This window comes from Coregonus clupeaformis, unplaced genomic scaffold, assembly GCF_020615455.1.
Source record: "Coregonus clupeaformis isolate EN_2021a unplaced genomic scaffold, ASM2061545v1 scaf0200, whole genome shotgun sequence".
Lineage (NCBI taxonomy): Eukaryota > Metazoa > Chordata > Actinopteri > Salmoniformes > Salmonidae > Coregonus > Coregonus clupeaformis.
In genome coordinates, this window is record NW_025533655.1 from 500,886 (window position 1) to 565,483 (window position 64,598).

Genomic DNA, 64,598 nt, shown 5'->3' on the forward strand with positions numbered 1-64,598 from the left:
GGTCAGGGTAGTAGACGGTAGGTCAGGGGAGATCAGGGTAGTAGACGGTAGGTCAGGGGAGATCAGGGTAGTAGACGGTAGGTCAGGGGAGATCAGGGTAGTAGACGGTAGCTCAGGGGAGATCAGGGTAGTAGACGGTAGGTCAGGGTAGTAGACGGTAGGTCAGGGGAGATCAGGGTAGTAGACGGTAGGGTCAGGGAGATCAGGGTAGTAGACGGTAGGTCAGGGGAGATCAGGGTAGTAGACGGTAGGTCAGGGGAGGTCAGGGTAGTAGACGGTAGGTCAGGGGAGGTCAGGGTAGTAGACGGTAGGTCAGGGGAGATCAGGGTAGTAGACGGTAGCTCAGGGGAGATCAGGGTAGTAGACGGTAGGTCAGGGTAGTAGACGGTAGGTCAGGGGAGATCAGGGTAGTAGACGGTAGGTCAGGGGAGATCAGGGTAGTAGACGGTAGCTCAGGGGAGATCAGGGTAGTAGACGGTAGGTCAGGGAGATCAGGGTAGTAGACGGTAGGTCAGGGGAGGTCAGGGTAGTAGACGGTAGGTCAGGGGAGATCAGGGTAGTAGACGGTAGGTCAGGGGAGATCAGGGTAGTAGACGGTAGGTCAGGGGAGATCAGGGTAGTAGACGGTAGGTCAGGGAAGTAAACGGTAGGTCAGGGAAGTAGACGGTAGCTCAGGGGAGGTCAAGACTGTAACAGTTCCACCCTCCCTGGAATCAGTGGAATGTCACATGAACTCTGTCCTCAAGGATTGACAGCCACACATATGGTGTCTGGAACCTAACTGAATGGGACATTCTCAGGACCAATCCCTGCTAGTGACAGATTCACATATACCCCCTAAAAAGCCAGTGAGCTCTCAGCTTGTTGAAGGGTGGTGAGACCTTCCAGCAGTTTTATGGTGAATGGCAAATGGTAATCTGGACTCAGGACTGAGTTTGGAAACCCCTGCAGTAACATACAGCAGTAGAGTTGCCCGGAGAGCAGGGTCATATTAGTGCACACCACACAGACAACGGAAAACGAGAACAAGGTCAAGTAGTCCCTGGCTGTTTGTCTGTTTTCCTCCGTTTGGTGCTTAGGCAATACGACTATGAGCCCGCAGCCTAGACCCTTCTCTCTCTCTCTTTCTCTCTCTCTCTAACCTAGCCCCCTCTCTCTCTCTAACCTAGCCCCCTCTCTCTCTCTTTCTCTCTCTCTCTAACCTAGCCCCCTCTCTCTCTCTCTAACCTAGCCCCCTCTCTCTCTCTTTCTCTCTCTCTCTAACCTAGCCCCCTCTCTCTCTTTCTCTCTCTCTCTAACCTAGCCCCCTCTCTCTCTCTTTCTCTCTCCCTAGCACCCTCTCTCTCTCCCTAGCCCCCTCTCGCTCTAACCTAGCCCCCCTTTCTCTCTAACCTAGCCCCCTCTCTCTCTTTCTCTTTCTCTCTCTCCTAGCCCCCTTTCTCTCTCTCCTAGCCCCCTTTCTCTCTCTCCTAGCCCCCTCTCTCTCTAACCTAGCCCCCTTTCTCTCTAACCTAGCCCCCTCTCTCTCTCTCTCTCTCTCTCTCTCTAGCCCCCTCTCTCTCCCTAGCCCCCTTTCTCTCTAACCTAGCCCCTCTCTCTAACCTAGCCCCTTTCTCTCTCCTAGCCCCTTCTCTCTCTCCCCCTAGCCCCCTCTCTCTCTCCCCTAGCCCCCTCTCTCTCTCCTAGTCCCCTCTCTCTCCTAGCCCCCTCTCTCTCCCCTAGCCCCCCTCTCTCCCCTAGCCCCCTCTCTCTCTTTAACCTATCCCCCCTCTCTCTCCCCCTAGCCCCCTTTCTCTCTCCCTAGCCCCCTTTCTCTCTCCCCTAGCCCCTTCTCTCTCTCCCTAGCCCATTCCCTCTCTCCCTAGCCCCCTTTCTCTCTCCCTAGCCCCCTCTCTCTAACCCTAGCCCCCCTCTCTCTCCCCCTAGCCCCCTCTCTCTCTCCTAGTCCCCTCTCTCTCCTAGCCCCCTCTCTCTCCCCTAGCCACCCCCTCTCTCCCCTAGCCCCCTCTCTCTCTTTAACCTATCCCCCTCTCTCTCCCCCTAGCCCCCTTTCTCTCTCCCTAGCCCCTTTCTCTCTCCCCTAGCCCCTTCTCTCTCTCCCTAGCCCATTCCCTCTCTCCCCTAGCCCCCTTTCTCTCTCCCTAGCCCCCTCTCTCTAACCTAGCCCCTTCTCTCTCTAACCTAGCCCCCCTCTCTCTCTAACTTAGCCCCTTCTCTCTCTCTAACCTAGCCTCTCTCTCTCTAACCTAGCCCCTCTCTCTCTCTAACCTAGCCCCCTCTCTCTCTAACCTAGCCCCTTCTCTCTCTCTAACCTAGCCCCTCTCTCTCTCTAACCTAGCCCCTCTCTCTCTCTAACCTAGCCCCTTTCTCTCTCCCCTAGCCCACCTTTCTCTCTCCCATAGCCCCCTTTCTCTCTCCTAGCTCCCCCTCTCTCCTAGCCCCCTCTTTCTAACCTAGCCCCCTTTCTCTCTAACCTAGCCCCCCCTCTCTAACCTAGCCCCTTCTCTCTCTAACCTAGCCCTTCTCTCTCTAACCTAGCCCCCTCTCTCTCTAACCTAGCCCCCTCTATCTCTCTAACCTAGCCCCCTCTCTCTCTAACCTAGCCCCTCTCTCTCTCTAACCTAGCCCCCTCTCTCTCTAACCTAGCCCCCTCTCTCTCTTAACCTAGCCCCTTCTCTCTCTCCCTAGCCCCCCTCTCTCTCTAACCTAGCCCCTTCTCTCTCTCCCCTAGCCCCCTCTCTCTCTCCCCTAGCCCCCTCTCTCTCTAACCTAGCCCCTTCTCTCTGTAACCTAGCCCCTCTCTCTCTCTCTAACCTAGCCCCTTCTCTCTCTAACCTAGCCCCTTCTCTCTCTAACCTAGCCCCCTCTCTCTCTCTCTAACCTAGCCCCTTCTCTCTCTAACCTAGCCCCCTCTCTCTCTAACCTAGCCCCCTCTCTCTCTAACCTAGCCCCTTCTCTCTCTAACCTAGCCCCTTCTCTCTCTAACCTAGCCCCCTCTCTCTAACCTAGCCCCTTCTCTCTCTAACCTAGCCCCTTCTCTCTCTAACCTAGCCCCCTCTCTCTAACCCTAGCCCCCTCTCTCTCTAACCTAGCCCCTTCTCTCTCTAACCTAGCCCCTTCTCTCTCTAACCTAGCCCCTTCTCTCTCTAACCTAGCCCCTTCTCTCTCTCCCTAGTCCCCTTCTCTCTCTCCCTAGTCCCCTTCTCTCTCTCCCTTAGCCCCCTCTCAATTCAATTTCAATTTCAATTCAATTTAAGGGCTTTATTGGCATGGGAAACGTGTGTTAACATTGCCAAAGCAAGTGAAGTAGATAGTAAACAAAAGTGAAATAAACAATAAATATTAACAGTAAACATTACACTCAGAAGTTTCAAAAGAATAAAGACATTTCAAATGTCATATTATGTATATATACAGTGTTGTAACAATGTGCAAATAGTTAAAGTACAAATGGGAAAATAAATAAACATAAATATGGGTTGTATTTACAATGGTGTTTGTTCTTCACTGGTTGCCCTTTTCTTGTGGCAACAGGTCACAAATCTTGCAGCTGTGATGGCACACTGTGGTTTTTCACCCAGTAGATAAGGGAGTTTATCAAAATTGGGTTTGTTTTCGAATTCTTTGTGGATCGCTGTAATCTGAGGGAAATATGTGTCTCTAATATTAGAATAAGGCTGTAACGTAACAAAGTGGGAAAAGTGAAGGGGTCTGAATACTTTCCCAATGCACTGTATGTACAGTTTTTCAACTGATTGTTGATGAGACCCCAGTTGTAACTAGGTTAACCTACCACACCTGTAACTAGGTTAACCTACCACACCTGTAACTAGGTTAACCCACCACACCTGTAACTAGGTTAACCCACCACACCTGTAACTAGGTTAACCCACCACACCTGTAACTAGGTTAACCCACCACACCTGTAACTAGGTTAACCCACCACACCTGTAACTAGGTTAACCCACCACACCTGTAACTAGGTTAACCCACCACACCTGTAACTAGGTTAACCCACCACACCTGTAACTAGGTTAAACCACCACACCTGTAACTAGGTTAACCCACCACACCTGTAACTAGGTTAAACCACCACACCTGTAACTAGGTTAAACCACCACACCTGTAACTAGGTTAACCCACCACACCTGTAACTAGGTTAACCCACCACACCTGTAACTAGGTTAAACCACCACACCTGTAACTAGGTTAACCCACCACACCTGTAACTAGGTTAACCCACCACACCTGTAACTAGGTTAACCCACCACACCTGTAACTAGGTTAACCCACCACACCTGTAACTAGGTTAACCCACCACACCTGTAACTAGGTTAACCCACCACACCTGTAACTAGGTTAACCCACCACACCTGTAACTAGGTTAACCCACCACACCTGTAACTAGGTTAACCCACCACACATGTAACTAGGTTAACCCACCACACCTGTAACTAGGTTAACCCACCACACCTGTAACTAACTAGCCTTGCTCCACACTTGGCCAGTGAGTAGAGGAGCTGGGAGGGACTGATCAATGTCATCCCTAGACCACATCAGTCAGCCAGCCTACGGTTATCCTGCCAGGCCATCCCTAGACCACATCAGTCAGCCAGCCTACGGTTATCCTGCCAGGCCATCCCTAGACCACATCAGTCAGCCAGCCTACGGTTATCCTGCCAGGCCATCCCTAGACCACATCAGTCAGCCAGCCTACGGTTATCCTGCCAGGCCATCCCTAGACCACATCAGTCAGCCAGCCTACGGTTATCCTGCCAGGCCATCCCTAGACCACATCAGTCAGCCAGCCTACGGTTATCCTGCCAGGCCATCCCTAGACCACATCAGTCAGCCAGCCTACGGTTATCCTGCCAGGCCATCCCTAGACCACATCAGTCAGCCAGCCTACGGTTATCCTGCCAGGCCATCCCTAGACCACATCAGTCAGCCAGCCTACGGTTATCCTGCCAGGCCATCCCTAGACCACATCAGTCAGCCAGCCTACGGTTATCCTGCCAGGCCATCCCTAGACCACATCAGTCAGCCAGCCTACGGTTATCCTGCCAGGCCATCCCTAGACCACATCAGTCAGCCAGCCTACGGTTATCCTGCCAGGCCATCCCTAGACCACATCAGTCAGCCAGCCTACGGTTATCCTGCCAGGCCATCCCTAGACCACATCAGTCAGCCAGCCTACGGTTATCCTGCCTGTCCTGTCTGTTCCCACTTCCCACTAAAGCCCTAATGCCCTGGCTGTAGGTGGTGGGTTCTCTCTCCACCCTACATACCAACCTGGCTGTAGGTGGTGGGTTCTCTCTCCACCCTACATACCAACCTGGCTGTAGGTGGTGGGTTCTCTCTCCACCCTACATACCAACCTGGCTGTAGGTGGTGGGTTCTCTCTCCACCCTACATACCAACCTGGCTGTAGGTGGTGGGTTCTCTCTCCACCCTACATACCAACCTGGCTGTAGGTGGTGGGTTCTCTCTCCACCCTACATACCAACCTGGCTGTAGGTGGTGGGTTCTCTCTCCACCCTACATACCAACCTGGCTGTAGGTGGTGGGTTCTCTCTCCACCCTACATACCAACCTGGCTGTAGGTGGTGGGTTCTCTCTCCACCCTACATACCAACCTGGCTGTAGGTGGTGGGTTCTCTCTCCACCCTACATACCAACCTGGCTATAGGTGGTGGGTTCTCTCTCCACCCTACATACCAACCTGGCTGTAGGTGGTGGGTTCTCTCTCCACCCTACATACCAACCTGGCTGTAGGTGGTGGGTTCTCTCTCCACCCTACATACCAACCTGGCTGTAGGTGGTGGGTTCTCTCTCCACCCTACATACCAACCTGGCTGTAGGTGGTGGGTTCTCTCTCCACCCTACATACCAACCTGGCTGTAGGTGGTGGGTTCTCTCTCACCCTACATACCAACCTGGCTGTAGGTGGTGGGTTCTCTCTCCACCCTACATACCAACCTGGCTGTAGGTGGTGGGTTCTCTCTCCACCCTACATACCAACCTGGCTGTAGGTGGTGGGTTCTCTCTCCACCCTACATACCAACCTGGCTGTAGGTGGTGGGTTCTCTCTCCACCCTACATACCAACCTGGCTGTAGGTGGTGGGTTCTCTCTCCACCCTACATACCAACCTGGCTGTAGGTGGTGGGTTCTCTCTCCACCCTACATACCAACCTGGCTGTAGGTGGTGGGTTCTCTCTCCACCCTACATACCAACCTGGCTGTAGGTGGTGGGTTCTCTCTCCACCCTACATACCAACCTGGCTGTAGGTGGTGGGTTCTCTCTCCACCCTACATACCAACCTGGCTGTAGGTGGTGGGTTCTCTCTCCACCCTACATACCAACCTGGCTGTAGGTGGTGGGTTCTCTCTCCACCCTACATACCAACCTGGCTGTAGGTGGTGGGTTCTCTCTCCACCCTACATACCAACCTGGCTGTAGGTGGTGGGTTCTCTCTCCACCCTACATACCAACCTGGCTGTAGGTGGTGGGTTCTCTATCCACCTGTCTGTCGGTCTAGTTAAAGCCCGCTGGGGTCGCTCTAAATTTAGACCCACAGACAGAGTAGTACCACTGACTGCTCCGTCTTTCTGTTCTGTCTGTTAACTGAGCAAAGGTGCTCTCTTACCTCAGCCAGAGATGAGGCAACCCTCCCTGTTGTCTCTGAGGGTCAGTCAGGGGAATATTTAACCAGTGTAAACAGGTTGGGGAAATGGCGTTCTAAAGGTCCAGTAATCCACTGTTTGGTTTTTCTGTTTTGAATGTTAGCCAGTCAGTGGGCCGCTGTCAACAAATGCACATCCAAATCAGAACTACATTTTCTCTCTGTCAGGACTCCAGGACTCCAGTCCCTCCCCTCATTCTTTCACAGTGAAGGCTCTTTGGACTTCTCAAGTGTTTCTCGAGCTCTATGGAGAGAAATCAAGAGCTCTTATAGAGATTTTAAGAGCTCTATGGAGAGAACTTAAGAGCTCTTATAGAGATTTTAAGAGCTCTATGGAGAGAACTTAAGAGCTCTTATAGAGATTTTAAGAGCTCTATGGAGAGAACTTAAGAGCTCTTATAGAGATTTTAAGGGTCTGAGAGTCCCTGTAGATCAGTCAGGGAATTTGAGATCACATGATGGGAGTGGAGGTCAGGGAAGTAGACGGTAGGTTAGGGGAGGTCAGGGAAGTAGACGGTAGGTCAGGGAAGTAGACGGTAGGTCAGGGAAGTAGACGGTAGGTCAGGGAAGTAGACGGTAGGTCAGGGGAGGTCAGGGAAGTAGACGGTAGGTCAGGGAAGTAGACGGTAGGTCAGGGAAGTAGACGGTAGGTCAGGGAAGTAGACGGTAGGTCAGGGGAGGTCAGGGAAGTAGACGGTAGGTCAGGGAAGTAGACGGTAGGTCAGGGAAGTAGACGGTAGGTCAGGGAAGTAGACGGTAGGTCAGGGAAGTAGACGGTAGGTCAGGGAAGTAGACGGTAGGTCAGGGTAGTAGATGGTAGGTCAGGGGAGATCAGGGTAGTAGACGGTAGCTCAGGGAAGTAGACGGTAGGTCAGGGGAGGTCAGGGAAGTAGACGGTAGCTCAGGGAAGTAAACGGTAGGTCAGGGTAGTAGACGGTAGGTCAGGGGAGATCAGGGTAGTAGATGGTAGGTCAGGGGAGGTCAGGGAAGTAGACGGTAGCTCAGGGAAGTAAACGGTAGGTCAGGGGAGGTCAGGGTAGTAGACGGTAGGTCAGGGGAGATCAGGGTAGTAGACGGTAGGTCAGGGGAGATCAGGGTAGTAGACGGTAGCTCAGGGGAAGATCAGGGTAGTAGATGGTAGGTCAGGGGAGGTCAGGGTAGTAGACGGTAGGTCAGGGAGGTCAGGGTAGTAGACGGTAGCTCAGTCAGGGAAGTAGACGGTAGGTCGGAGTCAGGGTAGTAGACGGTAGGTCAGGGGAGATCAGGGAAGTAGATGGTAGGTCAGGGAGGTCAGGGAAGTAGACGGTAGCTCGGGGAGTAAACGGTGGAGGTCAGGGTAGTAGACGGTAGGTCAGGGGAGATCAGGGTAGTAGACGGTAGGTCAGGGGAGGTCAGGGTAGTAGACGGTAGGTCTGGGGAGTAAAGGTAGTCAGACGGGAGGTCAGGGTAGTAGACGGTAGGTCAGGGGAGGTCAGGGTAGTAGACGGTGGTCAGGGAGATCAGGGTAGTAGACGGTAGGTCAGGGGAGGTCAGGGTAGTAGACGGTAGGTCAGGGGAGATCAGGGTAGTGAGACGGTAGCTCAGGGAGATCAGGGTAGTAGACGGTAGCTCAGGGGAGATCAGGGTAGTAGACGGTGGGTCAGGGTAGTAGACGGTAGGTCAGGGAGATCAGGGTAGTAGACGGTAGGTCAGGGGAGGTCAGGGTAGTAGACGGTAGGTCAGGGAGATCAGGGTAGTAGACGGTAGGTCAGGGAGATCAGGGTAGTAGACGGTAGCTCAGGGGAGATCAGGGTAGTAGACGGTAGCTCAGGGGAGATCAGGGTAGTAGACGGTAGGTCAGGGGAGGTCAGGGTAGTAGACGGTAGGTCAGGGGAGATCAGGGTAGTAGACGGTAGCTCAGGGGAGATCAGGGTAGGACGGTCAGGGTAGGGTGGACGGTAGGTCAGGGAGATCAGGGTAGTAGACGGTAGCTCGGGGAGATCAGGGTAGTAGACGGTAGGTCAGGGTAGTAGACGGTAGGTCAGGGAGATCAGGGTAGTAGACGGTAGGTCAGGGGAGATCAGGGTAGTAGACGGTAGCTCAGGGAGATCAGGGTAGTAGACGGTAGCTCAGGGGAGATCAGGGTAGTAGACGGTAGGTCAGGGGAGGTCAGGGTAGTAGACGGTAGGTCAGGGAGATCAGGGTAGTAGACGGTAGGTCAGGGGAGATCAGGGTAGTAGACGGTAGGTCAGGGGAGGTCAGGGTAGTAGACGGTAGGTCAGGGGAGATCAGGGTAGTAGACGGTAGGTCAGGGGAGATCAGGGTAGTAGACGGTAGCTCAGGGGAGATCAGGGTAGTAGACGGTAGCTCAGGGGAGATCAGGGTAGTAGACGGTAGCTCAGGGGAGATCAGGGTAGTAGACGGTAGGTCAGGGGAGATCAGGGTAGTAGACGGTAGGTCAGGGGAGATCAGGGTAGTAGACGGTAGGTCAGGGGAGGTCAGGGTAGTAGACGGTAGGTCAGGGGAGATCAGGGTAGTAGACGGTAGGTCAGGGGAGATCAGGGTAGTAGACGGTAGCTCAGGGGAGATCAGGGTAGTAGACGGTAGGTCAGGGTAGTAAACGGTAGGTCAGGGGGAGATCAGGGTAGTAGACGGTAGGTCAGGGGGAGGTCAGGGTAGTAGACGGTAGGTCAGGGGAGATCAGGGTAGTAGACGGTAGGTCAGGGGAGGTCAGGGTAGTAGACGGTAGGTCAGGGGAGATCAGGGTAGTAGACGGTAGCTCAGGGGAGATCAGGGTAGTAGACGGTAGGTCGGTCAGGGTAGTAGACGGTAGGTCAGGGGAGATCAGGGTAGTAGACGGTAGCTCAGGGGAGATCAGGGTAGTAGACGGTAGGTCAGGAAGGTAGGGTAGTAGACGGTAGGGTCAGGGGAGATCAGGGTAGTAGACGGTAGGTCAGGGGAGGTCAGGGTAGTAGACGGTAGGTCAGGGGGAGATCAGGGTAGTAGACGGTAGGTCAGGGGAGATCAGGGTAGTAGACGGTAGGTCAGGGGAGATCAGGGTAGTAGACGGTAGCTCAGGGGAGATCAGGGTAGTAGACGGTAGGTCAGGGTAGTAGACGGTAGGTCAGGGGAGATCAGGGTAGTAGACGGTAGGTCAGGGTAGTAGACGGTAGGTCAGGGGAGATCAGGGTAGTAGACGGTAGGTCAGGGGAGGTCAGGGTAGTAGACGGTAGGTCAGGGGAGATCAGGGTAGTAGACGGTAGGTCAGGGGAGATCAGGGTAGTAGACGGTAGGTCAGGGGAGATCAGGGTAGTAGACGGTAGGTCAGGGGAGATCAGGGTAGTAGACGGTAGGTCAGGGAAGTAAACGGTAGGTCAGGGAAGTAGACGGTAGCTCAGGGGAGGTCAAGACTGTAACAGTTCCACCCTCCCTGGAATCAGTGGAATGTCACATGAACTCTGTCCTCAGGATTGACAGCCACACATATGGTGTCTGGAACCTAACTGAATGGGACATTCTCAGGACCAATCCCTGCTAGTGACAGATTCACATATACCCCCTAAAAAGCCAGTGAGCTCTCAGCTTGTTGAAGGTTGGTGAGACCTTCCAGCAGTTTTATGGTGAATGGCAAATGGTAATCTGGACTCAGGACTGAGTTTGGAAACCCCTGCAGTAACATACAGCAGTAGAGTTGCCCGGAGAGCAGGGTCATATTAGTGCACACCACACAGACAACGGAAAACGAGAACAAGGTCAAGTAGTCCCTGGCTGTTTGTCTGTTTTCCTCCGTTTGGTGCTTAGGCAATACGACTATGAGCCCGCAGCCTAGACCCTTCTCTCTCTCTCTTTCTCTCTCTCTCTAACCTAGCCCCCTCTCTCTCTCTAACCTAGCCCCCTCTCTCTCTCTTTCTCTCTCTCTCTAACCTAGCCCCCCTCTCTCTCTCTAACCTAGCCCCCCTCTCTCTCTCTTTCTCTCTCTCTCTAACCTAGCCCCCTCTCTCTCTTTCTCTCTCTCTCTAACCTAGCCCCCTCTCTCTCTCTTTCTCTCTCCCTAGCCCCCTCTCTCTCTAACCTAGCCCCCTTTCTCTCTAACCTAGCCCCCTCTCTCTCTTTCTCTTTCTCTCTCTCCTAGCCCCCTTTCTCTCTCTCCTAGCCCCCTTTCTCTCTCTCCTAGCCCCCTCTCTCTCTAACCTAGCCCCCTTTCTCTCTAACCTAGCCCCCCTCTCTCTCTCTCTCTCTCTCTCTCCCTAGCCCCCTCTCTCTCCCTAGCCCCCTTTCTCTCTAACCTAGCCCCTCTCTCTAACCTAGCCCCTTTCTCTCTCCTAGCCCCCTCTCTCTCTCCCCTAGCCCCCTCTCTCTCTCCCCTAGCCCCCTCTCTCTCTCCTAGTCCCCTCTCTCTCCTAGCCCCTCTCTCTCCCCCTAGCCCCCCCTCTCTCCCCTAGCCCCCTCTCTCTCTTTAACCTATCCCCCTCTCTCTCCCCCCTAGCCCCCTTTCTCTCTCCCTAGCCCCCTTTCTCTCTCCCCTAGCCCCTTCTCTCTCTCCCTAGCCCATTCCCTCTCTCCCTAGCCCCCTTTCTCTCTCCCTAGCCCCCCCTCTCTCTAACCTAGCCCCCTCTCTCTCTCCCTAGCCCCCTCTCTCTCTCCTAGTCCCCTCTCTCTCCTAGCCCCCTCTCTCTCTCCCCTAGCCACCCCCTCTCTCCCCTAGCCCCCTCTCTCTCTTTAACCTATCCCCTCTCTCTCCCCCTAGCCCCCTTTCTCTCTCCCTAGCCCCTTTCTCTCTCCCCTAGCCCCTTCTCTCTCTCCCTAGCCCATTCCCTCTCTCCCTAGCCCCCTTTCTCTCTCCCTAGCCCCCCTCTCTCTAACCTAGCCCCTTCTCTCTCTAACCTAGCCCCCTCTCTCTCTAACTTAGCCCCCTTCTCTCTCTCTAACCTAGCCCCTCTCTCTCTCTAACCTAGCCCTCTCTCTCTCTCTAACCCTAGCCCCCTCTCTCTCTAACCTAGCCCCTTCTCTCTCTCTAACCTAGCCCTCTCTCTCTCTAACCTAGCCCCTCTCTCTCTCTAACCTAGCCCCTTTCTCTCTCCCCTAGCCCCCTTTCTCTCTCCCATAGCCCCCTTTCTCTCTCCTAGCTCCCCCTCTCTCCTAGCCCCTCTTTCTAACCTAGCCCCCTTTCTCTCTAACCTAGCCCCCCCTCTCTAACCTAGCCCCTTCTCTCTCTAACCTAGCCCTTCTCTCTCTAACCTAGCCCCCTCTCTCTCTAACCTAGCCCCCTCTATCTCTCTAACCTAGCCCCCTCTCTCTCTAACCTAGCCCCTCTCTCTCTCTAACCTAGCCCCCTCTCTCTCTAACCTAGCCCCCTCTCTCTCTAACCTAGCCCCTTCTCTCTCTCCCCTAGCCCCCTCTCTCTCTAACCTAGCCCCTTCTCTCTCTCCCCTAGCCCCCTCTCTCTCTCCCCTAGCCCCCTCTCTCTCTAACCTAGCCCCTTCTCTCTGTAACCTAGCCCCTCTCTCTCTCTCTAACCTAGCCCCTTCTCTCTCTAACCTATCCCCTTCTCTCTCTAACCTAGCCCCCTCTCTCTCTCTCTAACCTAGCCCCTTCTCTCTCTAACCTAGCCCCCTCTCTCTCTAACCTAGCCCCCTCTCTCTCTAACCTAGCCCCTTCTCTCTCTAACCTAGCCCCTTCTCTCTCTAACCCTAGCCCCCTCTCTCTAACCTAGCCCCTTCTCTCTCTAACCTAGCCCCTTCTCTCTCTAACCTAGCCCCCTCTCTCTAACCTAGCCCCCTCTCTCTCTAACCTAGCCCCTTCTCTCTCTAACCTAGCCCCTTCTCTCTCTAACCTAGCCCCTTCTCTCTCTAACCTAGCCCCTTCTCTCTCTCCCTAGTCCCCTTCTCTCTCTCCCTAGTCCCCTTCTCTCTCTCCCTTAGCCCCCTCTCAATTCAATTTCAATTTCAATTCAATTTAAGGGCTTTATTGGCATGGGAAACGTGTGTTAACATTGCCAAAGCAAGTGAAGTAGATAGTAAACAAAAGTGAAATAAACAATAAATATTAACAGTAAACATTACACTCAGAAGTTTCAAAAGAATAAAGACATTTCAAATGTCATATTATGTATATATACAGTGTTGTAACAATGTGCAAATAGTTAAAGTACAAATGGGAAAATAAATAAACATAAATATGGGTTGTATTTACAATGGTGTTTGTTCTTCACTGGTTGCCCTTTTCTTGTGGCAACAGGTCACAAATCTTGCAGCTGTGATGGCACACTGTGGTTTTTCACCCAGTAGATAAGGGAGTTTATCAAAATTGGGTTTGTTTTCGAATTCTTTGTGGATCGCTGTAATCTGAGGGAAATATGTGTCTCTAATATGGTCATACATTTGGCAGGAGGTTAGGAAGTGCAGCTCAGTTTCCACCTCATTTTGTGGGCAGTGTGCACATAGCCTGTCTTCTCTTGAGAGCCAGGTCTGCCTACGGCGGCCTTTCTCAATAGCAAGGCTATGCTCACTGAGTCTGTACATAGTCAAAGCTTTCCTTAAGTTTGGGTCAGTCACAGTGGTCAAGTATTCTGCCACTGTGTACTCTCTGTTTAGGGCCAAATAGCATTCTAGTTTGCTCTGTTTATTTGTTTGTTCTTTCCAATGTGTGAAGTAATTCTCTTTTTGTTTTCTCATGATTTGGTTGGGTCTAATTGTGTTGTTGTTGTCCTGGGGCTGTGTGGGGTCTGTTTGTGTTTGTGAACAGAGCCCCAGGACAAGCTTACTTAGGGGACTCTTCTCCAAGTTCATCTCTCTGTAGGTGATGGCTTTGTTATGGAAGGTTTGGGAATCGCTTCCTTTTAAGTGGTTATAGAATTTAATGGCTCTTTTCTGGATTTTGATAATTAGCGGGTATTGGCCTAATTCTGCTCTGCATGCATTATTTGGTGTTTTACGTTGTACACGGAGGATGTTTTTGCAGAATTCTGCATGCAGAGTCTCAATTTGGTGTTTGTCCCATTTTGTGAATTCTTGGTTGGTGAGCGGATCCCAGACCTCAGAACCATAAAGGGCAATGGGTTCTATAACTGATTCAAGTATTTTTAGCCAGATCCTAATTGGTATGTCAAATTTTATGTTCCTTTTGATGGCATAGAAGGCCCTTCTTGCCTTGTCTCTCAGATCGTTCACAGCTTTGTGGAAGTTACCTGTGGCGCTGATGTTTAGGCCGAGGTACAGTGGGGAAAAAAAGTATTTAGTCAGCCACCAATTGTGCAAGTTCTCCCACTTAAAAAGATGAGAGAGGCCTGTAATTTTCATCATAGGTACACGTCAACTATGGCAGACAAATTGAGAAAAAAAAATCCAGAAAATCACATTGTAGGATTTTTAATAAATTTATTTGCAAATTATGGTGGAAAATAAGTATTTGGTCACCTAGAAACAAGCAAGATTTCTGGCTCTCACAGACCTGTAACTTCTTCTTTAAGAGGCTCCTCTGTCCTCCACTCGTTACCTGTATTAATGGCACCTGTTTGAACTTGTTATCAGTATAAAAGACACCTGTCCACAACCTCAAACAGTCACACTCCAAACTCCACTATGGCCAAGACCAAAGAGCTGTCAAAGGACACCAGAAACAAAATTGTAGACCTGCACCAGGCTGGGAAGACTGAATCTGCAATAGGTAAGCAGCTTGGTTTGAAGAAATCAACTGTGGGAGCAATTATTAGGAAATGGAATACATACAAGACCACTGATAATCTCCCTCGATCTGGGGCTCCACGCAAGATCTCACCCCGTAGGGTCAAAATGATCACAAGAACGGTGAGCAAAAATCCCAGAACCACACGGGGGGACCTAGTGAATGACCTGCAGAGAGCTGGGACCAAAGTAACAAAGCCTACCATCAGTAACACACTACGCCGCCAAGTAGTGTCCCCCTACTTAAGCCAGTACATGTCCAGGCCCGTCTGAAGTTTGCTAGAGTGCATTTGGATGATCCAGAAGAGGATTGGGAGAATGTCATATGGTCAGATGAAACCAAACTAGAACTTTTTGGTAAAAACTCAACTCGTCGTGTTTGGAGGACAAAGAATGCTGAGTTGCATCCAAAGAACACCATACCTACTGTGAAGCATGGGGGTGGAAACATCATGCTTTGGGGCTGTTTTTCTGCAAAGGGACCAGGACGACTGATCCGTGTAAAGGAAAGAATGAATGGGGCCATGTATCGTGAGATTTTGAGTGAAAACCTCCTTCCATCAGCAAGGGCATTGAAGATGAAACGTGGCTGGGTCTTTCAGCATGATAATGATCCCAAACACACCGCCCGGGCAACGAAGGAGTGGCTTCGTAAGAAGCATTTCAAGGTCCTGGAGTGGCCTAGCCAGTCTCCAGATCTCAACCCCATAGAAAATCTTTGGAGGGAGTTGAAAGTCTGTGTTGCCCAGCTACAGCCCCAAAACATCACTGCTCTAGAGGAGATCTGCATGGAGGAATGGGCCAAAATACCAGCAACAGTGTGTGAAAACCTTGTGAAGACTTACAGAAAACGTTTGACCTGTGTAATTGCCAACAAAGGGTATATAACAAAGTATTGAGAAACTTTTGTTATTGACCAAATACTTATTTTCCACCATCACTTGCAAATACATTCATAAAAAGTCCTAAAATGTGATTTTCTGGATTTTTTTTCCTCATTTTGTCTGTCATAGTTGACGTGTACCTATGATGAAAATTACAGGCCTCTCTCATCTTTTTAAGTGGGAGAACATGCACAATTGGTGGCTGACTAAATACTTTTTTTCCCCACTGTATGTATAGATTTTTGTGTGCTCTAGGGCAACGGTGTCTAGATGAAATTTGTATTTGTGGTCCTGGCAACTGGACCTTTTTTGGAACACCATTATTTTTGTCTTACTGAGATTTACTGTCAGGGCCCAGGTCTGACAGAATCTGTGCAGAAGATCTAGGTGCTGCTGTAGGTCCTCCTTGGTTGGTGACAGAAGCACCAGATCATCAGCAAACAGAAGACATTTGACTTCAGATTCTAGTAGGGTGAGGCCGGGTGCTGCAGACTGTTCTTGTGCCCTCACCAATTCATTGATATATATGTTGAAGAGGGTGGGGCTTAAACTGCATCCCTGTCTCACCCCACGGCCCTGTGGAAAGAAATGTGTGTGTTTTTTGCCAATTTTAACCGCACACTTGTTGTTTGTGTACATGGATTTTATAATGTCGTATGTTTTTCCCCCAACCCCACTTTCCATCAATTTGTATAGCAGACCCTCATGCCAAATTGAGTCAAAGCTTTTTGAAATCAACAAAGCATGAGAAGACTTTGCCTTTGTTTTGGTTTGTTTGTTTGTCAATTAGGGTGTGCAGGGTGAATACGTGGTCTGTCGTACGGTAATTTGGTAAAGCCAATTTGACATTTGCTCAGTACATTGTTTTCACTGAGGAAATGAACTAGTCTGCTGTTAATGATAATGCAGAGGATTTTCCCAAGGTTGCTGTTGACGCATATCCCACGGTAGTTATTGGGGTCAAATTTGTCTCCACTTTTGTGGATTGGGGTGATCAGTCCTTGGTTCCAGATATTGGGGAAGATGCCAGAGCTAAGGATGATGTTAAAGAGTTTAAGTATAGCTAATTGAAATTTGTGGTCTGTATATTTTATCATTTCATTGAGGATACCATCAACACCACAGGACTTTTTTGGGTTGGAGGGTTTGTATTTTGTCCTGTAGTTCATTCAATGTAATTGGAGAATCCAGTGGGTTCTGGTAGTCTTTAATAGTTGATTCTAAGATTTGCATTTGATCATGTATATTTTTTTGCTGTTTGTTCTCTGTTATAGGGCCAAAAAGGTTGGAGAAGTGGTTTACCCATACATCTCCGTTTTGGATAGATAGCTCTTCGTGTTGTTGTTTGTTTAGTGTTTTCCAATTTTCCCAGAAGTGGTTAGAGTCTATGGATTCTTCAATTACATTGAGCTGATTTCTGACATGCTGTTCCTTCTTTTTCCGTAGTGTATTTCTGTATTGTTTTAGTGATTCACCATAGTGAAGGAGTAGGCTCAGGTTTTCTGGGTCTCTATGTTTTTGGTTGGATAGGTTTCTCAATTTCTTTCTTAGGTTTTTGCATTCTTCATCAAACCATTTATCACTGTTATTACTTTTCTTTGGTTTTCTGTTAGAGATTTTTAGATTTGATAGGGAAGCTGAGAGGTCAAATATACTGTTTAGGTTTTCTACTGCCAAGTTTACACCTTCACTATTACAGTGGAACGTTTTGTCCAGGAAGTTGTCTAGAATGGATTGAATTTGTTGTTTCCTAATTGTTTTTTGGTAGGTTTCAACACTACTTTCCTTCCATCTATAGCATTTCTTAATATTATTCAGTTCCTTTGGCTTTGATGCCTCATGATTGAGTATTGCTCTGTTCAAGTAGACTGTGATTTTGCTGTGATCTGATAGGGGTGTCAGTGGGCTGACTGTGAACGCTCTGAGAGACTCTGGGTTGAGGTCAGTGATAAAGTAGTCTACAGTACTACTGCCAAGAGATGAGCTATAGGTGTACCTACCATAGGAGTCCCCTCGAAGCCTACCATTGACTATGTACATACCCAGTGTGCGACAGAGCTGCAGGAGTCGTGACCCGTTTTTGTTGGTTATGTTGTCGTAGTTGTGCCTAGGGGGCATATGGGGGGAGGGAATGCTGTCACCTCCAGGTAGGTGTTTGTCCCCCTGTGTGCTGAGGGTGTCAGGTTCTTGTCCAGTTCTGGCATTTAGGTCGCCACAGACTAGTACATGTCCCTGGGTCTGGAAATGATTGATTTCTCCCTCCAGGATGGAGAAACTGTCTTCATTAAAGTATGGGGATTCTAGTGGGGGGATATAGGTAGCACACAGGAGAACATTTTTCTCAGTTGAGATAATTTCCTTTTCAATTTCTAACCAAATGTAAAAGGTTCCTGTTTTGATTAATTTAATAGAGTGAGTTAGGTCTGTTCTATACCAAATTAGCATACCCCCTGAGTCCCTTCCCTGTTTCACACCTGGTAGTTTGGTGGATGGGACTACCAGCTCTCTGTAACCTAGAGGGCAACCAGTGGGTCCGTCTCCTCTATACCATGTTTCTTGTAGGATGACAATGTCTGTATTTCCGATTTCTTTGGTGAAGTCCAGATTCCTGCTCTTTAGGCCAAAGGCAGATGACCTCAGGCCTGGGATATTCCAGGATGAAATAGTGAAGGCTTTGTGTTCCATAAAGTGTCTAATGTTGTTGGTTGTGTGGTTTGGCCTCAGGCCAGTAATTGTGAGCAGAGCCTGCTGAGCATCTGGTACATGCCATTGGCTTGGGCTAGTGTAAGAGTGGGTGTTGGGCCTGTTTGCCTGCTCACGGCCTGGGCGTATGTGTGACTTTCATGTTGCCCTCTTTGTGGGAGTGGGGGGCTTGGGGTGGGTAGGAGGGGCATAGGTCTGATCTGAGGGGGGCCTAAATGGGGTGTGGGCATGGTTGACTTGGGGGGAGTTAATTGGTGGGGGGTGGGGGTGTAGATGTGGTTGATGGTGCTGTGGTCTGGATGTAGGTCCTCTCTGCGGGGGTCCTCTATGTGTAGGTCCTGGGGGGTCCCGCAGGTCTGGGAGAGTGTCTCGCTGGTCTGGGCGGGGGTGTCTGTTGATCTGTTGCTCCTGTGTGAGGTGTTGGGTCTGCGGTTGAGGGCGATATCCTTTAGGGTCCGGGCGAAGGTGGGCACTGCTGCCTTGTATAGGTGGACCTGGTCATAAAGGCTGTTCACGTCCAGGGTGGAGTGGTGGGCCAGGTAGACATTTGGTTTTGATGCACAGTCACGGGAAATACTTGCGTTTACCCGCTGTATGGTAGCAGGGTGGAAGTCTTTTCGTGGTAGCAGGGTGGAGATAACCACTTGTGCGTTGGGGAAAGTAGAAGAAGCTTTTTCTATCACTCCCTTGAGTGCTGTGGCCACCCTTTCCTGCTGTGTTATCAGGTCGTTTGTGCCTGTGTGTATTATTATGTGGCTGGGTGATCCTAGTCGGTCCTTAGACAGAAGGTCTAGGGCGCGCTGGGTATTTGGACACCAGAGTTTAGACACTGTGTGTTTTGGAAAAAGTTTATTTTCTTGTATGTATTTCCCGTTTGAGTCCATAAGGAGTACAATCTGTGGCTTGTGTATGTCCTCAGTGGGTGTGGGGGGTCGTCATGAGGGCTATCAGGGTGTCTGACTGGGGGGTTGCTCAGAGGGGTTGGGGTCCCCAGGGCTTGGGGTTCTTCATTTGTTTGTCTGGGTGTGATGTCGAGGCTATGGTCAGGGTCTAGGGTGTACTGTTCTGCTGCGGTGTCGAGACTTTGGCCAGGATCTGAGGTGGGCTGTTCTCTAATGGGTTGTTCAATGTCACCCGTCATCGTTCTCACCTTCTCCTCCAGCACTCTGATCCTCTCCTCTAGTGTTCTGTTCTTCTCCTGCTCCTGCTCTTTCTCCTGTTGATGTTGTCTCACCACAGTCCAGAGTGCAGACATGTCTCTCTCTACCTGCAGCTCTCCAGGTCTAGTTAAGGGGGTGTTGTTGTGCTGGACTGTTGTCTGGGTCTGTGCTGACTGGAGTGTGTTCACCTGCTGTTCCAGCTCCACCTGCCTTACCTCCAGCTGGGTGAATTTATCCTTCATTTCAATGAGGGAGTAGTGCTCTGTGCTGGGAGGTTGACTTTCCGCTTGGGGTTGCTCTGTGGGGTTATTTAATGAAGAGGTCTGGTCTGACCCGCTCGGGGTGGGGGTATCTTTCTCAAGGGAGAACTTCTCCTGCTGAGCTATTTCTTTGATTAGGTGAAAGTCCAGCTGAAACTGTTTGGTGTTGCCTTGAACCAAAACGGTTCCAGATTTATAGAGATTAATATTAGACGACTCAGAGTCCTCGTTGTCCAGTATCCTGAGTTTCCACCCGTCGCTAACACCCCCCCCTCTTAACAGAGGGGTAGTGTGCTAGTATAGCACTGTGCCATGCCAGGGGATGGTCTGTGTGGAAGATAAGGTTGCTTATGTTCCCATTTTTATACAAATCAGCAAAAAGTGTCTCGTGCTTCCCCAAAAGAAGTTTCAATTTGTACTCTTTTCGAGTCTTGTCGTTTTTTACATTCAGAGGGTACTGTATTTTAATGACCTCTGAACAGTGGGGGGGTGCTTCTAAGGCCTCTTCTAAGGCCTCTAGTTGGGGTAGACTGTACGACTCTCCTGCCATTGTTTGGCTCAAGGGCTTTGACACCTCTCACTTCACACGTCAGTGCTAATTGAAATTGTATCTCTTTGTAGCAAGTTTAAGCTTGGTAGCCTAAGCATTCAGTCCTTATAAAATAAAATATATCATTGTAATGTATTTTTCTTCTTGGTTTTTGAAAGTGAAAAATAGCTTCATACTAAACATTACTCACTCAGTTCCAGGTTGGATGGTGTTTTCAGGTTTCTGTTTGTTTGCCAGAGCATTTGCTGTATAGTTTGAGAATAGTAATCCTTGGTAGTAGAAAGCTTTCCAGGTAATTCCGTCCAAAATCAGGTTGTAGGTTTGGAGTTTTGGTTTGGAATGAAGGTTATGTTGTGGAGGGTAGCATCCTGTATATGTCCCTGCCAAAAAATCCTACTTTATCTAACTCTAAATCTATATTTTTTGTTTAAAATGCAGGAGCAATGTCTTTGAGCTCTCTCTGTCTCTCTCTCTCTCTCCTCTCTCTCTCTCTCTCTCTCTCTCTCTCCTAGCCCCCTCTCTCTCTGGCCCTGCCAGTCTCTCCTCTCCTCACTGTGGGCCCTGCCAGCCTCTCCTCTCCTCACTGTGGGCCCTGCCAGTCTCTCCTCTCCTCACTGTGGGCCCTGCCAGTCTCTCCTCTCCTCTCTCTCACTGTAGGCCCTGCCAGTCTCTCCTCTCTCTCCTCACTGTGGGCCCTGCCAGTCTCTCCTCTCCTCTCCTCACTGTGGGCCCTGCCAGTCTCTCCTCTCCTCTCCTCACTGTAGGCCCTGCCAGTCTCTCCTCTCCTCTCTCACTGTGGGCCCTGCCAGTCTCTCCTCTCCTCTCCTTACTGTAGGGCCCTGCCAGTCTCTCCTCTCCTCTCTCACTGTGGGCCCTGCCAGTCTCTCCCTCTCCTCTCCTCACTGTGGGCCCTGCCAGTCTCTCCTCTCCTCACTGTGGGCCCTGCCAGTCTCTCCTCTCCTCTCCTCACTGTGGGCCCTGCCAGTCTCTCCTCTCCTCTCCTCACTGTGGGCCCTGCCAGTCTCTCCTCTCCTCACTGTGGGCCCTGCCAGTCTCTCCTCTCCTCTCCTCACTGTGGGCCCTGCCAGTCTCTCCTCTCCTCACTGTGGGCCCTGCCAGTCTCTCCTCTCCTCACTGTGGGCCCTGCCAGTCTCTCCTCCCTGTGTGGTGGCTTTAGAACAGCGCCCTCTGTCAGTTATCTAGGGTTAATATACTGTATCATTGGTAGAATGCCTCCCTGGTGGTTACTGGCCACAGTCCACTCCCCAGGGATACATCATCTACATGGCCTACATACTTAGCCCTCCTGTTGGTCTCCTAGAAAACGGCTCCGTTAAGAGAGGGCTGGTATGGAGTGGGATGATTCTGGTTATTACATTTTCCTCTAATGAATCATGATTACAGAGTGATCTGTGTCGCTTTCAGCTCCGCTGTTTGTGGCCTGGCAGAGGACAGAAGACTAGTCAGCCCCCCTAAGAAGAGAAATGGGTGTAACTGCACGTAGTGTAGTTGGGTTCACTGGTGTTGGGATCTCCTCAGTATCGTTGGGTTCTGTCTGGCTCACTGGTGTTGGGATCTCCTCAGTATCGTTGGGTTCTGTCTGGCTCACTGGTGTTGGGATCTCCTCAGTATCGTTGGGTTCTGTCTGGCTCACTGGTGTTGGGATCTCCTCAGTATCGTTGGGTTCTGTCTGGCTCACTGCTGTTGGGATCTCCTCAGTATCGTTGGGTTCTGTCTGGCTCACTGCTGTTGGGATCTCCTCAGTATCGTTGGGTTCTGTCTGGCTCACTGGTGTTGGGATCTCCTCAGTATCGTTGGGTTCTGTCTGGCTCACTGGTGTTGGGATCTCCTCAGTATCGTTGGGTTCTGTCTGGCTCACTGGTGTTGGGATCTCCTCAGTATCGTTGGGTTCTGTCTGGCTCACTGGTGTTGGGATCTCCTCAGTATCGTTGGGTTCTGTCTGGCTCACTGGTGTTGGGATCTCCTCAGTATCGTTGGGTTCTGTCTGGCTCACTGGTGTTGGGATCTCCTCAGTATCGTTGGGTTCTGTCTGGCTCACTGGTGTTGGGATCTCCTCAGTATCTTGTGTGTGTGTGTGTGTGTGTGTGTGTGTAACGGTGTGTGTGTGTGTGTGTGTAACGGTGTGATGTTTTCATGCATGGCTCCAGAGAACACAGTGAGCTGTGAAATTCTCCATAACACATATTACACTTGAGCTTAGAGAGACAGTAGTGTGGATATTACACACTACACACTGCTGCTGGGGCCAACTGTGTTTAGTAATGACACCCAGACATCTGGGGCCAACTGTGTTCAGTAATGACACCCAGACATCTGGGGCCAACTGTGTTCAGTAATGACACCCAGACATCTGGGGCCAACTGTGTTTAGTAATGACACCCAGACATCTGGGGCCAACTGTGTTCAGTAATGACACCCAGACATCAGGGGCCAACTGTGTTCAGTAATGACACCCAGACATCTGGGGCCAACTGTGTTTAGTAATGACACCCAGACATCAGGGGCCAACTGTGTTTAGTAATGACACCCAGACATCAGGGGCCAACTGTGTTTAGTAATGACACCCAGACATCAGGGGCCAACTGTGTTTAGTAATGACACCCAGACATCAGGGGCCAACTGTGTTTAGTAATGACACCCAGACATCTGGGGCCAACTGTGTTTAGTAATGACACCCAGGTGGTGAAGGACATACTGCTCATCCGCGGACCAGGCCCAAATCCCAGACACTCGTAAAAGGAAGAGGGCGTGTTCTAGAGGCTGGCGTGCGGGATACCTGACGAGACTTCGTCTGCGAGTGGATTAACCGCCTCTACCGTTCGTTCTATTGGCGAGCGTGCGATCACTGGAGAGTAGACTGGACGAGCTCCGTTCGAGACTATCCTATCAACGGGACCTGAAGAACTAACATCCTGTTTCTCAGAGTCGTGGCTGAACAAGGACATGGACAATATAAATCGAGCACATTTTTCTATACATCAGCAGGACAGAACGGAAGCTTCTGGTAAACTCAGGGGGGGAGTTGTGTGTCTCTTTGTTAACAACAGCTGGTGCGCGATCTCTAATATTCAGGAAGTCTCGAGGTTCTGCTCGCCTGAATACCTTATGATAAATTGTACACCATATATTACAATTTTTCGTAGCTGTCTATTTACCACCACAAACCGATGCTGGCACTAAGACCTCACTCAACCAGCTGTATAGGGCCGTAAGCAAACAAGAAAACGCTCATCCAGAGGCGGCGCTCCTAGTGGCCGGGGACTTTAATGCAAGAAAAATGAAATCTGTTTTCTACCAGCATGTCACCTTTGCAACTAGAGGCGAAAAAACTCTAGATCACCTTTACCCCACACACACAGAGCTCCCCCTCACCCTCCAATTGGCTAATCTAACCACAACTCTATCCTCCTGATTTCCTGCTTACAAGCAAAAACTCAAACAGGAAGCACCAGTGACACGCTCAGTACGGAAGTGGTCCGATGAAGCGGATGCTAAGCTACAGGACTGTTTCGCTAGCTCAGACTGGAACATGTTCCGGAGTTAATCAGATGGCATTGAGGAGTTTATCACAGTCACCGGCTTCTCTAGTTCATCCGATGATTGAAACGATGACTCCAGATGTGGAGTGTATCTTTGTTTAATTGTAGAAACATGTAGTTAACGTTCCACATGTAGATGCTTGGTGTTTGAATAATTGTTAACAGATACTTTGTTTCCTTCTCTTCTCTTTTATCCTCAGGCCCCTCTGAGCCCCGGAGACCCAGGAAAGGACTGACGAGAACGCCATGGCTTAAACCCTGTGCCCCACTAGACACCTGTCCCCCACCCTGACCCCCCTCCCCCCTCCCTCCCTCCCTCCCTCCCACTGTCCACAACCCCACCCACCTCAGTCTCTCCCTGTTCCCAGCCTCCCTAACCCTGGGCAGCGCCCCCCCCCCAGTCTCTCCCTCTCCCCGGCCTCCCTAACCCTGGGCAGCGCCCCCCTCTGGAGACAACATGATGATGAGCCTCCAGAAGGACCACGCCATGGGCTCTGACCGGGACCTTCAGTCCTCCACCTCCTCCTCAGTCAGCCTGCCCTCCGTCAAGAAGGCCCCCAAGAAGAGACGTCTGTCCCTGGGGAACCTGTTCAGACGGCGCCGGGAGCCCAAGAGGAAGTCCAAGGAGCTCCGAGGAGGAGGAGGAGGAGGAGGAGGAGATGCCATCGCCAGCATAGACAGCATCCACTCAGACCTCATGCTAAACGATAAGAACTCTGCCTACTCAGTGGCAGGAGCTGCCTGCACCTCCTCCCTAGTGGCCTCATCTTCCTCCTCCTCTTCTTCCTCCCGGGGTCCAGAGCTGCTGGAGTGCCCGCTGTGCCTTCTACGCCACTCCAGGGACAGTTTCCCAGACATCATGACCTGCCACCACCGCTCCTGTGCGGACTGCCTGCGCCAGTACTTGCGGATAGAGATCAGTGAGTCGCGCGTCAACATCAGCTGTCCAGAGTGCTCCGAGCGGTTCAACCCCCACGACATCCGCATCATCCTGGGAGACCAGCCCCTCATGGAGAAGTATGAGGAGTTCATGTTGAGGCGATGGCTGGTGGCTGACCCTGACTGCCGCTGGTGCCCCACCCCCGACTGCGGGTAAGATCCTAAGCTCAGACACACAGGGCGGGCCACACTGAGATTTCTGGATCAGATGAAATCATTTTGCGTCTAACAATATTAGCACGTTTGGCAATGGATTTGAAATCCTATTATGGTCTAAGCCCAGTCTTAGATATGAGTATAAATTCAGCATTTTCTGTCCCTGAAACCAGGGATGTTTTCATCTAAGCCTGAGCTCTGTTTGTCCCTCCATTTCCCTGGCCAGTAATCTCTCTGTGTTAGAGAGAGGAGAGGGAGTGTATGCTAGCCTGTGACCTCCAGCTGTGTGTCTGGACCTCTGCCAGCCTGCTGCCTGGCCTGCCTCAGTGGAACAATAGAGCAGAGTAGGGCTGGCCAGGCAGTCAGGCCTGCAGTGAGCAGAGTAGGGCTGGCCAGGCAGTCAGGCCTGCAGTGAGCAGAGTAGGGCTGGCCAGGCAGTCAGGCCTGCAGTGAGCAGAGTAGGGCTGGCCAGGCAGTCAGGCCTGCAGTGAGCAGAGTAGGGCTGGCCAGGCATTCAGGCCTGCAGTGAGCAGAGTAGGGCTGGCCAGGCAGTCAGGCCTGCAGTGAGCAGAGTAGGGCTGGCCAGGCAGTCAGGCCTGCAGTGTGCTGACTGCATTGTTTAGCTTTAAAGCCATTGTGCAATTAGTAGTGCTGAGTGATTTAGTGCATTTTGAAGTCTGTTCGATAAAAAAAAAAAATGATTCACGTTTTTAAAATTTCAGTTTCGATTATTAAAACAGTAAATGCATTATGAAGTAATGACATACAAATTATTTTAGTGCTGGAGCCTGCCGAGTGGCTGGCTTCCGGGTTAAGTGAGCAGTGTGTCAATTTCGTGATATCCAATTGGTAGTTACAGTCTTGTCCCATCGCTGCAACTCCCGTACGGACTCGGGAGAGGCGAAGGTCGAAGGCCATGCGTCCTCCAAAACACGACCCTGCCAAGCCGCACTGCTTCTTGACACACTGCTCGCTTAACCCGGAAGCCAGCCGCACCAATGTGTCGGAGGAAACACTGACACGAGTCGCCACAAGGAGTCTCTAGAGCGCGATGGGACAAGGACATCCGGGCCGGCCAAACCCTCCCCTAACCCGGTCGACGCTGGGCGATCGAACCCGGGTCTGTAGTGACGCCACTCGGGAGGCCCCCCTCGGAGTTCTATTGGATAAGTAACTCTCCAACCATGTGATGGCAGGTGATGTGAAGCCATAATACGTTTTTAAAAAAAAGTTTTTTAAATAACAAATTATGATAAATAACATCAAAGGCTGAACTGAAATCAACCAATACAGCTCCAATTATCATCTTATTATGCATTTATTTTAGCCAATCAGTCATCTGAGCCAGTGCAGTATAAGTTGAGTGCCCTTCCCTATATGCATGCTGAAAGTCAGTAGTTAACTTGTTCTTAAAAAAATAGCATTGTATTTGGTCAAACACAATCCTCTCCATCCGTTTACTAAGAACAGGCAGCAAACCGATTTGGTCGGCTGTTACTCAGCAAAGGGTGCTTTACGGTTTCCTTCCACGCCTAGGGACACACTCCTTTAGGCTTTGGTTAAAGACATAGCAAATAGGGGTGGGATCAGTCTGCTGCCAGTCTAGATAGTTTCCATCTAGGCTGTCTACACTTCACTTCTGTTTGTCCACTTTACTAGTGAAAGTCATTGAAATGATTGGCTATATCAAAAGCTTTAAATGACCCATCAACTTCAATGAACGATAGAGATGAATTGGGTTTTCCACCCATAATATTATTTAAGGTGCTGAAGTCTTTTTCCATAGTTTTTAAGTAATTTATCTTGTTTTGGTAATGGAATTTTAGTTACAAAATGTCTCAATTGCCAGTATGTCAACCAGTCAGCTGAGCAGCCTGACTTGTTGACCACCTTTTTTGCGTCATTTCTTTGAACCATTCTTCAGTTCATCGATCCTGAGGGCTCCAACAGATCTCACAGGAAGTTTAACAGGTGCATGCTTGTCAACAACTAGCTAGAATAATTTTACAAATACTCCCCCAAGTGCTGCATCTGGATTCTCTTCCTTACACACATCAGACCAACATACATGTTTTACATCCTCTGTAGCTCAGCTGGTAGAGCACGGCGCTTGTAACGCCAAGGTAGTGGGTTCGATCCCTGGGACCACCCACACACAAAAAAAAATGTATGCACGCATGACTGTAAGTCGCTTTGGATAAAAGCGTCTGCTAAATGGCATATTATTATTATTATTATTATTATTATAAAGAGTCCTGAGAAATGTTTTTGTATGATCTCTTCTAAATTACTTTAGGACCTGCCTTTTGGTACTTTGGCTTTCCTTGTTATTGCCACAATGTTATGGTCACTACAGCCGATGGGAACTGATATTGTTATGGTCACTACAGCCAATGGGAACTGATATTGTTATGGTCTCTACAGCCAATGGGAACTGATATTGTTATGGTCTCTACAGCCAATGGGAACTGATATTGTAATGGTCACTACAGCCAATGGGAACTGATATTGTTATGGTCTCTACAGCCAATGGGAACTGATATTGTTATGGTCTCTACAGCCAATGGGAACTGATATTGTTATGGGTACTACCAGCCAATGGGAACTGATATTGTTATGGTCACTACAGCCAATGGGAACTGATATTGTTATGGTCACTACAGCCAATGGGAACTGATATTGTTATGGTCACTACAGCCAATGGGAACTGATATTGTAATGGTCACTACAGCCAATGGGAACTGATATTGTTATGGTCTCTACAGCCAATGGGAACTGATATTGTTATGGTCACTACAGCCAATGGGAACTGATATTGTTATGGTCACTACAGCCAATGGGAACTGATATTGTAATGGTCACTACAGCCAATGGGAACTGATATTGTTATGGTCTCTACAGCCAATGGGAACTGATATTGTTATGGGTACTACCAGCCAATGGGAACTGATATTGTTATGGGTACTACCAGCCAATGGGACCTGATATTGTTATGGTCACTACAGCCAATGGGAACTGATATTGTTATGGTCACTACAGCCAATGGGAACTGATATTGTAATGGTCACTACAGCCAATGGGAACTGATATTGTTATGGTCACTACAGCCAATGGGAACTGATATTGTTATGGTCACTACAGCCAATGGGAACTGATATTGTAATGGGTACTACAGCCAATATTCTCCAGATAGTGCCAGTCTACACTTGGCGTCCTATAGCAGATCATATATATATGCTGGTATGAAGAGATGGCACCACAGGGCTCAGGCTGCTGGTATGAAGAGATGGCACCACAGGGCTCAGGCTGCTGGTATGAAGAGATGGCACCACAGGGCTCAGGCTGCTGGTATGAAGAGATGGCACCACAGGGCTCAGGCTGCTGGTATGAAGAGATGGCACCACAGGGCTCAGGCTGCTGGTATGAAGAGATGGCACCACAGGGCTCAGGCTGCTGGTATGAAGAGATGGCACCACAGGGCTCAGGCTGCTGGTATGAAGAGATGGCACCACAGGGCTCAGGCTGCTGGTATGAAGAGATGGCACCACAGGGCTCAGGCTGCTGGTATGAAGAGATGGCACCACAGGGCTCAGGCTGCTGGTATGAAGAGATGGCACCACAGGGGCTCAGGCTGCTGGTATGAAGAGATGGCACCACGGGGCTCAGGCTGCTGGTATGAAGAGATGGCACCACAGGGCTCAGGCTGCTGGTTGCTTGGTGCCTGGCGCAACAACGTGCTGTCTCTGACTCACTGAACATTTCCCAAGTAGTGGACAACATTTCATGTGATGTCTACCACTAACAGCAGCTCTGTATTACTGTCCTGGTTCACCGTGCAGCTGAAAGCACTGCTGGTTAGAGGGGATATGGGAACCAGCCTGTAGAGGGACTGACTGAGGAGAACACACACATGTTGGAGCAGCCAATCAGCTCTGGGAGGGAGGGGCCAATGGTTCCAGCTTAACTTTAGCCCTTCTGTGATTGGTGGAGCTATGTGTTAAGAGTAGAGGGCTGGAGCAGGAGAGAGGCTGGCAACATGATGGGCCAAACCACCAGTCCTCTTCTCCCTGTCTCACTATGGGCCAAACCACACACTCAACCCTCCTCCCAGTCCTCTTCTCCCTGTCTCACTATGGGCCAAACCACCACTCAACCCTCCTCCCAGTCCTCTTCTCCCTGTCTCACTATGGGCCAAACCACCAGTCCTCTTCTCCCTGTCTCACTATGGGCCAAACCACCAGTCCTCTTCTCCCTGTCTCACTATGGGCCAAACCACCAGTCCTCTTCTCCCTGTCTCACTATGGGCCAAACCACCACTCAACCCTCCTCCCAGTCCTCTTCTCCCTGTCTCACTATGGGCCAAACCACCACTCAACCCTCCTCCCAGTCCTCTTCTCCCTGTTTCACTATGGGCCAAACCACCACTCAACCCTCCTCCCAGTCCTCTTCTCCCTGTCTCACTATGGGCCAAACCACCACTCAACCCTCCTCCCAGTCCTCTTCTCCCTGTCTCACTATGGGCCAAACCACCACTCAACCCTCCTCCCAGTCCTCTTCTCCCTGTCTCACTATGGGCCAAACCACCACTCAACCCTCCTCCCAGTCCTCTTCTCCCTGTCTCACTATGGGCCAAACCACCACTCAACCCCTCCTCCCAGTCCTCTTCTCCCTGTCTCACTATGGGCCAAACCACCACTCAACCCCTCCTCCCAGTCCTCTTCTCCCTATCTCACTATGGGCCAAACCACCACTCAACCCTCCTCCCAGTCCTCTTCTCCCTGTCTCACTATGGGCCAAACCACCACTCAACTCTCCTCCCAGTCCTCTTCTCCCTGTCTCACTATGGGCCAAACCACCACTCAACCCTCCTCCCAGTCCTCTTCTCCCTATGGGCCAAACCACCACTCAACTCTCCTCCCAGTCCTCTTCTCCCTATGGGCCAAACCACCACTCAACCCTCCTCCCAGTCCTCTTCTCCCTGTCTCACTATGGGCCAAACCACCACTCAACCCTCCTCCCAGTCCTCTTCTCCCTGTCTCACTATGGGCCAAACCACCAGTCCTCTTCTCCCTGTCTCACTATGGGCCAAACCACCACTCAACCCTCCTCCCAGTCCTCTTCTCCCTGTCTCACTATGGGCCAAACCACCACTCAACCCTCCTCCCAGTCCTCTTCTCCCTGTCTCACTATGGGCCAAACCACCACTCAACCCTCCTCCCAGTCCTCTTCTCCCTGTCTCACTATGGGCCAAACCACCACTCAACCCTCCTCCCAGTCCTCTTCTCCCTGTCTCACTATGGGCCAAACCACCACTTCAACCCTCCTCCCAGTCCTCTTCTCCCTGTCTCACTATGGGCCAAACCACCCTAACCCTCCTCCCAGTCCTCTTCTCCCCTGTCTCACTATGGGCCAAACCACCACTCAACCCCTCCTCCCAGTCCTCTTCTCCCTGTCTCACTATGGGCCAAACCACCACTCAACCCTCCTCCCAGTCCTCTTCTCCCTGTCTCACTATGGGCCAAACCACCACTCAACCCTCCTCCCAGTCCTCTTCTCCCTGTTTCACTATGGGCCAAACCACCACTCAACCCCTCCTCCCAGTCCTCTTCTCCCTGTCTCACTATGGGCCAAACCACCACTCAACCTCCTCCCAGTCCTCTTCTCCCTGTCTCACTATGGGCCAAACCACCACTCAACCCTCCTCCCAGTCCTCTTCTCCCTATGGGCCAAACCACCACTCAACCCTCCTCCCAGTCCTCTTCTCCCTGTTTCACTATGGGCCAAACCACCACTCAACCCTCCTCCCAGTCCTCTTCTCCCTGTTTCACTATGGGCCAAACCACCACTCAACCCTCCTCCCAGTCCTCTTCTCCCTGTCTCACTATGGGCCAAACCACCACTCAACCCTCCTCCCAGTCCTCTTCTCCCTATGGGCCAAACCACCACTCAACTCTCCTCCCAGTCCTCTTCCCTGTTTCACTATGGGCCAAACCACCACTCAACCCTCCTCCCAGTCCTCTTCTCCCTGTCTCACTATGGGGCCAAACCACCACTCAACCCTCCTCCCAGTCCTCTTCTCCTGTTTCACTATGGGCCAAACCACCACTCAACCCTCCTCCCAGTCCTCTTCTCCCTGTTTCACTATGGGCCAAACCACCACTCAACCCTCCTCCCAGTCCTCTTCTCCCTGTCTCACTATGGGCCAAACCACCACTCAACCCCTCCTCCCAGTCCTCTTCTCACTATGGGCCAAACCACCACTCAACCCTCCTCCCAGTCCTCTTCTCCCTGTCTCACTATGGGCCAAACCACCACTCAACCCTCCTCCCAGTCCTCTTCCTCCAGTTGGACTCGATACCTGCTGGCTCAGTAGGAATGGATGCTGTCTTTTTGTCATTGACCTGCTGGAAAGGAGAGGACGGAGCAGGAAAGGAGAGATGAGGCCTCACTCTGGTGAGAGAGAGTCGAGGGCAGATGGTCCATCCATTAGCCTACTGTGTTAACTCCATCACATGACATTTACATTTGACATTTTTTGTCATTTAGCAGATGCTCTTATCCAGAGCGACTTACAGGAGCAATTAGGGTTAAGTGCCTTGCTCAAGGGCACATCGATCGATTTTTTTAACCTAGTCTGCTCGGGGATTCGAACCAGCCACTTTTGGTTACTGGCCCAGCGCTCTTAACCGCTAGGCTACCTGCCGGCCTATATATTATATCATCAGCGTGATGCTGCAGGCTGGCCTATATATTATATCATCAGCGTGATGCTGCAGGCTGGCCTATATATTATATCATCAGCGTGATGCTGCAGGCTGGCCTGGCTCCGAGTGTTGCGTGTGGCAGCAATGCAGGGTCAGTGCCTTCAGAAAGTATTCATACCCCTTGACTTATTCCACATTTTGTTGTGTTACAGCCTGAATACAAAATGGATTACATTTATTTTCCCCCTCACCCATCTACACACAATACCCATAATGACAAAGTGAAAACATGTTTATAGAAATGGTTTTATTTTTTATTATTTTTTATTTGAAATTCAGAAATATCTCATTTACATAAGTATTCACACCCCTGAGTCGATACTTTGTAGAAGCATCTTTGGCGGCGATTACAGCTTTGAGTCGTCTTCAGTATGCCTGTATCGGCTTTGCACATCTGGGTTTGGGAATTTTCTCCCATTCTTCCTTGCAGATTTTCTCATGCTCTGTTAGATGGGGAGCGGCAGTGAACAGCAATCTTCAAGTCTTTCCACAGATTTTCAATGGGATTCAAGTCTGGGCTTTGGCTGGACCACTGAAGGACTTTCACATTCTTGTTCTAAAGCCATTCCAGCGTTGCTTTGGTTTTATGCTTGGGGTCATTGTCCTGATGGAATTTAAATCTTCGCCCCAGTCTAAGGTAATTTGCATTCTGAAGTAGGTTCTCATCAAGGATTTTCCTGTATTTGGCTCCATTTATTGTTCCCTCTATCCTTACCAGTCTCTCAGTCCCTGCCGCTGAAAAGCATCCCCATAGCATGATGATGCCACCACCATGCTTCACGGTAGGGATGGTGTTAGACGGGTGATGAGCTGTGCCTGGTTTTCTCCAGACATGGCGCTTTGCATTCGGGTCAAAGAGTTACATTTCTGTCTCATCAGACCACAGAATATTTTGCCTTTATGATCAGAGTCTTTCACGTGTCTTTTCTTAACTCCAGGCGTGCTGCCCTTTTCTCAGGAGATGCTTCCGTCTGGCCACTCTCCCATAATTCCCAGATTGGTGAAGTGAGGGAGAGACTGTTGTCCTTCTGGTAGGTTCTCACATCTCAGCCAAGGAACTCTGTAGTTCTGTCAGAGTGGTCATTGGGTTCTTGGTCACTTCCCTGACCAAGGTCATTCTTTCCCGGTTGCTCAGTTTGGTCGGACGGCCAGCTCTAGGCAGTCTGGGTATTTCCATATTTTTTTCCATTTCCTAATGATTTAACTGTACTCTTGGAAACTTTCAACACTTTAGAAATAGTTTTATACCCTTCCCCAGATATATGCCTCATCACAGAGATCTATGGACAGTTCCTTGGACTTCATGGTATAGTTTCTGCTCTGACATGCACTGTCAACTGTGGGACCTTATATAGACAGGAGGGTTTCTTTATAAATCGTGACATCTCAAGGATGATCAAAGGAAGTTGGATGCACTTGAGCTCAGTTTGGATTGTCATAACAAAGGGGTGTGAATACTTATGCATTTTAGATATTGCTGTATTTCATTTTCAATTTAAAAAAAAGAATAATCTAAAAACGTGTTTTCACGTTGTCATTATGGGGTATTGTGTTTAGATGGGTGAGGGGAAAAACATATTTAATCCATTTTGAATTCAAGCTGTAACACAACAAAATGTGGAATAAGTCAAGGGGTCTAACTGTAAGTCGCTCTGGATAAGAGCGTCTGCTAAATGACTAAAATGTAAATGTATGAATACTTTCTGAAGGCGCTGTAGATCCATTCTCTCTGTCCGGTTTGTCCCCAGTGTTCTCTACCTGCCTGCCTGCCTGGCTCTGCCATACAGGACACTTAGTAATCCCCTAGTCATGTTGTTCTGTTTAAAGTTGTTAGCTAATTCCCTTCCTGACTGGGTGTTGGCAGAAAGCCAGGCCCAGGGTGTCTGTTGTACCACGAGGCTGGGATAGGGAGGGAGGGACGGACAGGGAGGGACAGACAGGGAGGGATGGAGAGGGATAGGGAGGGATGGACGGGAGGGACGGGGAGGGAGGGACAGGGAGGGACGGACAGGGAGGGAGGGACAGACAGGGATAGGCAGGGACAGGGAGTGATGGACGGGGAGGGATGGACAGGGACAGGGAGGGATGGACAGGGACAGGGAGGGAGGGACAGGGACAGGGAGGGATGGACAGGGACAGGGAGGGATGGACAGGGACAGGGAGGGAGGACAGGGACAGGGGAGGGATGGACAGGGAGGGATGGACAGGGCAAGGGACAGGGAGGGATGGACGAGGGACAGGGACAGGGAGGGATGGACGGGAGGGACAGGGACAGGGAGGGATGGACAGGGACAGGGAGGGATGGACAGGGACAGGGAGGGATGGACAGGGACAGGGAGGGATGGACAGGGACAGGGAGGGATGGACAGGGAGGGATGGACAGGGACAGGGACAGGGAGGGATGGACAGGGACAGGGACAGGGAGGGATGGACAGGGACAGGGACAGGGAGGGATGGACAGGGACAGGGAGGGATGGACAGGAGGGAGGGATGGACAGGGACAGGGAGGGAGGGACAGGGAGGGATGGACAGGGACAGGGAGGGATGGACAGGGAGGAGGGAGGGACAGGGACAGGGAGGGAGGGACAGGGAGGGAGGGACAGAGACAGGGAGGGATGGACGGACAGGGACAGGGAGGGAGGGACAGAGACAGGGAGGGATGGACAGGGAGGGATGGACAGGGACAGGGACAGGGAGGGAGGGACAGAGACAGGGAGGGATGGACAGGGACAGGGAGGGATGGACAGGGACAGGGAGGGATGGACAGGGAGGGATGGACAGGGAGGGATGGACAGGGACAGGGAGGGAGGGACAGGGAGGGATGGACAGGGACAGGGAGGGAGGGACAGGGACAGGGAGGGATGGACAGGGAGGGATGGACAGGGAGGGATGGACAGGGACAGGGAGGGAGGGATGGACAGGGACAGGGACAGGGAGGGATGGACAGGGACAGGGAGGGAGGGACAGGGAGGGATGGACAGAGACAGGGACAGGGAGGGATGGACAGGGAAAGGGACAGGGAGGGATGGACAGGGACAGGGAGGGATGGACAGGGACAGGGACAGGGAGGGACAGGGAGGGAGGGACAGGGGAGGGATGGACAGGGACAGGGAGGGATGGACAGGGACAGGGAGGGATGGACAGGGACAGGGAGGGAGGGACAGGGAGGGATGGACAGAGACAGGGACAGGGAGGGATGGACAGGGACAGGGAGGGATGGACAGGGACAGGGAGGGATGGACAGGGACAGGGAGGGAGGGACAGGGAGGGATGGACAGAGACAGGGACAGGGAGGGATGGACAGGGACAGGGACAGGGAGGGATGGACAGGGAGGGATGGACAGGGAAGGGACAGGGAGGGATGGACAGGGACAGGGACAGGGAGGGATGGACAGGGAGGGAGGGACAGGGAGGGATGGACAGGGACAGGGACAGGGAGGGATGGACAGGGAGGGATGGACAGGGAGGGATGGAAAGGGACAGGGAGGGAGGGACAGGGAGGGATGGACAGGGAGGGATGGACAGGGAGGGATGGACAGGGACAGGGACAGGGAGGGATGGACAGGGACAGGGACAGGGAGGGAGGGACAGGGAGGGATGGACAGGGAAAGGGACAGGGAGGGATGGACAGGGAGGGATGGACAGGGAGGGATGGACAGAGACAGGGACAGGGATGGATGGACAGGGACAGGGAGGGATGGACAGAGACAGGGACAGGGAGGGATGGACAGGGAGGGATGGACAGAGACAGGGACAGGGAGGGATGGACAGGGAGGGATGGAGAGACAACATGCACTAGGGTTTAGATCAGCAAGGGATCTGCATAGAAATCGACAGGGACACAGCCAGATCAACAGTCAGGGGCAATAGCATACATAGTAGTCACGTCATAGATGTAGTACAGATTTAACAGATTGACCAATGGTGATAAATAGTGAAGAGAACAGGAGAGATCAACGTGGTACACCTTTAGGAACAGTGACCAGCGATGGCCTGAGTTCTGTCACTAAGGGATCATCAGTGAAGACCATGGACAGGGACAGGGAGGGAGGGACAGGGAGGGATGGACAGAGACAGGGACAGGGAGGGATGGACAGGGAAAGGGACAGGGAGGGATGGACAGGGACAGGGAGGGATGGACAGGGACAGGGACAGGGAGGGACAGGGAGGGAGGGACAGGGAGGGATGGACAGGGACAGGGAGGGAAGGGACAGGGAGGGATGGACAGAGACAGGGACAGGGAGGGATGGACAGGGAGGGATGGACAGAGACAGGGACAGGGAGGGATGGACAGAGACAGGGACAGGGAGGGATGGACAGGGACAGGGAGGGATGGACAGGGACAGGGAGGGAGGGACAGGGAGGGATGGACAGAGACAGGGACAGGGAGGGATGGACAGGGACAGGGACAGGGAGGGATGGACAGGGAGGGATGGACAGGGAAAGGGACAGGGAGGGATGGACAGGGACAGGGACAGGGAGGGATGGACAGGGGAGGGAGGGACAGGGAGGGATGGACAGGGACAGGGACAGGGAGGGATGGACAGGGAGGGATGGACAGGGAGGGATGGAAAGGGACAGGGAGGGAGGGACAGGGAGAGGGATGGACAGGGAGGGATGGACAGGGAGGGATGGACAGGGACAGGGACAGGGAGGGATGGACAGGGACAGGGACAGGGAGGGAGGGACAGGGAGGGATGGACAGGGAAAGGGACAGGGAGGGATGGACAGGGAGGGAGGACAGGGAGGGATGGACAGAGACAGGGACAGGGAGGGAGGGACAGGGAGGGATGGACAGGGAGGGATGGACAGAGACAGGGACAGGGATGGATGGACAGGGAGGGATGGACAGAGACAGGGACAGGGAGGGATGGACAGGGACAGGGAGGGATGGAGAGTTTTTAAAAACAACATGCACTAGTTTTAAATCAGCAAGGGATTCCTGCATAGCTATAAAATCTGACCGTAGTTTTGACACAGCCAGATCAACAGTCGGGGCAATAGCATACATAGTAGTATCACTTCATAGATGTAGTTTAAATTTAACAGATTGACCAATGGTGTTTATATAAATAGTGAAGAGAACAGGTCCCAAAAATCAACCCCTGTGGTACACCTTTATGAAATTCAGACTTAACCCCATCAATCACGATGGCCTGAGTTCTGTCACTAAGATCATCATGAAACCATGGACAGGCGTCAGAGCTCAGGCCTATCAAGGGCAATTTGTTCAATAAAATAGCATTATCAAATGCTTTTGACAGGTCCACAAACAAAGCAGCACATTTCATTTTAGTGTCTAAAGCGTTGACAAGATGATTAACAACTAAAGTGGTTGCTGTAATAGTCATATGCCCAGGCCTAAACCCCAATTTGATTTACATTCAAAATACATCTGTCAGATAAAGAACAGCAAAGTTGTACATTTACCAAGGATTGAAGAATCTTAGCTAGACAAGGAAGCGTTGAAATGGGGTCAGGCAGCTAATGAATGAACAGGAGAAAGCGTCATGGTTACATTTACATTTTACATTTACGTCATTTAGCAGACGCTCTTATCCAGAGCGACTTACAAGTTGGTGCATTCACCCTATAGCCAGTGGGATAACCACTTTAACCACACAATTTTTTTACTTTTGATACCTAAGTATATTTAAAACCAAATACTTTTACTCAAGTAGTATTTTAATGGGTGACTTTTACTTGAGTCATTTTCTATTAAGGTATCTTTACTTTTACTCAAGTATGACAATTGGGCACTTTTTCCCACCACTGCATACACTACACTCAGGAGAATCATTTCATAGCATGCAGGCAGTTCAATGGGTCCGTTTCTGCTTTCATTGGCTACTGAGACGACTTCAGAAACACACTACATACTTTCCAGCCTCTGTAGTCCCCCAGTCTATCCCCTCTGTCTTTATAGCCAGACGGTGTTCAGGCCTCCTTGCTTGGCTGTGTATCCCCTCTGTCTTTATAGCCAGACGGTGTTCAGGCCTCCTTGCTTGGCTGTGTATCCCCTCTGTCTTTATAGCCAGACGGTGTTCAGGCCTCCTTGCTTGGCTGTGTATCCCCTCTGTCTTTATAGCCAGACGGTGTTCAGGCCTCCTTGCTTGGCTGTGTATCTCCTCTGTCTTTATAGCCAGACGGTGTTCAGGCCTCCTTGCTTGGCTGTCTATCCCCTCTGTCTTTATAGCCAGACGGTGTTCAGGCCTCCTTGCTTGGCTGTCTATCCCCTCTGTCTTTATAGCCAGACGGTGTTCAGGCCTCCTTGCTTGGCTGTCTATCCCCTCTGTCTTTATAGCCAGACGGTGTTCAGGCCTCCTTGCTTGGCTGTGTTCATCCTGCTGCTCTTAAGCTGCTGGCAGCCATGTCCTTCTCTTCAGGAATGGTTTGAGTTAGCTGGAACTTTCTTTTCCCTCAGCAGAGCACAGTTAGAGCTATCCACACAGTCAGTCTGGTTCTTAGTGTTGAAGCCTACTGCTGTTTGTTACAGTCCACACAGTCAGTCTGGTTCTTAGTGTTGAAGCCTACTGCTGTTTGTTACAGTCCACACAGTCAGTCTGGTTCTTAGTGTTGAAGCCTACTGCTGTTTGTTACAGTCCACACAGTCAGTCTGGTTCCTAGTGTTGAAGCCTACTGCTGTTTGTTACAGTCCACACAGTCAGTCTGGTTCTTAGTGTTGAAGCCTACTGCTGTTTGGTACAGTCCACACAGTCAGTCTGGTTCCTAGTGTTGAAGCCTACTGCTGTTTGGTACAGTCCACACAGTCAGTCTGGTTCCTAGTGTTGAAGCCTACTGCTGTTTGGTACAGTCCACACAGTCAGTCTGGTTCCTAGTGTTGAAGCCTACTGCTGTTGGTTACAGTCCACACAGTCAGTCTGGTTCTTAGTGTTGAAGCCTACTGCTGTTTGTTACAGTCCACACAGTCAGTCTGGTTCCTAGTGTTGAAGCCTACTGCTGTTTGTTACAGTCCACACAGTCAGTCTGGTTCCTAGTGTTGAAGCCTACTGCTGTTTGTTACAGTCCACACAGTCAGTCTGGTTCTTAGTGTTGAAGCCTACTGCTGTTTGTTACAGTCCACACAGTCAGTCTGGTTCCTAGTGTTGAAGCCTACTGCTGTTTGGTACAGTCCACACAGTCAGTCTGGTTCCTAGTGTTGAAGCCTACTGCTGTTTGTTACAGTCCACACAGTCAGTCTGGTTCTTAGTGTTGAAGCCTACTGCTGTTTGGTACAGTCCACACAGTCAGTCTGGTTCCTAGTGTTGAAGCCTACTGCTGTTTGGTACAGTCCACACAGTCAGTCTGGTTCCTAGTGTTGAAGCCTACTGCTGTTTGGTACAGTCCACACAGTCAGTCTGGTTCTTAGTGTTGAAGCCTACTGCTGTTTGGTACAGTCCACACAGTCAGTCTGGTTCCTAGTGTTGAAGCCTAATGCATCTCTGTACTGCCACCAGCTGCAGGACAGACAACCAGGGGCGCAACTTTCACTGGGGACGGGGGGGACGGAGACGGGGGCATGTCCCCCCACATTCTGAAATAGCATTTTTGTCCCCCCTCCAGTTTTAGCATGGGAATGTGATACAAAACGAGGCAATGATGTGCTTTAGGACCATGCGGACGCCTCAGAGCGGTCGGGTAGGCTGTTTAGGAGTGTTTCTCTGACCTAGATTAATATATATATAATAATTGTCCCCCCCCACTTCTAAAACCAAAGTTGCGCCCCTGCAGACAGCCATAAGGCTACCCTCAGTCTGTTTCGCTGGCTATGGAGCAGCAGCAGCACTGTGACTGGTCCCAGATCAGATGATGCAGGAGAATACATTAGACCTCCAGACTTACTGCTCCTCAGTGGCCCATAGAGGACATCAGAGCATTCCTCCTGATGGTTACACCATCTCTGTTTCCTCCTGATGGTTAAACCATCTGTTTCCTTCTGATGGTTACACCATCTCTGTTTCCTTCTGATGGTTAAACCATCTCTGTTTCCTCCTGATGGCGCCTTCCTCCTGCTCCTGCTCCTCCTCCTCCTCCTCTTCCTCCTTCTCCTCCTCCTCCTCCTTCTCCTGCTCCATAACTACTGATCAGGGCCTAAAATTAACTTTTTGATTCACCAGCCACTGTGGCAGGTAGATTACAAAATCTACCAGCCACTCAGAATTTTTTACCAGCTAAAATATTTTTTCGCCTTAATTACATCAAAAAACACAACATTTAATAAAAAATAATGGATGGCCATGCTTTGTAATGTTTCTAAAACAAGAAATATATTAGTAATGTGGTATATTACTCAATTTAATAATTGTTTTGTCTTTTAATCAAAATATCAGACAATATGTTTAGCTGCCCATTTAAGGGCGGGAGTTTTATGCCTGTGCTCAGCGTCTCCAAAAATGAATCTATCAGCGCTTCACTCATTGCACACAGCGCCGCTGCGCGAGGTGGGTTCTAGGATGTGTGTTTCTTTGTGCATCTGAAACAAAGCAGCAAAAGTTTCTCCAACCCCAACTCACACCTGCGCTCGTACTTTACTTGGAACTATTTTTATTCATAGGACCTTGCAAATTGAGCACCCGCCAATGTGGCTGGTGAAATAGACATCCTTAACTGCCAATACCTAAATTGACCCGCATTTGGCGAGTGTAAATGTTAAGCCCTGCCACTGATCCAGCCTCACATCACCACTGATCCAGCCTCACATCACCACTGATCCAGCCTCACATCACCACTGATCCAGCCTCACATCACCACTGATCCAGCCTCACATCACCACTGATCCAGCCTCACATCACCACTGATCCAGCCTCACATCACCACTGATCCAGCCTCACATCACCACTGATCCAGCCTCACATCACCACTGATCCAGCCTCACATCACCACTGATCCAGCCTCACATCACCACTGATCCAGCCTCACATCACCACTGATCCAGCCTCACATCACCACTGATCCAGCCTCACATCACCACTGATCCAGCCTCACATCACCACTGATCCAGCCTCACATCACCACTGATCCAGCCTCACATCACCACTGATCCAGCCTCACATCACCACTGATCCAGCCTCACATCACCACTGATCCAGCCTCACATCACCACTGATCCAGCCTGGAGACTCTCTGGGGGGCTGTTGTGTTCTGGCCAGCTGAAAGACTGCCCCCTTTCATTGAAGCCACGAAGTTCAAGGCCGACCGTAGTACTGCAGACATTGTTAGCAGAAAACAGGATCCCCTGTTATAGTGAATGGGTAAATGGCTATCTTCGTGGTCAATCTGTGTGTGAATAAATACACATTTCAAAGACAATCATGGTACCAATAATTGCTTCTAATAAACCAGATATATTTCCTTGCACTGATTATTTTAAAATTGCACACAGAAGTTCTAAGGATAATTTAGTAGCTAACGGCAGCCTGCAGTACCCTGGTCGGCCTTCAACTTGAGTTACTCAATGAGAGGGGGCAGCACTGAGCTAGCCTGCAACATCACTTCCTTGGCTTCAAATGCATGCACTGAGACTCAGATTTCTCACTTTGAAATGTATGCAAAACTAAATCCATTGCTTGGCATACATTTTAAAGTGAAAAATCTTGAGTCTCAGCGTAATTCCGTTACCGTGAAATTGCCCATGCGCTATTCAGTCTTCACATAGGAATGAATGGTGTCACGTGATCGATGGCTTCGTCCGTATACATTAGTACTGCTAGATTTGAGGAATCTGAATGAATGAACAGATAGAAACAGGGGTTTCCAGACTCCTGCACATTGAGCACAGATTGCATTGTATCCATTTCTCTCCTGCAGTCAAGATGTAACCCTGACCTGTTTGTACCTCTGTTTTGTCCCCCCAGGTATGCAGTCATTGCCTTTGGCTGTGCCAGCTGTCCTAAGATCACGTGTGGGCGTGAGGGGTGCGGCACAGAGTTCTGCTACCACTGTAAGCAGCTGTGGCACCCCAACCAGACGTGTGACGCCGCCCGGCAGCAGAGAGCCCAGAGCCTGAGGCTGCGTGCCTTCAGCTCCTCGTCTCTTAGCTACAGCCAGGAGAGTGGTGCTGCAGGTAACACCCACTCCAGTTGAGGTTTAGGTCTAATCGAATGCTTTGAACCAAATACAAACTTTGAAAACAAGATGTAAATACGTTGTTTTAAACTTCTTAAAGTTACTTTCATTACTTTAAGTAGGCTATTTTAACCATAGGTGATCAGTCTGCTGCTACAGGTCTGGCGGAAAAGAACCCGATGGGGACTCGTTTCGGCTTATGGATTATGTGTTATGGATCCGTGTTATCAATATGTCAGAGGACAGAATAACAAACAAGGTTCTCAACTGGGATACAGTGCATTCGGAAAGTATTCAGACCCCTTTTTCCACATTTTGTTACGTTACAGCCTTATTCTAAAATGGATGAAATTAGTTTTTTCCCTCATCAATCTACACACAATAACCCATAATGACAAAGCAAAAACAGGTTTTTATAAATTTTTGCAAATTCAGACCCTTTGCTATGAGACTCAAAATGGAGTTCCGATGCATCCTGTTTCCATTGATCATCCTTGAGATGTTTCTACAACTTGATTGGAGTCCACCTGTGGTAAATTCAATTGATTGGACATGACTTGGAAAGGCACACACCTGTCTATATAAGGTCCCACAGCTGACAGTGCATGTCAGAGCAAAAACCAAGCCATGAGATCGAAGGAATTGTCCGTAGAGCTCCGAGACAGGATTGTGTCGAGGCACAGATCTGGGGAAGGGTACCAAAACATTTCTGCAGCATTGAAGGTCCCCAAGAACACAGTGGCCTCCATCATTCTTAAATGGAAGAAGTTTGGAACCACCAAGACTCTTCCTAGAGCTGGCCGCCCGGCCAAACTGAGCAATCGGGGGAGAAGGGCCTTGGACAGGGAAGTGACCAAGAACCCAATGGTCACTCTGACAGAGCTCCAGAGTTCCTCTGTGGAGATGGGAGAACCTTCCAGAAGGACAACCATCTCTGCAGCACTCCACCAATCAGGCCTTTATGGTAGAGTGGCCAGATGGAAGCCACTCCTCAGTAAAAGGCACATGACAGCCAGCTTGGAGTTTGCCAAAAGGCACCTAAAGGACTCTCAGACCATGAGAAACAAGATTGAACTCTTTAGCCTGAATGCCAAGCGTCACGTCTGGAGGAAACCTGGCACCATGCCTACGGTGAAGCATGGGGGTGGAAGCATCACGCTGTGGGGATGTTTTTCAGCGGCAGGGACTGGGAGACTAGTCAGGATCGAGGGAAAGTTGAACGGAGCTAAAGTACAGAGAGATCCTTGATAAAAACCTACTCCAGAGTGCTCAGGACCTCAGACTGGGGTGAAGGTTCACCTTCCAACAGGACAACGACCCTAAGCACACAGCCAATACAACGCAGGAGTGGCTTTGGGACAAGTCTCTGAATGTCCTTGAGTGGTCCAGCCAGAGCCCGGACTTGAACCTTAACAAACATCTCTGGAGAGACCTGAAAATAGCTGTGCAGCAACGCTCCCCATCCAACCTGACAGAGCTTGAGAGGATCTGCAGAGAAGAATGGGAGAAACTCCCCAAATACAGGTGTGCCAAGCTTGTAGCGTCATACCCAAGAAGACTCGAGGCTGTAATCACTGCCAAAGGTGCTTCAACAAAGTACTGAGTAAAGGGTCTGAATACTTATGTAAATGTGATATTTCCGTTTTTTTTTTATTTGTATACATTTACAAAAATGTATAACCTGCTTTTGCTTTGTCATTATGGGGTATTGTGTGTAGATTGATGAGGGGGAAAAAAACAATTTAATCAATTTTAGAATAAGGCTGTAACGTAACAAAATGTGGAAAATGTCAAGGGGTCTGAATACTTTCCGAATGCACTGTCTATGTGCTGTCTGGGATTTAGGGGAGGTGAACTCTCTACCTGTTAAACAGACACTAGGATTCTATTCCACATATTTGACATCTCCAATTGTCTCCATCTCCATCCCAGCTGATGACATCAAGCCGTGTCCGCGCTGCGCTGCTTACATCATCAAGATGAACGACGGCAGCTGCAACCACATGACCTGTGCTGTGTGCGGCTGTGAGTTCTGCTGGCTCTGCATGAAGGAGATCTCTGACCTGCACTACCTGAGGTGAGAGGCAAAGGAGGAGTTAGGGGGCTGGCAACACTCTCAGTAGGAGGACATCCTTCTCTCTACAGTAGCCACAGTGTTCTGCCTCTGAATAGCCCCCTCCCCCTCTCTCTCCCCCCTCCAGCCCGTCAGGCTGCACCTTCTGGGGTAGGAAGCCGTGGAGCAGGAAGAAGAAGATCCTGTGGCAGCTGGGCACGCTGGTGGGCGCTCCGGTGGGCATCGCTCTGATCGCTGGCATCGCCATCCCCGCCATGATCATAGGCATCCCTGTGTATGTGGGGAGAAAGGTGAGTTAACCCTAACACCCTGCAGACTCAGAGTTCATTACCATTAGCGGTTGTTTTGACAGGTAGATAAATGGCTTCATTGTTGTCTGGTTATCAGTAATGAGTGTGTGCTGTACACGTGAATGGCAGATGGAAAGTCTAGGAGGCTGTAGTCCACTAACTTATTGGCTTTTCAGTTATAAAGATGCAGCAAAGTGCTGTTAAACTTAACCTACAATGTTGTTTCCAACAACTACTGTATACAAGTCAATGATTACACAGGCTTGTTTTATATGAACACAGACAGCAGGTCAAGTCAATGATTACACAGGCTTGTTTTATATGAACACAGACAGCAGGTCAAGTCAATGATTACACAGGCTTGTTTTATATGAACACAGACAGCAGGTCAAGTCAATGATTACACAGGCTTGTTTTATATGAACACAGACAGCAGGTCAAGTCAATGATTACACAGGCTTGTTTTATATGAACAGACAGCAGGTCAAGTCAATGATTACACAGGCTTGTTTTATATGAACACAGACAGTAGGTCAAGTCAATGATTACACAGGCTTGTTTTATATGAACACAGACAGCAGGTCAAGTCAATGATTACACAGGCTTGTTTTATATGAACAGACAGCAGGTCAAGTCAATGATTACACAGGCTTGTTTTATATGAACAGACAGCAGGTCAAGTCAATGATTACACAGGCTTGTTTTATATGAACACAGACAGCAGGTCAAGTCAATGATTACACAGGCTTGTTTTATATGAACAGACAGCAGGTCAAGTCAATGATTACACAGGCTTGTTTATATGAACACAGACAGCAGGTCAAGTCAATGATTACACAGGCTTGTTTTATATGAACAGACAGCAGCATAATAAAGTGATATCAGTTTGTAGAATTCCCCCTCCAGCCTGCCAAGATGTAGCCAGAGCTAGCCAATAGATATAACCAGAGCTAGCCAATAGATATAACCAGAGCTGGCCAATAGATATAACCAGAGCTAGCCAATAGATATAACCAGAGCTAGCCAATAGATATAACCAGAGCTAGCCAATATATAGAACCAGAGCTAGCCAATAGATATAACCAGAGCTAGCCAATAGATATAACCAGAGCTAGCCAATATATATAACCAGAGCTAGCCAATATATATAACCAGAGCTAGCCAATAGATATAACCAGAGCTAGCCAATAGATATAGCCAGAGCTAGCCAATAGATATAACCAGAGCTGGCCAATAGATATAACCAGAGCTAGCCAATAGATATAACCAGAGCTAGCCAATAGATATAACCAGAGCTAGCCAATAGATATAACCAGACCTAGCCAATAGATATAACCAGAGCTAGCCAATATATATAACCAGAGCTAGCCAATAGATATAACCAGAGCTAGCCAATAGATATAACCAGAGCTAGCCAATAGATATAACCAGAGCTAGCCAATAGATATAACCAGAGCTAGCCAATAGATATAACCAGAGCTAGCCAATAGATATAACCAGAGCTAGCCAATAGATATAACCAGAGCTAGCCAATAGATATAACCAGAGCTAGCCAATAGATATAACCAGAGCTAGCCAATAGATATAACCAGAGCTAGCCAATATATATAACCAGAGCTAGCCAATAGATATAACCAGAGCTAGCCAATAGATATAACCAGAGCTAGCCAATAGATATAACCAGAGCTGGCCAATAGATATAACCAGAGCTGGCCAATATATAGAACCAGAGCTAGCCAATATATATAACCAGAGCTAGCCAATATATATAACCAGAGCTAGCCAATAGATATAACCAGAGCTAGCCAATAGATATAACCAGAGCTGGCCAATATATAGAACCAGAGCTAGCCAATATATATAACCAGAGCTAGCCAATAGATATAACCAGAGCTAGCCAATAGATATAACCAGAGCTAGCCAATAGATATAACCAGAGCTAGCCAATAGATATAACCAGAGCTGGCCAATATATATAACCAGAGCTAGCCAATAGATATAACCAGAGCTAGCCAATATATATAACCAGAGCTAGCCAATAGATATAACCAGAGCTAGCCAATATATATAACCAGAGCTAGCCAATATATATAACCAGAGCTAGCCAATAGATATAACCAGAGCTAGCCAATAGATATAACCAGAGCTAGCCAATAGATATAACCAGAGCTAGCCAATAGATATAACCATTGCTAGCCAATAGATATAACCAGAGCTGGCCAATAGATATAACCAGAGCTAGCCAATAGATATAACCAGAGCTAGCCAATAGATATAACCAGAGCTAGCCAATAGATATAACCAGAGCTAGCCAATAGATATAACCAGAGCTGGCCAATAGATATAACCAGAGCTAGCCAATAGATATAACCAGAGCTAGCCAATAGATATAACCAGAGCTGGCCAATAGATATAACCAGAGCTAGCCAATAGATATAACCAGAGCTAGCCAGTAGATATAACCAGAGCTGGCCAATAGATATAACCAGAGCTGGCCAATAGATATAACCAGAGCTGGCCAATAGATATAACCAGAGCTAGCCAATAGATATAACCAGAGCTAGCCAATAGATATAACCAGAGCTAGCCAATAGATATAACCAGAGCTAGCCAATAGATATAACCAGAGCTGGCCAATATATATAACCAGAGCTAGCCAATAGATATAACCAGAGCTAGCCAATAGATATAACCAGAGCTAGCCAATAGATATAACCAGAGCTAGCCAATAGATATAACCAGAGCTGGCCAATAGATATAACCAGAGCTAGCGGCCAATAGATATAACCAGAGCTGGCCAATATATATAACCAGAGCTGGCCAATAGATATAACCAGAGCTAGCCAATAGATATAACCAGAGCTGGCCAATAGATATAACCAGAGCTAGCCAATAGATATAACCAGAGCTAGCCAATAGATATAACCAGAGCTGGCCAATAGATATAACCAGAGCTGGCCAATAGATATAACCAGAGCTAGCCAATAGATATAACCAGAGCTAGCCAATAGATATAACCAGAGCTAGCCAATAGATATAACCAGAGCTGGCCAATAGATATAACCAGAGCTAGCCAATATATATAACCAGAGCTAGCCAATATATATAACCAGAGCTAGCCAATAGATATAACCAGAGCTAGCCAATAGATATAACCAGAGCTAGCCAATAGATATAACCAGAGCTAGCCAATAGATATAACCAGAGCTGGCCAATAGATATAACCAGAGCTAGCCAATAGATATAACCAGAGCTGGCCAATAGATATAACCAGAGCTAGCCAATAGATATAACCAGAGCTAGCCAATAGATATAACCAGAGCTAGCCAATAGATATAACCAGAGCTAGCCAATAGATATAACCAGAGCTGGCCAATAGATATAACCAGAGCTGGCCAATAGATATAACCAGAGCTAGCCAATAGATATAACCAGAGCTAGCCAATAGATATAACCAGAGCTGGCCAATAGATATAACCAGAGCTGGCCAATAGATATAACCAGAGCTAGCCAATAGATATAACCAGAGCTGGCCAATAGATATAACCAGAGCTAGCCAATAGATATAACCAGAGCTAGCCAATAGATATAACCAGAGCTAGCCAATAGATATAACCAGAGCTAGCCAATAGATATAACCAGAGCTAGCCAATAGATATAACCAGAGCTAGCCAATAGATATAACCAGAGCTGGCCAATATATATAACCAGAGCTAGCCAATAGATATAACCAGAGCTAGCCAATAGATAGAACCAGAGCTAGCCAATAGATAGAACCAGAGCTAGCCAATAGATATAACCAGAGCTAGCCAATAGATATAACCAGAGCTAGCCAATAGATATAACCAGAGCTAGCCAATATATATAACCAGAGCTAGCCAATAGATATAACCAGAGCTGGCCAATAGATATAACCAGAGCTGGCCAATATATATAAACCAGAGCTAGCCAATAGATATAACCAGAGCTAGCCAATATATATAACCAGAGCTAGCCAATAGATATAACCAGAGCTGGCCAATAGATATAACCAGAGCTAGCCAATAGATAGAACCAGAGCTAGCCAATAGATAGAACCAGAGCTAGCCAATAGATATAACCAGAGCTAGCCAATAGATATAACCAGAGCTAGCCAATAGATATAACCAGAGCTAGCCAATAGATATAACCAGAGCTAGCCAATAGATAGAACCAGAGCTAGCCAATAGATAGAACCAGAGCTAGCCAATAGATATAACCAGAGCTAGCCAATAGATATAACCAGAGCTAGCCAATAGATAGAACCAGAGCTAGCCAATAGATATAACCAGAGCTGGCCAATAGATATAACCAGAGCTGGCCAATAGATAGAACCAGAGCTGGCCAATATATATAACCAGAGCTGGCCAATAGATATAACCAGAGCTAGCCAATAGATATAACCAGAGCTGGCCAATAGATATAACCAGAGCTGGCCAATAGATATAACCAGAGCTAGCCAATAGATAGAACCAGAGCTGGCCAATAGATATAACCAGAGCTGGCCAATAGATAGAACCAGAGCTGGCCAATAGATAGAACCAGAGCTGGCCAATAGATATAACCAGAGCTAGCCAATAGATATAACCAGAGCTAGCCAATAGATATAACCAGAGCTAGCCAATAGATATAACCAGAGCTAGCCAATAGATATAACCAGAGCTGGCCAATATATATAACCAGAGCTAGCCAATATATATAACCAGAGCTAGCCAATAGATAGAACCAGAGCTAGCCAATATATAGAACCAGAGCTAGCCAATAGATATAACCAGAGCTAGCCAATAGATATAACCAGAGCTAGCCAATAGATATAACCAGAGCTAGCCAATATATATAACCAGAGCTAGCCAATAGATATAACCAGAGCTGGCCAATAGATATAACCAGAGCTAGCCAATATATATAACCAGAGCTAGCCAATAGATATAACCAGAGCTAGCCAATAGATATAACCAGAGCTAGCCAATATATATAACCAGAGCTAGCCAATAGATAGAACCAGAGCTAGCCAATAGATAGAACCAGAGCTAGCCAATAGATAGAACCAGAGCTGGCCAATAGATATAACCAGAGCTAGCCAATAGATAGAAACCAGAGCTAGCCAATAGATATAACCAGAGCTAGCCAATAGATATAACCAGAGCTAGCCAATAGATATAACCAGAGCTAGCCAATAGATAGAACCAGAGCTAGCCAATAGATATAACCAGAGCTAGCCAATAGATATAACCAGAGCTAGCCAATAGATAGAACCAGAGCTAGCCAATAGATAGAACCAGAGCTGGCCAATAGATATAACCAGAGCTGGCCAATAGATAGAACCAGAGCTGGCCAATATATATAACCAGAGCTGGCCAATAGATATAACCAGAGCTAGCCAATATATAGAACCAGAGCTGGCCAATAGATATAACCAGAGCTGGCCAATAGATATAACCAGAGCTAGCCAATAGATAGAACCAGAGCTGGCCAATAGATATAACCAGAGCTGGCCAATAGATAGAACCAGAGCTGGCCAATATATATAACCAGAGCTGGCCAATAGATATAACCAGAGCTGGCCAATAGATATAACCAGAGCTAGCCAATAACCAACCACTGCATCACTCATGTAATGTGTTTTTAGTAAGTCTAGAGTCATGGTACTCCTCACAGTACAGTGACCCCTGACCTAACCCTGTCTCTGTCAGATCCATAACCCCTGACCTAACCCTGTCTCTGTCTCTACAGAGTTGGGTAAAGCTGATTTTAGTTTTTTGGGGCCCTTTATGTGGAACATCTCATAGAGATCTCTGAAATGAGATGTTCTGGTCCCCCTTAGTCAGTTCAGAGTAATGATCAGAGACCTCTATGTTGATAAATGTATTTTTCTTAATACAGTGCATTCTGAAAGTATTCAGACCTTGACTTTTTTAGTCTTATTCTAAAATGGATTTAAATAAAAATAATCCATCAATCTACACACAATACCCCATAATGACAAAGAAAAAACAGGTTTGCAAATGTATTAAAAATACAAAAACTGAAGTATCACATTTACATAAGCGTTCAGACTCTTTACTCAGTACTTTGTTGAAGCACCTTTGGCAGCGATTACAGCCTCGAGTCGTCTTGGGTATGACGCTACAAGCTTGGCACACCTGTATTTGGGGAGTTTCTCCCATTCTTCTCTGCAGATCCTCTCAAGCTCTGTCAGGTTGGATGGGGAGCGTCACTGCACAGCTATTTTCAGGTCTCTCCTGAGATGTTCGATTGGGTTCAAGTCCGGGCTCTGGCTCGGCCACTCAAGGATATTGAGAGACTTGTCCCAAAGCCACTCCTGCGTTGTCTTGGCTGTGTGCTTAGGGTCGTTGTCCTGTTGGAAGGTGAACCTTTGCCCTAGTCTGAGGTCCTGAGCACTCTGGAGCAGGTTTTCATCAAGGATCTCTCTGTACATTGCTCCGTTCATCTTTCCCTCAATCCTGACTAGTCTCCCAGTCCCTGCCGCTGAAAAACATCCCCACAGCATGATGCTGCCACCACCATGCTTCACCGTAGGGATGGTGCCAGATTTCCTCCAGACGTGACGCTTGGCATTCAGGCCAAAGAGTTCAATCTTGGTTTCATCAGACCAGACAATCTTGTTTCTCATGGTCTGAGAGTCCTTTAGGTGCCTTTTGGCAAACTCCAAGTGGGCTGTCATGTGCCTTTTACTGAAGAGTGGCTTCCGTCTGACCACTCCACCATAAAGGCCTGATTGGTGGAGTGCTGCAGATATGGTTGTCCTTCTGGAAGGTTCTCCCATCTCCACAGAGGAACTCTGGAGCTCTGTCAGGGTGACCATCGGGTTCTTGGTCACCTCCCTGACCAAGGCCCTTCTTCCCTGATTGCTCAGTTTGGCCGGGTGGCCAGCTCTAGGAAGAGTCTTGGTGGTTCCAATCTTCTTCCATTTAGGAATGATGGAGGCCACTGTGTTCTTGGGGACTTTCAATGCTGCAGAAATGTTTTGGTACCCTTCCCCAGATCTGTGCCTCGACACAATCCTGTCTCGGAGCTCTACGGACAGTTCCTTCGACCTCATGGTTTGGTTTAAGCTCTGACATGCACTGTCAGCTGTGGGACCTTATATAGACAGGTGTGTGCCTTTCCAAATCATGTCCAATCAGTTGAATTTACCAAAGGTGGACTCCAATTAAGTTGTAGAAACACCACAAGGATGATCAATGGAAACAGGATGCACCGGAGCTCAATTTTGAGTCTCATAGCAAAGGGTCTGAATACTTATGTAAATAAGGTACCTGTTTTTATTTTTTATAAATTTGCTAAAATTTTTAAAAACCTGTTCGCTTTGTCATTATGGGATATTGTGTGTAGATTGATGAAGATTTTTATTTATTCAATCCATTTTAGAATAAGGTTGTAACGTAACAAAATGTGGAAAAAGGGAAGAGGTATGTTTTAATATGTTTTGTAATAGTGTATATTGCATAGTGTACTGTATGTATTGGTTGTGTTTATGCAGGGCTCATCTGGAAAAGAGACCCTAGTCTTAGTAGGACTTCCCTGTCAAAATACCGGTTAAAGAAGATCTATAACCCCTGACCTCTAACCCCTGTCTGTCTCTCAGATCCATAACCCCTGACCTCTAACCCCTGTCTGTCTCTCAGATCCATAACCCCTGACCTCTAACCCCTGTCTGTCTGTCTGATCCATAACCCCTGACCTCTAACCCCTGTCTGTCTCTCAGATCCATAACCCCTGACCTCTAACCCCTGTCTGTCTGTCAGATCCATAACCCCTGACCTCTAACCCATCTGTCTGTCTGATCCATAACCCCTGACCTCTAACCCCTGTCTGTCTCTCAGATCCATAACCCCTGACCTCTAACCCCTGTCTGTCTCTCAGATCCATAACCCCTGACCTCTAACCCCTGTCTGTCTGTCAGATCCATAACCCCTGACCTCTAACCCCTGTCTGTCTGTCAGATCCATAACCCCTGACCTCTAACCCCTGTCTGTCTGATCCATAACCCCTGACCTCTAACCCTGTCTGTCTGTCAGATCCATAACCCCCTGACTCTAACCCCTGTCTGTCTCTCAGATCCATAACCCTGACCTCAACCCCTGTCTGTCTCTCAGATCCATAACCCCTGACCTCTAACCCCTGTCTGTCTGATCCATAACCCTGACCTCTAACCCCTGTCTGTCTGTAGATCCATAACCCCTGACCTCTAACCCTGTCTGTCTGATCCATAACCCCTGACCTCTAACCCTGTCTGTCTGATCCATAACCCCTGACCTCTAACCCCTGTCTGTCTGTCTGATCCATAACCCTGACCTCTAACCCTGTCTGTCTGTCTGATCCATAACCCCTGACCTCAACCCTGCTGTCTGTCTGATCCATAACCCCTGACCTCTAACCGCTGTCTGTCTGATCCATAACCCCTGACCTCTAACCCTGTCTGTCTGATCCATAACCCCTGACCTCTAACCCCGCCTGTCTGTCTGTCTGATCCATAACCCCTGACCTCTAACCCCTGTCTGTCTGATCCATAACCCCTGACCTCTAACCCTGTCTGTCTGATCCATAACCCCTGACCTCTAACCCCGTCTGTCTGTCTGATCCATAACCCCTGACCTCTAACCCCTGTCTGTCTGATCCATAACCCTGACCTCTAACCCCTGTCTGTCTGTCTGATCCATAACCCCTGACCTCTAACCCCTGTCTGTCAGATCCACAACCCTGACCTCTAACCCCTGTCTGTCTGATCCATAACCCCTGACCTCTAACCCCTGTCTGTCTGATCCATAACCCCTGACCTCTAACCCCTGTCTGTCTGTCTGTCTGATCCATAACCCTGACCTCTAACCCCTGTCTGTCTGATCCATAACCCCTGACCTCTAACCCCTGTCTGTCTGATCCATAACCCTGACCTCTAACCCCTGTCTGTCTGATCCATAACCCCTGACCTCTAACCCCTGTCTGTCTGTCTGATCCATAACCCCTGTCTGTCTGTCTGATCCATAACCCCTGACCTCTAACCCCTGTCTGTCTGTCAGATCCATAACCCCTGACCTCTAACCCCTGTCTGTCTGATCCATAACCCCTGACCTCTAACCCCTGTCTGTCTGTCTGATCCATAACCCCTGACCTCTAACCCCTGTCTGTCTGTCTGTCTGTCTGATCCATAACCCCTGACCTCTAACCCCTGTCTGTCTCTCAGATCCATAACCCCTGACCTCTAACCCCTGCCTGTCTGATCCATAACCCTGACCTCTAACCCCTGTCTGTCAGATCTATAACCCCTGACCTCTAACCCCTGTCTGTCTGTCTGATCCATAACCCCTGACCTCTAACCCCTGTCTGTCTGATCCATAACCCCTGACCTCTAACCCCTGTCTGTCTGTCTGATCCATAACCCCTGACCTCTAACCCCTGTCTGTCAGATCCATAACCCCTGACCTCTAACCCCTGTCTGTCTGTCTGATCCTTAACCCCTGACCTCTAACCCCTGTCTGTCTGTCTGTCTGATCCATAACCCCTGACCTCTAACCCCTGTCTGTCTGTCTGATCCATAACCCCTGACCTCTAACCCCTGTCTGTCTGTCTGATCCATAACCCCTGACCTCTAACCCCTGTCTGTCTGTCTGATCCATAACCCCTGACCTCTAACCCCTGTCTGTCTGTCTGATCCATAACCCCTGACCTCTAACCCCTGTCTGTCTGATCCATAACCCCTGACCTCTAACCCCTGTCTGTCTGTCTGATCCATAACCCCTGACCTCTAACCCCTGTCTGTCTGATCCATACCCTGACCTCTAACCCTGTCTGTCTGATCCACCCTGACCTCTAACCCGTCTGTAACTAACCCCTGTCTGTCTGATCCATAACCCCTGACCTCTAACCCCCTGTCTGTCTCTCAGATCCATAACCCCTGACCTCTAACCCTGTCTGTCTGTCTGATCCATAACCCCTGACCTCTAACCCCTGTCTGTCTGTCAGATCCATAACCCCTGACCTCTAACCCCGCCTGTCTGTCTGATCCATAACCCCTGCTCAACCCCTGTCTGTGATCCATAACCCCTGACCTCTAACCCCTGTCTGTCTCTCGATCCATAACCCCTGACCTCTAACCCCTGTCTGTCTGTCAGATCCATAACCCCTGACCTCTAACCCCTGTCTGTCTGTCTGATCCATAACCCCTGACCTCTAACCCCTGTCTGTCTGTCTGATCCATAACCCCTGACCTCTAACCCCTGTCTGTCTGATCCATAACCCCTGACCTCTAACCCCTGTCTGTCTGTCTGATCCATAACCCCTGACCTCTAACCCCTGTCTGTCTGATCCATAACCCCTGACCTCTAACCCCTGTCTGTCTGATCCATAACCCCTGACCTCTAACCCCTGTCTGTCTGATCCATAACCCCTGACCTCTAACCCCTGTCTGTCTGATCCATAACCCCTGACCTCTAACCCCTGTCTGTCTGATCCATAACCCCTGACCTCTAACCCCTGTCTGTCTGTCTGATCCATAACCCTGACCTCTAACCCCTGTCTGTCTGATCCATAACCCTGACCTCTAACCCCTGTCTGTCTCTCAGATCCATAACCCCTGACCTCTAACCCCTGTCTGTCTGATCCATAACCCCTGACCTCTAACCCCTGTCTGTCTGTCGATCCATAACCCCTGACCTCTAACCCGCTGTCTGTCTGATCCATAACCCCCTGACCTCTAACCCGCTGTCTGTCTGATCCATAACCCCTGACCTCTAACCCCTGTCTGTCTGATCCATAACCCCTGACCTCTAACCCCGTCTGTCTGTCAGATCCATAACCCCTGACCTCTAACCCCTGTCTGTCTGATCCATAACCCTGACCTCTAACCCCTGTCTGTCTGATCCATAACCCCTGACCTCTAACCCCTGTCTGTCTGTCTGATCCATAACCCCTGACCTCTAACCCCTGTCTGTCTGTCTGATCCATAACCCCTGACCTCTAACCCCTGTCTGTCTCTGATCCATAACCCCTGACCTCTAACCCCTGTCTGTCTGATCCATAACCCCTGACCTCTAACCCCTGTCTGTCTGTCTGATCCATAACCCCTGACCTCTAACCCCTGTCTGTCTGTCTGATCCATAACCCCTGACCTCTAACCCCTGTCTGTCTGTCTGATCCATAACCCCTGACCTCTAACCCCTGTCTGTCTGTCTGATCCATAACCCCTGACCTCTAACCCCTGTCTGTCTGTCTGATCCATAACCCCTGACCTCTAACCCCGCTGTCTGTCTGATCCATAACCCTGACCTCTAACCCCTGTCTGTCTGATCCATAACCCCTGACCTCTAACCCCTGTCTGTCTGATCCATACCAACCCCTGACCTCTAACCCGTCTGTCTGTCTGATCCATAACCCCTGACCTCTAACCCCCTGTCTGTCTGATCCATAACCCCTGACCTCTAACCCCTGTCTGTCTGATCCATAACCCCTGACCTCTAACCCTGTCTGTCTGATCCATAACCCCTGACCTCTAACCCCTGTCGCTGTCTGATCCATAACCCCTGACCTCTAACCCCTGTCTGTCTGTCAGATCCATAACCCCTGACCTCTAACCCTGTCTGTCTGTCTGATCCATAACCCTGACCTCTAACCCCTGTCTGTCTGTCTGATCCATAACCCCTGACCTCTAACCCCTGTCTGTCTGTCTGATCCATAACCCCTGACCTCTAACCCCTGTCTGTCTGTCTGATCCATAACCCCTGACCTCTAACCCCTGTCTGTCTGTCAGATCCATAACCCCTGACCTCTAACCCCTGTCTGTCTGATCCATAACCCCTGACCTCTAACCCCTGTCTGTCTGATCCATAACCCTGACCTCTAACCCCTGTCTGTCTGTCTGATCCATAACCCCTGACCTCTAACCCCTGTCTGTCTGATCCATAACCCCTGACCTCTAACCCCTGTCTGTCTGATCCATAACCCCTGACCTCTAACCCCTGCTGTCAGATCCATAACCCCTGACCTCTAACCCCTGTCTGTCTGTCTCTCAGATCCATAACCCCTGACCTCTAACCCCTGTCTGTCTGTCTGATCCATAACCCCTGACCTCTAACCCCTGTCTGTCTGTCTGATCCATAACCCCTGACCTCTAACCCCTGCTGTCTGTCTGATCCATAACCCTGACCTCTAACCCCTGTCTGTCTGTCTGATCCATAACCCCCTGACCTCTAACCCCTGTCTGTCTGTCTGATCCATAACCCCTGACCTCTAACCCCTGTCTGTCTGTCAGATCCATAACCCCTGACCTCTAACCCCTGTCTGTCTGTCTGATCCATAACCCTGACCTCTAACCCCTGTCTGTCTGATCCATAACCCTGACCTCTAACCCCTGTCTGTCTGTCTGATCCATAACCCCTGACCTCTAACCCCTGTCTGTCAGATCCATAACCCCTGACCTCTAACCCGTCTGTTTGTCTCTCAGATCCATAACCCTGACCTCTAACCCCTGTCTGTCTGTCTGATCCATAACCCCTGACCTCTAACCCCTGTCTGTCTGTCTGATCCATAACCCCTGACCTCTAACCCCTGTCTGTCTGATCCATAACCCCTGACCTCTAACCCCTGTCTGTCTGATCCATAACCCCTGACCTCTAACCCCTGCCTGTCTGTCTGTCAGATCCATAACCCCTGACCTCTAACCCCTGTCTGTCTGTCTGATCCATAACCCCTGACCTCTAACCCCTGTCTGTCTGTCTGATCCATAACCCCTGACCTCTAACCCCTGTCTGTCTGTCTGATCCATAACCCCTGACCTCTAACCCCTGTCTGTCTGTCAGATCCATAACCCCTGACCTCTAACCCCTGTCTGTCTGTCAGATCCATAACCCCTGACCTCTAACCCCTGTCTGTCTGTCTGATCCATAACCCCTGACCTCTAACCCCCGTCTGTCTGTCTGTCAGATCCATAACCCCTGACCTCTAACCCCTGTCTGTCTGTCTGATCCATAACCCTGACCTCTAACCCCTGTCTGTCTCTCAGATCCATAACCCCTGACCTCTAACCCCTGTCTGTCTGTCAGATCCATAACCCCTGACCTCTAACCCCCGTCTGTCTGTCTGTCAGATCCATAACCCCTGACCTCTAACCCCTGTCTGTCTGTCGATCCATAACCCCTGACCTCTAACCCCTGCCTGTCTGTCTGTCTGATCCATAACCCCTGACCTCTAACCCCCGTCTGTCTGTCTGTCAGATCCATAACCCCTGACCTCTAACCCCCGTCTGTCTGTCTCTCAGATCCATAACCCCTGACCTCTAACCCCTGTCTGTCTGTCTCTCAGATCCATAACCCCTGACCTCTAACCCCTGTCTGTCTGTCTGATCCATAACCCCTGACCTCTAACCCCTGTCTGTCTGTCTGATCCATAACCCCTGACCTCTAACCCCTGTCTGTCTGTCTGATCCATAACCCTGACCTCTAACCGTCTGTCGTCGATCCAACCTGACCCCAACGCCTGTCTGTCTGTCTGATCCATAACCCTGACCTCTAACCCCTGTCTGTCTGTCTGATCCATAACCCCTGACCTCTAACCCCTGTCTGTCTGTCCGATCCATAACCCCTGACCTCTAACCCGCTGTTGTCTGATCCATAACCCCTGACCTCTAACCCCTGTCTGTCTGTCTGATCCATAACCCCTGACCTCTAACCCCTGTCTGTCTGTCTGATCCATAACCCCTGACCTCTAACCCCTGTCTGTCTGTCAGATCCATAACCCCTGACCTCTAACCCGTCTGTTTGTCTCTCAGATCCATAACCGCTATGAAGGGAAGGACATCTCTCCTCACAGGAGGAACCTGGTGATAGCAGGAGGAGTCACTCTGTCTGTCTTCATGTCCCCCGTGGTGGCAGCCGTCTCTGTCGGTCAGTACACTTTACTGTGTAGCTTTACACCAAGAATACTACTGACCACAAGCTTTGTGGCTTCCCCGGATGGGAACAACACTTCTGTTTTCCTTGACAACCTGTAGCACTGAACAACTGTAGCTTCCTGTCTGGCAAGGTTGGCCGATGATTGTCTGAGAGACTCATAAAGCTTATTGATTTGTTTTTGTTTGCCATTGCTGCATTTTTCATTGAAGTTCACCTAATGTTAAATCATTAGTTTCCTTTCAAACTGAGTTCTATGTTTCTTCTCTAATACACTAAAATTAGGAAGTAGTGACTGACGGTGCTGTTAGGAGACACAGTGGCCTCTGGTTGTTAAGATGAGGAAGTAGTGACTGACGGTGCTGTTAGGAGACACAGTGGTCTCTGGTTGTTAAGATGAGGAAGTAGTGACTGACGGTGCTGTTAGGAGACACAGTGGCCTCTGGTTGTTAAGATGAGGAAGTAGTGACTGACGGTGCTGTTAGGAGACACAGTGGTCTCTGGTTGTTAAGATGAGGAAGTAGTGACTGACGGTGCTGTTAGGAGACACAGTGGCCTCTGGTTGTTAAGATGAGGAAGTAGTGACTGACGGTGCTGTTAGGAGACACAGTGGTCTCTGGTTGTTAAGATGAGGAAGTAGTGACTGACGGTGCTGTTAGGAGACACAGTGGCCTCTGGTTGTTAAGATGAGGAAGTAGTGACTGACGGTGCTGTTAGGAGACAGTGGCCTCTGGTTGTTAAGATGAGGAAGTAGTGACTGACGGTGCTGTTAGGAGACACAGTGGCCTCTGGTTGTTAAGATGAGGAAGTAGTGACTGATGGTGCTGTTAGGAGACACAGTGGCCTCTGGTTGTTAAGATGAGGAAGTAGTGACTGACGGTGCTGTTAGGAGACACAGTGGCCTCTGGTTGTTAAGATGAGGAAGTAGTGACTGACGGTGCTGTTAGGAGACACAGTGGCCTCTAGTTGTTAAGATGAGGAAGTAGTGACTGATGGTGCTGTTAGGAGACACAGTGGCCTCTGGTTGTTAAGATGAGGAAGTAGTGACTGACGGTGCTGTTAGGAGACAGTGGCCTCTGGTTGTTAAGATGAGGAAGTAGTGACTGACGGTGCTGTTAGGAGACACAGTGGCCTCTGGTTGTTAAGATGAGGAAGTAGTGACTGACGGTGCTGTTAGGAGACACAGTGGCCTCTGGTTGTTAAGATGAGGAAGTAGTGACTGACGGTGCTGTTAGGAGACACAGTGGCCTCTGGTTGTTAAGATGAGGAAGTAGTGACTGACGGTGCTGTTAGGAGACACAGTGGCCTCTAGGTTGTTAAGATGAGGAAGTAGTGACTGACGGTGCTGTTAGGAGACACAGTGGCCTCTGGTTGTTAAGATGAGGAAGTAGTGACTGACGGTGCTGTTAGGAGACACAGTGGCCTCTGGTTGTTAAGATGAGGAAGTAGTGACTGACGGTGCTGTTAGGAGACACAGTGGCCTCTGGTTGTTAAGATGAGGAAGTAGTGACTGACGGTGCTGTTAGGAGACACAGTGGCCTCTGGTTGTTAAGATGAGGAAGTAGTGACTGACGGTGCTGTTAGGAGACACAGTGGCCTCTGGTTGTTAAGATGAGGAAGTAGTGACTGACGGTGCTGTTAGGAGACACAGTGGCCTCTGGTTGTTAAGATGAGGAAGTAGTGACTGACGGTGCTGTTAGGAGACAGTGGCCTCTGGTTGTTAAGATGAGGAAGTAGTGACTGACGGTGCTGTTAGGAGACACAGTGGCCTCTAGTTGTTAAGATGAGGAAGTAGTGACTGATGGTGCTGTTAGGAGACACAGTGGCCTCTGGTTGTTAAGATGAGGAAGTAGTGACTGACGGTGCTGTTAGGAGACACAGTGGCCTCTGGTTGTTGTCTACTGTCCCTCCTGAGGGTGTGAGGTGGTTCACGTTCTCTCTCTCTCTCGCTCTCTCTGTGTGTGTGTGTGTGTGTGTGTGTGTGTGTGTGTGTGTGTGTCCAGGCATCGGTGTGCCCATCATGCTGGCGTACGTGTACGGCGTGGTGCCCATCTCTCTGTGTCGCAGCGGGGGCTGTGGTGTCTCCGCCGGTAACGGGAAAGGAGTCCGCATCGAGTTTGACGACGAGAACGAGATGAACGTAAGGAGCGGGGCGCAAGCTACCGGTACGTCACACACACAAGCACACACACACACATACACATACACGTACACATTCATACACATACACACACACACACATACACATTCACATAAGCACACACACACAAGCACACACACACACACACACACTGAGGAACCTCGTGTTTAGTCTGAATCAGTTGTGGTAGCTGACTAATTGTGACTGGACTCTGATGAGCTCTGACTCTCTAAAGTAGAATGTTCTGCCAGTTGTCTGTTGTCTTAAGGAATGTTCTGCCAGTTGTCTGTTGTCTAAGGGAATGTTCTGCCAGTTGTCTGTTGTCTAAGGGAATGTTCTGCCAGTTGTCTGTTGTCTAAGGGAATGTTCTGCCTGTTGTCTAAGGGAATGTTCTGCCAGTTGTCTGTTGTCTAAGGGAATGTTCTGCCAGTTGTCTGTTGTCTAAGGGAATGTTCTGCCAGTTGTCTGTTGTCTAAAGGAATGTTCTGCCAGTTGTCTGTTGTCTAAGGGAATGTTCTGCCAGTTGTCTGTTGTCTAAGGGAATGTTCTGCCAGTTGTCTGTTGTCTAAGGGAATGTTCTGCCAGTTGTCTGTTGTCTAAGGGAATGTTCTGCCAGTTGTCTGTTGTCTAAAGGGTTTGACGTCTTTTCTAGAAGATCTGCAAAGGCCATAGAATGCAGTGAACCGACAAGAGAAAGGCCTTGCTGCCGAAGCCTTGACAATAAAGTCTCCATCCTCCTGTTTTTCAATAGTGTAGAGTAGTGGTTCCCAACTCCAGTCCTCCAGTACCCCAACAGCCCAACTCCAGTCCTCCTGTACCCCAACAGCCCAACTCCAGTCCTCCAGTACCCCCAACAGCCCAACTCCAGTCCTCCAGTACCCCCCAACAGCCCAACTCCAGTCCTCCAGTACCCCCAACAGCCCAACTCCAGTCCTCCAGTACCCCCAACAGCCCAACTCCAGTCCTCCTGTACCCCCAACAGCCCAACTCCAGTCCTCCAGTACCCCCAACAGCCCAACTCCAGTCCTCCAGTACCCCCCAACAGCCCAACTCCAGTCCTCCAGTACCCCCCAACAGCCCAACTCCAGTCCTCCAGTACCCCCAACAGCCCAACTCCAGTCCTCCAGTACCCCAACAGCCCAACTCCAGTCCTCCAGTACCCCAACAGCCCAACTCCAGTCCTCCAGTACCCCCCCAACAGCCCAACTCCAGTCCTCCAGTACCCCCAACAGCCCAACTCCAGTCCTCCAGTACCCCCAACAGCCCAACTCCAGTCCTCCAGTACCCCCCAACAGCCCAACTCCAGTCCTCCAGTACCCCCAACAGCCCAACTCCAGTCCTCCAGTACCCCCAACAGCCCAACTCCAGTCCTCCAGTACCCCCAACAGCCCAACTCCAGTCCTCCAGTACCCCCAACAGCCCAACTCCAGTCCTCCAGTACCCCCAACAGCCCAACTCCAGTCCTCCAGTACCCCCAACAGCCCAACTCCAGTCCTCCAGTACCCCCCAACAGCCCAACTCCAGTCCTCCAGTACCCCAACAGCCCCAACTCCAGTCCTCCAGTACCCCCAACAGCCCAACTCCAGTCCTCCAGTACCCCAACAGCCCAACTCCAGTCCTCCAGTACCCCAACAGCTCCAACTCCAGTCCTCCAGTACCCCCAACAGCCCAACTCCAGTCCTCCAGTACCCCAACAGCCCAACTCCAGTCCTCCAGTACCCCAACAGCCCAACTCCAGTCCTCCAGTACCCCCAACAGCCCAACTCCAGTCCTCCTGTACCCCCAACAGCCCCAACTCCAGTCCTCCAGTACCCCAACAGCCCAACTCCAGTCCTCCAGTACCCCCAACAGCCCAACTCCAGTCCTCCAGTACCCCCAACAGCCCAACTCCAGTCCTCCAGTACCCCCAACAGCCCAACTCCAGTCCTCCAGTACCCCCAACAGCCCAACTCCAGTCCTCCAGTACCCCAACAGCCCAACTCCAGTCCTCCAGTACCCCCCAACAGCCCAACTCCAGTCCTCCTGTACCCCCAACAGCCCAACTCCAGTCCTCCTGTACCCCCAACAGCCCAACTCCAGTCCTCCAGTACCCCAACAGCCCAACTCCAGTCCTCCAGTACCCCCAACAGCCCAACTCCAGTCCTCCAGTACCCCCAACAGCCCAACTCCAGTCCTCCCGTACCCCCAACAGCCCAACTCCAGTCCTCCAGTACCCCAACAGCCCAACTCCAGTCCTCCAGTACCCCCAACAGCCCAACTCCAGTCCTCCAGTACCCCCAACAGCCCAACTCCAGTCCTCCTGTACCCCCAACAGCCCAACTCCAGTCCTCCAGTACCCCCAACAGCCCAACTCCAGTCCTCCAGTACCCCCAACAGCCCAACTCCAGTCCTCCAGTACCCCCAACAGCCCAACTCCAGTCCTCCAGTACCCCCAACAGCCCAACTCCAGTCCTCCAGTACCCCCAACAGCCCAACTCCAGTCCTCCAGTACCCCCCAACAGCCCAACTCCAGTCCTCCAGTACCCCCAACAGCCCAACTCCAGTCCTCCAGTACCCCCCAACAGCCCAACTCCAGTCCTCCAGTACCCCCAACAGCCCAACTCCAGTCCTCCAGTACCCCCAACAGCCCAACTCCAGTCCTCCAGTACCCCCAACAGCCCAACTCCAGTCCTCCAGTCCCCCAACAGCCCAACTCCAGTCCTCCAGTACCCCCAACAGCCCAACTCCAGTCCTCCAGTACCCCAACAGCCCCAACTCCAGTCCTCCAGTACCCCAACAGCCCAACTCCAGTCCTCCAGTACCCCCAACAGCCCAACTCCAGTCCTCCAGTACCCCCAACAGCCCAACTCCAGTCCTCCAGTACCCCAACAGCCCAACTCCAGTCCTCCAGTACCCCCAACAGCCCAACTCCAGTCCTCCTGTACCCCCAACAGCCCAACTCCAGTCCTCCAGTACCCCAACAGCCCCAACTCCAGTCCTCCAGTACCCCCCAACAGCCCAACTCCAGTCCTCCAGTACCCCCAACAGCCCAACTCCAGTCCTCCAGTACCCCCAACAGCCCAACTCCAGTCCTCCAGTACCCCCAACAGCCCAACTCCAGTCCTCCAGTACCCCCAACAGCCCAACTCCAGTCCTCCAGTACCCCCAACAGCCCAACTCCAGTCCTCCAGTCCTCAACAGCCCAACTCCAGTCCTCCACAGCCCAACTCCAGTCCTCCAGTACCCAACAGCCCAACTCCAGTCCTCCAGTACCCCCAACAGCCCAACTCCAGTCCTCCAGTACCCCCAACAGCCCAACTCCAGTCCTCCAGTACCCCCAACAGCCCAACTCCAGTCCTCCAGTACCCCCAACAGCCCCAACTCCAGTCCTCCTGTCCCCCCAACAGCCCAACTCCAGTCCTCCAGTACCCCCAACAGCCCAACTCCAGTCCTCCAGTACCCCCAACAGCCCAACTCCAGTCCTCCAGTACCCCCAACAGCCCAACTCCAGTCCTCCAGTACCCCCAACAGCCCAACTCCAGTCCTCCAGTACCCCCAACAGCCCAACTCCAGTCCTCCAGTACCCCCAACAGCCCAACTCCAGTCCTCCATTACTCAACAGCCCAACTCCAGTCCTCCAGTACTCAACAGCCCAACTCCAGTCCTCCAGTACCCAACAGCCCAACTCCAGTCCTCCAGTACCCCCAACAGCCCAACTCCAGTCCTCCAGTACCCCCAACAGCCCAACTCCAGTCCTCCAGTACCCCCAACAGCCCAACTCCAGTCCTCCAGTACCCCCAACAGCCCAACTCCAGTCCTCCAGTACCCCCCAACAGCCCAACTCCAGTCCTCCAGTATCCCCAACAGCCCAACTCCAGTCCTCCAGTACCCCCAACAGCCCAACTCCAGTCCTCCAGTCCTCAACAGCCCAACTCCAGTCCTCCAGTACCCCCAACAGCCCAACTCCAGTCCTCCAGTACCCCCAACAGCCCAACTCCAGTCCTCCAGTACCCCCAACAGCCCAACTCCAGTCCTCCAGTACCCCCAACAGCCCAACTCCAGTCCTCCAGTACCCCAACAGCCCAACTCAGTCCTCCGTACCCCAACAGCCCAACTCCAGTCCTCCAGTACCCCCAACAGCCCAACTCCAGTCCTCCAGTACCCCAACAGCCCAACTCCAGTCCTCCAGTACCCCCAACAGCCCAACTCCAGTCCTCCAGTACCCCCAACAGCCCAACTCCAGTCCTCCAGTATCCCCCAACAGCCCAACTCCAGTCCTCCAGTACCCCCAACAGCCCAACTCCAGTCCTCCAGTACCCCAACAGCCCAACTCCAGTCCTCCAGTACCCCCAACAGCCCAACTCCAGTCCTCCAGTACCCCAACAGCCCAACTCCAGTCCTCCAGTACCCCCAACAGCCCAACTCCAGTCCTCCAGTCCTCAACAGCCCAACTCCAGTCCTCCAGTCCTCAACAGCCCAACTCCAGTCCTCCAGTACCCCCAACAGCCCAACTCCAGTCCTCCTGTACCCCCAACAGCCCAACTCCAGTCCTCCAGTACCCCAACAGCCCAACTCCAGTCTCCAGTACCCCCAACAGCCCAACTCCAGTCCTCCAGTACCCCAACAGCCCAACTCCAGTCCTCCAGTACCCCAACAGCCCAACTCCAGTCCTCCAGTACCCCAACAGCCCAACTCCAGTCCTCCAGTACCCCCAACAGCCCAACTCCAGTCCTCCAGTACCCCCAACAGCCCAACTCCAGTCCTCCTGTACCCCCAACAGCCCCAACTCGTCAGTCCTCCTGTACC

General features: G+C 50.2%; 1 protein-coding gene across 1 annotated transcript; it reads left to right on the forward strand.

The window, feature by feature from the left end:
- Positions 1 to 23,792: 23,792 nt before the first annotated feature.
- Positions 23,793 to 59,838, forward strand: LOC121555773 (E3 ubiquitin-protein ligase RNF19A; the record flags this gene model as incomplete). The annotated part of the gene is made up of 6 exons (XM_045214128.1): positions 23,793 to 24,555; positions 41,177 to 41,385; positions 43,320 to 43,464; positions 43,589 to 43,751; positions 57,553 to 57,667; positions 59,677 to 59,838. Coding segments are annotated over exons 1-6 (1,429 nt in total), but the record flags the coding sequence as incomplete, so codon positions are not given.
- Between the last annotated feature and the right edge of the window lie 4,760 nt (positions 59,839 to 64,598).